At 41.0% G+C, this 72,089-nt stretch overlaps 1 long non-coding RNA gene and 1 pseudogene across 1 annotated transcript; one reads left to right on the top strand and one right to left on the bottom strand.

Annotated features, from left to right (window-relative positions):
* Positions 1–28,991: 28,991 nt before the first annotated feature.
* On the top strand, positions 28,992–30,248 carry LOC103352225 (junctophilin-3 pseudogene; annotated as a pseudogene).
* A 10,813-nt stretch (positions 30,249–41,061) lies between these two features.
* Positions 41,062–48,073, bottom strand: LOC138845794 (uncharacterized). Its single transcript, XR_011382944.1, has 3 exons — positions 47,645–48,073; positions 43,180–43,313; positions 41,062–41,562 (listed from the first exon to the last, which is right to left on the bottom strand). It is a non-coding gene; the product is annotated as an uncharacterized lncRNA (long non-coding RNA).
* Positions 48,074–72,089: the final 24,016 nt, after the last annotated feature.

Raw genomic sequence — 72,089 nt, 5'->3', positions numbered from 1 at the left:
CAAGTTTCAAGGACCTATCGTTGCTGATTTTCCTGCATAAGGGGTAGGACAGGAAATCTAGGAGATGAAACTTCAAGAGAATGCTGTGGTCAAGGTGAAGTCTCTTGTGTGCCAAGCTAAGGAGTTTGGATTTTTATCTTTGTAAACTATGAGAAGCCACTGGACATTTTTGAGGATGGTCAAAATATTTCTACCCTCTGTCTGTTGGCAGTCAGGAGAATGGAATTAAGTGGAGATTGGCTGTTAGCCATGGAGACAGAGAGAAAGGTTTACCATGAGTTTGAAGGTGGATGGAATCATACTTTCAGACAACAGCTCACGGAAAGATGGGAGCATCCAGAACCCAGTTCTAGAAGGGGTGGTGTCTCCTCCCAGTAATTCGGAGGTTGAAGTTCTGAACCCCAGTGCCTCAGGTAGTGGCCTCATCTGGAAATCTGGGTAGCTGCAGGTGCCATTAGTTAAGATGATGTCACACTGGAGTAGGGAAGTCCCCCATCCAAGAGGACTGGCATTCTTATGAGAAGGAGAACTTTGGACAGATGCACACATCCTGTGAATGTGAAGGGGAGAGATTGGACTACTGTGTCTACAAGTGACAGAGTGCCATGGATGGGCAGCAAGCCACTTGAAGCTGGAAGAGGGGCACACAACAGATCCTCATACCCTCAGTGGGAACATCAGCTTCCAGAACTCTGAGACAATTTCTGGGTGGCATAAAAAAAATCCATCTGTGGCATTAGTATCCCTGAGAGCTAACACAGATGCTGCTCTGGCTCTCAAGCTGGGTGGTTTTATTTTGTAGTAAGAAATGAGATAGGAACATCATCTCTTTCCATTATGTGTCATTGCAAAGCAGAGCTACTTTTCTAATTTTCTCCATCCTCCCTCATAAGCTCTGAGACTGCTACTCTTGCCAGTGAAATGTCGCTATTTTGGTCAATTGTATTGGAAACTGAGAAAGGACAGAATTATGATTTCTGGTGGCAACCCTGATTCTTGTTCCAAATATTATTGGTTTACAATTATCTAGCACTTAATCATTCAGAAAAAAAAATGTAGGAAAATCTCTTCCAATTGTTCTTTTGGCTAGATCACGCAGTTCTGGAACTAATGAAAATCAAATGTATTTCCTGCTAATGTAGTTTCATAAGCAACCTACATGTATAAACTGTCAAGAAATTTGATGGTTTATTGCTTCATAATGCTTTAAACTCTGTCTTTAAGAAAAAACAGAGTCCGTTAACACTTTCTCTTGATCTTTGCGGAATACTATGAAAATAATAACAAACCTCTGGGTAGAATAAACAATCTGCCTGTGACAATTGCCCAAGTGCCTTCTGGCAAGTCTAGTCCTTTCTGCTCTCTTTAAAGTTGCAAAGTGCAAATTGCTTTGCAGCAGTAATATATTCCGGTCAAAGTGAGGAGAAAAGCCTGCATTTCGTTTGAAAGTTGAGATTGGTGACTGGGTCATCTGAACAGCATCAGCAGCTTTGTGAAAGGGGTTCTGTCTTAGGGAAGATGTTTTCCTTTCTGGGTCAGATTTTAGACTAGGGTTGTCTTCCATTCTTGAATCACCAAGATTAGGGGCAACATGGGGACTCATCAGCCGTGTTTACATTTTCCAGAACACACCGGCTCAGAGTATGATGGGGCTGGATAAGCTTATCTGGCTCCAAGGTGGGCGCTGGGGTGTCCTTCGTCTGCTGTATGAACATGAGGCAGTTTCCACTGAAGGGCGGGCCGGAGACACCTAGGCCTCGGCAAGAATGCCCTTATGGAGCACTGGTAGCAAAAGACCTAAGAATTATAGAGGCTTAATCATTACATAACCCACCTTCCACACCCCAGCTCATGCTGGTTTCCCCCTCTCCTTCCCATTATTCTTGGTACTCTTTCTTAATACTTAGGTGTTAAGTTGTAGTATTGGTATTTTTCCATCTTTTAAAGAAAATATTTATTTTATTTATTCGAAACGTAGATTTACAGAGCAGAGAGGGAGAGAGAGAGAGAGAGAGAGAGAGAGAGATCTTTCATCTGCTGGTTCACTCCCCAAATGACTGCAGTGTCCGGAGCTGAGCTAAACTGAAGCCAGAAGCCAAGAGCCAGGAGCTTCATTTGGGTCTCCCATGTGGGTACATGGTTCCAAGGACTTGGGCCATTTCCTCTGCTTTCTCAGGTGCATTACCAGGGAGGGGGATTGGAATTGGAACAATTGGGTCTTGAACTGGTGCCCATATGGGATGCTGGCACTGTAGACGGTGGCTTATCCCACTGTGCCTCAGCACTGGCCTCTGAGTTTTCTCTTTCTTACTGATCCTTCTTTGTCTCTTTCTCCTTCTTCTCTTCACCCACTCCAATTTCTCAAGCTCACTGAAGGTTTCATCTACCCAACATAAAAGCAGGCTCCCAAACTCTCTCCACACATGCATATCCCACAGCCTAATAGCTACTACCAAAAGATTGTACTAATACCATGTTAAAAAGTGAACGTGTCTTCTACCAAATGTCTCCCCTTAACCGAAATTTTTTAGCTCAGTTGGTGGAATCATGGCCAGGAAATTTAGATGGATGTTGGTAATAAATTACTTCTCTCTATTACCCACCAGCCACCTGTGATTAATCACAGAGTACTGCTGATTTCTAAATCCCAATCCATGGTCTTTAATCCATCCCCACAGTCATCGTCTTAGTTTCCATCCTCATTATCCATCATCTGGCTGCTTTCTCTTTATTAGTTTTTTAATTGGTGTCCTTTCTCCATTCTTTTACCAATCAAATCTGCATTCAACCCCGCTGCTAGAATGTTCTTTTAGAAACGCGGATTGAAATGCATAAAACTCTGTGCTGGAAGTGTGTCTGTGTCTCTTTATGATTTAAAAGATGCAGCCCAAGCTTCTCAGACTGCAGTCTCCTTCCTGAGCCTTGGCTCTGTCTCAGTGCTAGCTACCCCGCCCTGACACTCTGTGCCTGGGCAGTACTCAGCCGCTTGCAGTGTTGTCAGACAGTATTTAGTTTCGCTGCTTTGTATCACTGTTTGCTCTCCCTGTTGGGGACACTCTCTCCTTTTCTACCCTTGACCTAGCTAATTCCCAAGAACTCACTTAGGCATTGCTTTGTACCAGAGGCCTTCTCGTAGCAGACTGTCCCTGTTACCCACAGGGACAGCAAGTATTCAGTAAATATTGGCTGAATGAATTACTCCATTTTGTTGATTGAAGTGGTGGACAATCTAAAGACATGTCAACATAATATTAGGACAACTAACGCTAATTTTCACATCAATGTAGAGTTAACAACTTCTACGTTGCTTTATTCCATGTGGGGCTATGAAAATGAGACTCCACTCTTTTCTCCTCTTGGGAAAATTGCTCTCTTAACCTTTTCACAATTAGTTTCTCTTTATAACATCACAGGTTAGCGTTGTGTACTATTATTTGGGTAAACAGAAAATGCTTGTATAAAATATACATAAAATACAAGCTAGATACATTTGTGTAAACTTGGGGTATCAAAGATGAAATTCTCGATGGAAGCTATAATCTAAATTGCTTACTTTTTCATTGTGCTTGCCAAGTTTCTCAGTCTTGAGATGGAGCCGCAGTGTGTCAGAGAGATAGTGATATAAGGTCACAGGGAGACTGATAGATGGCTCTTTCCAACTACTCCCGCTGACATAGGTAGATACAACAGTGTATTTGCTACAACACAGGACAGTGTGTGTGTGTGCCTTTGGCTGTACCTTAGTCAGAAGTATGTCCAGGGATCCTGGATCGTGGAAGCTCACCTGAACAGTTTGCAAATCGATCTTCTTCTAAGCAAAAGGACGTACCCTGTGTCGTGGTGTGCCTCTGGCTTACACTGATTTAAAACACGAAATAGGTGAAGCCCTGACCTGTTTCAGCACGATGCCTGAAGTGGCAGATGGTGGGATTGTGTTTGAACCAGATTGCTCATGCCCAATCTCATGCCTCTATGCATTTCAGCTGCTATTTTTCATTTGTTATAGAAATGCCATTATCTTGACCAGTAATGCAGTTTCTCAGATATTTTGAAATCCTTAAAGGCTTATTTTTCGGAGAGTCTGCGCTGGAACACCAGCGACCGTGCCTCGTGTGCATGATATTAGGCTAATGTAGGGTGGAAACAGCAAATTGACTTTGATAACGGATTTTCAAGTGTGCTCTTTGTGGATGAAACGCTGTTTCACTTATTATGATTTTTTCAGGCAGTAATTTATTTGTAAATGTCTTGACTGCACTTTAATGCCATTCTGTCTCTGGGGGTGAGTCTGTGTTACAACCAGTCCCAGAGATAACCAGGTTAGGAAGACATCCTCACGTGGCATTTGTCTAGGGCCTGAAACTTCTTTTGTTGTGACAGCTTGACAGGAACAAATGATTCAACAGGATTCAGCAGCATAGGGAAAGACAACTACAAATTAGCATATAGTTGCCCGGAGGCATTAAGTTCAAATGGGCAGCTTCTTTTTGCAAGGAAGCCAACAGCTGACATCTGAACACTAAGAGTCCATCTTGATATCTTTCCTACTAATCCTGTTTTGAATTCCTGGTGGTGGTGGGTGCTGGGTTGGGAAGTCTCAAATATAAAGTCCCCAGGTAGCAAGGGCAAATGCCCAGTGAAATTGGGTTCTTTCCAAAAGACCAAGAATGTGAGACAAACATGTAGGTTATTATAGGGGTTCCCACTGAATTCTCAAGGTGGGTGGAAGTTCAAGTTCCCAAGTAAATTATGAGATCCAGACATATTCTCATCTAGAGCCCAGCAGATTTTGTCTGTACAAGGTAAATAACTGAGGTTTGACCATCCGTGTGATTTCTGTTGTAGCTCCTCATCTCTGTTAATGTAGTGCAAAATCATCCATAGACGATGCACAGAAGAATGAGCATGCCGTGTTCCAATAAATCTTTATATATACACACAGGCAGAGGGCCAAATTTGATCCATACACCATAGTTTGACCACCATTGTTTTAGGTTAAGTGAAGAAGGCTTTGCAAGTGCTTACATTCTTTTTTTTTTTTTTTAACTTTTATTTAATGGATATAAATTTCCAAAGTACGACTCATGGGTTACAATGGCTTCCCCCCCATAACGTCCCTCCCACCCGCAACCCTCCCCTTTCCCACTCCCTCTCCCCTTCCATTCACATCAAGATTCATTTTCGATTATCTTAATATACAGAAGATCAGCTTAGTATACATTAAGTAAGGATTTCAACAGTTTGCTCCCACACAGAAACATAAAGTGAAAAATGATGCAAGTGCTTACATTCTGTACTTGCTATCCTTTTAAAAATAGCTGTCAACTAGGCTGGCGCGATGGTGTAGCAGGTAAAACTACCACCACCTGCAGTGCTGGCATCCCATATGGGTGCTGGTTATAGTCCTGGCTGCTGCACTTCCAATCCAGCTCTCTGCCATGGCCTGGGAAAGCAGTAGAAGATGGCCCAAGTCCTTAGGCCCCTGTACCCATATGGGAGACCTGGAAGAAGCTACAGGTTCCTGGCTTCAGATGAGTCCAGCTCCAGTCATTGCAGGCCATTTGAGGAGTGAACCAGTGGATGGAAGATCTATTCTCTCTCTAAGCTCTTTCTCCATAGCTTTGTGAAATTAAAAAAAAAAAAAGTATTCAGAGCTTAAATAGTTTCTTGAAGGATATCAGGGCAACAATTGTAAGATAATGAAAGACTTCTGGAGAGAAAATTAACATTGTCTTGGGGGCCGGCGCCGTGGTGCAGCAGGTTAAAGCCCTGGCCTGAAGCACCAGTATCCCATATGGGTGCCAGTTCTAGTCCCGGCTGCACCACTTCCTATCTAGCTCTCTGCTACGGCCTGGGAAAGCAGTGAGGATGGCCCAAGTCCTTGGGCCCTTGCACCCTCGTGGGAGACCCAGAAGAAGCTCCTGGCTCCTGGCTTCGGATCGGTGCAGCTCCAGCCATTGCGGCCAACTGGGGAGTGAACCAGCGGATGGAAGACCTCTCTCTCTGTCTCTACCTCTCTCTGTAACTCTGTCTTTCAAATAAATAAAATAAAGCTTAAAAAAAATTGTCTTGGACCAGAGTTTGAGCTAGAGATTGGTTATGTTTCCAAATAGTAGCCTTCTGGGCCTGAGAAATCTTGTTTACTAAGATGGTTGACTTACTTTGCTCTCTCTTCATCTTTTCGTTTATCTCACAATCACTTTCTTTCCCAGCCTCTCCTTCTGCCACCTGGCTCTGTCATACTGTGCCCCTCATCCCCGAGTTGTCACTTGATTCCATCTTACTGCGCTCCTGGTCGCTGAGGTGCTGCATTGTTGCATGATCTCAGGTTTCCTGTGAAGCACAATGAATCTTACATTAGACTGTTCGGAGTCAGGTGGTACACCATCTGTTCACAGGCCGGGAAAACATGAGAAACAGAGAGCAGCATCCACCCCCGTTTTCAGCAGACTGTTCATCTTCACACTGTGAGCAAGAGGCAGACAACTTCAACTTGTGACAGGAGAAAGGCTTATTTTTCTCATAACCACTTAATACAGTTGACATAAAACCTTTGTTAGCATCCTCATAGACATTCATACATGCACAGACCAGGACAGGGTTGAGAACCTATCTGCCTTTGCTCTTGGGAGTAATGTGAAATTTAAGTGGTAGGGATGGGTGTATAATTGTGCATAATAGCTGCATTGCATGAGGCTACCCAAAGAACACAAGAGCAGCTGGCTAACCTAGATCTTGAAGCTGATAGCAAGTAGCATACAACACATTGAAACAAGAGTGGCCAACCACGTCTGGCTGCCAACTCATGACAGCATCTAAAAGCTTGAACTGACCTCTGTGAAGAAAATGAGAAACCTATTGACCACACAGCTTTAAGTTCCTGAGTTAAACAGTTAACTGCAGATCAAACTCTTTTAACCATACATTGCTCTGGTAGTAATGTATTCAAATGAAAAGCAAATTTCTTTTATAATACAGCCATCAGTGAAAGGCATGATACACACTCAAGTTGCTAAGACATCTGCTTGTAGTAGATGAAAGACCCCTCCCTATTAAGGTCACACACACTCTCAAAATGCCACAGTGACTACCCTAAATATCATGTTGACTAAAGAAAAAAAATAGGACATTTTTAGATGGTATTTAAAATAGTTCAATGATCTCTCTTACTGTTTCACTTTTTGCTAGATATTTGTGAAAACTGGCATTCACTATGGATCTAAAACATTACCAAAAGAACCTGTTAAAAATGAGGCATCTATAAAAAAAATGAGCCAGGAAACTACTTGGGTAAGTCTATAAAGTGCTAGCTGTGACCCTGTAGGGCCTGAGGAGTGACTGAGGAGTGCAAAGTGGGGTTGTATGCAGTTGTTGGAGGTTCCTCCTTTTGCTGCTGGGGCTGCACCTCCAGAGTCACACTTTGGTGCAAAACTCAACCCTTCCATTCCCCATTGGAAAGGGTATTGGGCAGTTGTGGTTTATCCACAGACACGGTGATGGGGTGGATCCATTTTGGACATACATACATGTCTACTTATCAGAAACAGTTCTATAGATTTCCCTCAGCTTCAGCAAAAGATATTGTGAGGCCCAAATCAGATTGTTTGGGACAGCGGGTGACAGCATAGTGTGCCCTGTTTGTAACTAGAATGAACACAGATGCAGTTGCAGCCCTGGAGGTGGGAGTCCTTTTTTATGATAACAAGATCAGCTCTGCTTCTGGGACCCCAAATGTTATCTCAACACATTTAGCATCACCTTCAATAAATACAGAAAACCTCACTGTTGCTATAAACAGAGTATCATTTATTTTCAGAGGTGAACGTTTAATGTGGAATGTGTTAGAATCCCTTCTGCCTGTTGAGGGTATTTTTAGACTTCCAAAATTCATGTGGCAATTTTACATGATTTTTGTTTTATCCAAGCACTTTCATTTCTACGCATTCACTAATATGTGATCTTTCCCAAGGACTTGAGAACTGAAAGCCTTTGACTTCTCTGTGTGCAGGCTTTATGTCAAAATCGATGTAGTTCTTGGACCAGAGAGCTTTGCACAGCATTAAAACAAAAATAGGTTTTTCAGCCTTTGATCTACACACCCCGGTCTACGCAGCTGTGTGGCTGATGGATCCAAGATCCACATTGGCAGTTGGGTCAGTGACAGGCAGTTGTGAACAACTCTGGGAGAACACACTGCAGATTGTGCTTCTGAATTCCACTCATGCTTCCATGTACTGGATATTGGTGGAATTCAAGGACTCCAAAGTACACACCAAACTCACACAGGTTGTGTGTACAGATTCAAATAAGAAGAACTGAAGCAATTATCTAAGCAGGTCAAATGGCAAGATCACTGTGACCTGAGTGCTATTCCCTGGCCCATTGCAAAATTGATTGACATTCTTTATTGCAAGTCTTGACAGCTTTTATTATTATTATTATTATTTAAAAGTATTTATTAGAGTCAAAGGCCTCCTGCCATTTGGGGTAGAGGGGGGCTTCCAAGAGAGGAAAACCCAAAGGGACTGGTGGCAGTAGGCTTTTTAAGTACAATTTAGAAGGAAAAATACTTGACAAACAGATTGGCATTCAGTTACCAAGTGGGGACAAAAACCATCAAAAGACCTCATTGACAATTCTCCATCCTGCCTGGCCTGCTAAAGGTGGGGTAGATAACTTGTTTTCACAATAAGCTGTGAGCTCAGGAAGAGCTCCCTTGCTATTCTCATTGTTTGTTCTTGCTAAAGATAAGGTTTTGGGAAGGAAGCAAATATTTTACACCCCAAATTCCATTGGCATCCTCTCCCTGCCCTGCCCCTGACTATCTATTAACCCATCTAACTTTTCACATTCCCACCTTCTAAAGAAGATGGAAACCCTAACATCTGTTAGGGGGAACTGGGCAATGATCCCTCTGGCTGCTTCATGCTGTAAAGGGGCATCTTTCTTTGGGAAGGGGGTCAAGACTGGATTCCAGCAGGAGGTGGCTTCTCCAGGCGGATGCAAGTTTTAATCTCTTTTAGAGCTGGGATGAAGAATGCACTATTCGGTCCTAATAAGTACTGCCTATCTGGTACCTAACTAGTGCAAACTGCTTCCCATGCTGTCTTCCTGGTGATTCATTTGCTTTGAGTACAATTACATTACACCATTGAATAAGGTCTACATCTGGTAGAGGATAACCAAATTTTTGTCTCCTATGTAATATCAACTATAGGTTTCTTTTTGTATATTTCCAGAGATTTATTGTTATTAAATTGAATTTGTTTAATTTGAATGTTTTTATAATAAAGTGATTGAAATAACTGTAAATTGAAGTCAGGATGAATCTCTATGCTATCCAGCCAGTAGCTCCATCTGGTTGATGCCTCTGGCTCTCCCTGCTAATGACATCATCAACTCCTTATTTTCTTTTGGTCTAGTTAGGACTCTATGGCTCACTATTTGAGGAACTCTGTTAGCAGTGACCTGAACTCTCTTATACTGTTGCAAATAATCAACTCTGATTGAGCTTACCTGATCTTTCATCTTGTGCCATTTTCTGGGTAGTACATCATAGCTGAAGAAAACAAGCCAAGATGGCAGACTGGTATGGTACCCTTATACCTTATTAAATCTCTCATGGCTTCCATGTATCATCCATGGCAATTGGACATGGTAATCTGGTTAATCCATTAATATTTATTCCTGTGCATCAGCACAATTTTAGTTCACATCATCATTATTTCTTTCGGGACTCCTACAAATGTCACCTGATTGATACTCCAAGATCTACTGTTGACGCACTCTGATTCTTTTTCTCTAATGATCTTTTAAAATGCCTGTGTGATTGAGTGCTTCCTCTGTTTTTAACCACTGGAAGCTGCTCATTGCTCCTAGGATAAAGTCTGTGACCTGGCCTGCATTACTGAACCATTTATCACTTTTCTAACTCTGCACCACTCAGGCACCCCCTTCTCAGGGTACCTGGTGGCTACTGACCTCTTTCGCTACCTCGAATGTCTTGTTTCTCATCCTGTCCCAGGTAACCAGTGCCAACTTTCAGAGCTTTAGTTGCATATGTTTCTGAAGCAACTGTTTGCTCCTGTCACCTCCACTCTACCTGGCAGACCTCACCAATGTCTGTATTCCAGGTTTACCAGAAGCACACCTCCTAGCCCCAGTGTGGGACCACCCAGTTGTAATTCTTTCTCGACAGCTCCCTGAGGGGTCAGGATCAAAGTAGTCTACCCATGAGACCACGTTGCTTAGTTTTCATCTCTGCTTACTCTGCTTTCCTGAGAGCTCTTCTTCAGTCACTCACTTAAGCAAGAATCCCACTTTCAGGCTCTGTTTCTAGGAAACTCATCAAAAGGCAGCACTATACTTGCCCTTTATGGCACTTTCCAGGCCTTTATTTGTGCGCTTGTATCTCTGATTACTGTTTGTCTTTGTCTCTAGGTCATAAGCTCTTCAGGGAAAGGATCCTGTGTATTTTGTCCTCCATTGTGTACTCTGTACCCCACTGAGTACCATGCACGTAGCCAACGTCCAATAAATAATGGTTTAGTGTGTACCCAGTAAACCTGAGTATCACACCCTGCCTCAGTGAGGTGCAGGGTTGAACGCAGGCAGCACTTAGGGAAGTACTGAATCGTGTGATATTCTCTTAGAATAACTTCTCAGATTTGAGATTTAGAGGAGACTTGTGGGTTTTACTTAAATCATTTTCCTTGGATGTGATTATTTTAATTTGCCATGTGTTTCTCTGCATATAAAGTGAGAACAGTAAATCTACTCTTTTGTTAATATAAGCAAATTCCTTTCAGTAAGGATCCTCTCTAAAGTAATAAGTGAAGAACAGTGAGAGAGGTGTTATATATTTTTTATTTTGGAAACGTTACTATTCCTGTGCCACCACTTAAGGGTTCTCCTGGTAAAGTTTCTTTGAACGGTATAATTGCTCACCAGAGTGAATGACCTTGCTTCGATTGAGGGGATACTTATCAGAGGTCACAATCTGTGCATGCAATGAGAAAAATTTATATTAGAAAATGTAAAACTTATATTAGAAAATGTTTGTAAAAATTATAGGAGAAATAGCCTCCCTTAACAGTGTTTCCGAGATTGGTTGTGGGTTTTATTAACCCATTGAAAAGAAAGCTAAAATGTCCAGAGGCCCAAGGAACTTGGCAATAAAATGAAGCAAGGCTTAGATTCTAAAGAACAGGCATTAAACCCCAACCATGGCCTCTCCTCAGGTCAGTCTTCCAGACAAGTTGTAGGTGGTTTTAGGAAGATTTCGTGGTCAGTCATGAAAATAGAAGAACAAATGCTCACCGGATCTGTTTTTCAGGGGCTCCTAATTGCAGTTGCCCCTCTGTCACGGACACCACTGTGTGATAATTGATCTTTCCTTCTGCCCTCATTCACATTGTGATCAATTAGCAGACAACGGTGGCTGCTTAATTTCAGGAAAAACCTTGCACAAATTCTTCAATTCTAATTATTAAAAGGTGGTTAGAACTGGCATAAACTTTCCACCACCCCCCCTGCTATTAGTTGGAACCAATTTTGTAATAGTAAATCTATACTATTGAAAGGGAAAAGTTAGGCTAGATGTATTAAGGGAAAATAGTGGCATTTATTGTATTAAAGGAAACAACCTGAAAAGCTGCACTTGGTTCAGCTTCAACTTTGAACAATTCTTGAGTGAAGTATAATGGAGTGGTCATTAAGTGAATTAAAATCTTAAAAATATCTTCAGTAATTGGTTAATGGAGGTAATGGGTGTTTGTCTCCTGTAAAATGAGGAATAATCAATAAACCAGATTTTAGTTTTTTGGGAAGGAAAATCTGGTGAGCACATAGTCATAACATAACTAAAAATGGTCCACGGAAAGTTTTAAACTTTCATTGTTTGAATTAAGAAACTTCACTGACGTTTCATTAACAGGATGCTAGGGAGGGAAGGGCGTCTTGCACTGTGCAAAGGAATAGAGCTTGTGTGATCCACTTCTTGGCTGCTTGCATTTTCACAGGTAGTATTTTATGAGGAAAACCTTTTCTTTAATAAAATGCTGATTTGTGTTGGTAAGTACACAAAGTCTTTTCTTCACTAGGAACTGGTAAGACAATGGACCCACCCTACCCATGATTTGTGATGCTGTGTGAATTTTTTTTTCCAATTAGTGGTAAAATTTCTTCATTGCTGCTTAACTTCCATTTTCAGGTTTTTTTTTTTTTAAGATTTGTTTTATTTATTTGAAAGACAGAGTTACAGAGAGAGGAAGAGACAGAGAGAGAGAGGTCTTCCATCTGCTGGTTCACTCCCCAATTGGCCACAACAGCTGGAGCTGCGTTGATCCGAAGCCAGGAGCTGGAGCCAGGAGCTTCTTCTGGGTCTTCCATGCGGGTGCGGGGGACCAAGGACTTGGGCCATATTCATTGCTTTCCTAGGCCATAGCAGAGAGCTGGATAGGAAGAGGAGTAGCCGGGACTAGAACCGGCACCCATATGGGATGCTGGGGCTTCAGGCCAGGGCTTTTAACCTGCTGCGCCACAGTGCTGGCCCCCCATTTTCAGTTTTTTAAACCAGTGTCTGACACAAATTATTTTGGTTCTGTGAGTTTCCTCAGTTAGCAGATATAGCATTCATATTTTTAAAAAGATGCATTATTTATCTATATGAAAGGCAGAGTGACAGACGGAGAGATGGAGAAAGAAAGAGAGGTCTTCCACCTGCTGGTTCACTCCCCAGATGGCTGCAACAGCAAGGACAGGACAGGCTTAAGCCAGGAGCCCAGGCCCCAGTCTGGGTCTCCTTTGTGGGAAGAAGAGACTCAAGTACAGGTCATCATCTGCTGCATTGTCAGACACATGAACAGGAAGCTGGACTGGAAGCAATGCATTCTGATGTGGGATTCCAGTGTCCCAAGAGGCCCCATGACACCTGCCCTAAATTCATGAAGTTTGAACTATGAAGTCTGGTTTCAAGTCACACTCAGAGAAACATGATTAGAAAAGTAATTTGTCATTAATTAGAAAAGTCAAGGAAATTGATGAAAAATCAAAAATTCTTTTTTGAATCAAAGGCAGAATGAATTTTAGAGAAAAGTTGTTTTTACAAATAATTTCCATTGCATGGCTCTCTTCTTCATCCTTTGACAATTTAAAGGAAAAAAAAGATTGTTCCTCATGCAAAAAGTTAGTTTACTATTCTTTTTATCATATTGCATTCCCAATCATACATTCCAAGAGGAACTTTTTCTTTTCTTTTCTTCTTCTTCTTTTTTTTTTTTTTTTTTTTGGACAGGCAGAGTGGACAGTGAGAGAGAGAGACAGCAAGAAAGGTCATCCTTTTCTGTTGGTTCCCCCCACAATGGCCACTCCAGTGGCATGCTGCAGCCAGTGCACCATGCTGACCCGAAGGCAGGAGTCAGGTGCTTCTCCTGGTCTCCCATGGGGTGCAGGGCCCAAGGACCTGGGCCATCCTCCACTGCACTCCCTGGCCACAGCAGAGAGCTGGTCTGGAAGAGGAGCAACCGGGACAGAATCTGGTGCCCCGACCGGGACTAGAACCTGGTGTGCGGGTGCTGCAGGCAGAGGATTAGCCTAGTGAGCCGCGGCGCTGGCCAAGAGGAACTTTTTCATAAAAATACAAAGGTGTTTACTTCAAATAGAACATTCTAGAAAGTGAATTAATGTTTAAAATGTTTAAATTGATCTAAAATGTTAAAAGTGAGTTTTAAAATGATAAAATAAATGAAAATTCCAGAGAGGGAGGTATCTGTGACCTCACATGCATGTCCATGTATTCTGAAAGGAATTTCCCGGTCCCCGTGTTCATGGAGTATCACTGTCGCTAATTCTGTCTTCTAGCACTCTTGGAATATCAAACAGAGGAAGCACTTACCAGTGAGAATCCCAAAAGAAAAGTTCCCTTGTTTCCTCTCTTCCCGGGCATTCCTTGCTTTCTTGCATTTCCCCATGGTGTATTATTTTGTCATATCTGAAAACAGAATGACTGGTTGTTGGGTGTCTGGGTTTTAGGCTTCTTAAAAACACTTGTATTTTTAGAAATTTTAAATTTGAACCTTTGAGGCAGAAAGTAGAATTCCAATTAGAGTATTCCATTCCCCTGGATACTGTCAAATATGTTAACAAATATGGAAGACTTTATTGATTCTTGATTTATACATTCTTTAGTGAAGACTTCTTGTGTATTGCAAGAGAATATCACAAATAAGAGAAAATGATTGCTTGGCAATTAAACTTTGGGTTACAAATTCGTTTTTACATCTGTCAAATAAATTGTTATGGCTAACACCATCCAATTGACAAATAGGTACTTAATGACCACAGTGTAGGTGCGATCTGACTAACGGGATGGCAGGGGATAGGAAACACAGAGTGCCTAACCACTGGTGACTTGCCATCCCCTCCAGGAAACAAAACTATAATAGATCAGAACAAAAATTTTCCATGGTGAGAAAATGCATTCTCATTTATTTGGGAGAGGCTGAAAGCAAGGGTGAAAGTTGAGGCAAGTCCCTTGGGTAACTTTTATTTCTACAGGTCATCCAGAACAAAGAGGCCTTCCCTGTGGGGGATAAGGAGTGTGCAATAAAAGGGAATTGTGCCTAAGGCGAGATGAACAGTGGGGTTGTACAGTCACTCTGGGTACTCAGCTGTGTGTGGAACTGGGCCCATGCTGGGGAAGAAAAACACCCTGAATTCTAACATGATGACAGGATAAACACTTTGTGTTCTTAGAAGAGTACTTTGATAATATCTGGATTCACTCTGGATGGTTATTAAATTTAGTTCCTTTTGTGTGTGTGTGTGAATATTTATTTACTTATTAGAGAGAGAGAGAGAGAGAGAGAGAGAGAGATCAATCTTACATCTGCTGGTTCACTTCCCAAATGGATGCAACAGCCAGGTCTGTGTCAAGCCAAAGCCAGAGCCAAGAACTCTGTCTGGCTCTTTCACATGGATGGATGGGGCCCACGTAGTTGAATCATCTTCTGATGCTTTCTCAAGTGCATTGGTAGGGAAAGGGATTGTAAGTAGAACAGTAGGGTCTCTAGCAAGCTGTCTGATTAGGCCTGCTGGTGTTGCAGGTGGTGGCTTAACCTGTGTCAAGGGTGAATTCGGTAGTCATCAGGGCATGTTTGTGGGGAACCAGAGAGGAGAGATTTTTCTTCCTCTTTTCTTACCAACTGTGCCCAACTTCTGCTCTAAATGGAAGTCACAGTGTATTATTTTATCAGTTTTCTAGACCACTGGCATGCCTGAGGTTGTCATGGTGTCATCGCCCAAGGTTAATGTTGATGTTATTCTAGATGGGAGTGCAGAGTCACTATTGTAAAAACCGAGAGTTTCCAGTGAGGATGTGTGTACACCACAGAAGAACTTACAAGCCAGGTAAAATGAGCAGTTGGGATTTGTATTAAGCAATGTATTAAGCAATTAAGCACCTTGGAAGGAAGGAAGGGCTATGGTTTGAAAAATAACTTGGGGAGAGGAGGTTCCAAGATGGAGAAGAGCTATCAGGAGATTTGGGTGTAAACTGTGTGAATTATCTGAATGTAACCAGAAACATGCTTTGATAATAATAATGACTGAGAATGAGATGGAAGAGGTAAATGCAACATATTTTTCAAATGGAATGTAGTATGGTTCAGAAAGAAATTGCATATAGAGTGAAGAATGAAGGTGAATTTCCAGATTTTGACTAAGAAGATTCATGTAGATGGAATGGTTGGAAAAAGAGACACTTTGGTGAAAAAATAATGTACATTTTGAATGTCTTGAATTTAAATTTTAAAAGGGCTATCCATTCTTTGTTTAATATTGGTGAATGTCGGCCGGCGCCGCGGCTCACTAGGCTAATCCTCCGCCTAGCGGCGCCGGCACACCGGGTTCTAGTCCCGGTCGGGGCGCCGGATTCTGTCCCGGTTGCCCCTCTTCCAGGCCAGCCCTCTGCTGTGGCCCGGGAGTGCAGTGGAGGATGGCCCAGGTGCTTGGGCCCTGCACCCCATGGGAGACCAGGAAAAGCACCTGACTCCCGGCTCCTGCCATCGGATCAGCGCGGTGCGCCGGCCGCAGCGCGCCGGCCGCGGCGGCCATTGGAGGGTGAACCAACGGCAAAGGAAGACCTTTCTCTCTGTCTCTCTCTCTCACTGTCCACTCTGCCTGTCAAAAAAATAAAAAAAAAAAATATTGGTGAATGTGTTGTAATACTTCTGTAGTTTAGAAATTGTGTAATTTAGGGGAAGAATGACATCATGCAAGGTGAAAAAATTATTTTAATTCTCCAGATTAAAAAAAAGCAAAGCAATACAAATGGCCAACAAATATTGTGAAAATGCTCAACACCTCTAGCCACCAGGGAAATGCAAATAAAAACCGCAATGAGATATTGCCTCACCCCTGCCAGAATTACTAAAATCCAAAACACACAGAATAACAGTTGTTGGCGAGAATGTGGGGAAGGGGGAACACTCATACACTGTTTATGGGAATGTAAAGTAGTGTAACCGCTGTGGAAAACAGTGTGGAGATTTCTTAAAAAAAAAAAAAGTACGGGCCGGCGCCGCGGCTCACTAGGCTAATCCTCCGCCTAGCGGCGCCGGCACACCGGGTTCTAGTCCTGGTCAGGGCACCGGATTCTGTCCCGGTTGCCCCTCTTCCAGGCCAGCCCTCTGCTGTGGCCAGGGAGTGCAGTGGAGGATGGCCCAAGTGCTTGGGCCCTGCACCCCATGGGAGACCAGGAAAAGCACCTGGCTCCTGGCTCCTGCCATCGGATCAGCACGGTGCACCGGCCGCAGCGCGCTGGCCGCGGCGGCCATTGGAGGGTGAACCAATGGCAAAGGAAGACCTTTCTCTCTGTCTCTCTCTCTCACTGTCCACTCTGCCTGTCAAAAAAAAAAAAAAAAAAAAAGTAGAAATAGCCTTGCCATCTGATCCAGCAATCCCACTACTGGGTGTATACCCAAAAGACTTGAACACAATGTATCAGAGAGATACCTGCACCACCATGTTTATACCAGCACTGTTCACAAAGCCAGAATTTGGAGCTAAGAAGGTGTCCTTCATCAGATGAATGGATAACAAGTGTGGGATGTATGCACAATGCAATGACATTCATATATATATATACATGTATATATGAAATTATACATATAGTATATATATAATATATATAAGAAATGCTACCATTTGCAGTAAAATGGACACAACTGGAGGATACCACGTGGAGTGAAATAAGGCAGACTCAGAAACAAATACCACATGTTCTCCCTTATGTGTGGGAGCTAAAATTTAAAAGAACAAACAAAAAAAGAAGAAAGAAAACAGAAATGTCTGTATCAGTATTGCTGTAAGTTTTGTAAGATTTTTATACATTTATAAAACCAATGGTTAGGAATGTTATACTACTATGGTTTTAATGATCTGTGATTATTTTAAAATTTACTGTATATGAGTCAAATGGTCATTTTTCCATTCAATTATTGTTTATAGCCATTGCCTTTATGCCCACTAAACTAGGGTCCTTTTGCTTTTTACTTGTTAAGCTTCTTATCTGGCCAAGTATTAAGTCTTTTTACTGTAATGTAAACCTAATATATGTTATCTTAAAAACTAAAAAAAAAAAAAAAAAAAAGGAAGGTGGGAGGGAGAGAGGAAAGGAATATCATTGTGTTCAATTATAGAATTATAGAATTATATCTACGGGGGGGAGGGGGGCTGTGGTGTAGGAGGCAAAGCCACTGCCTGCAATGTAGGCATCCCATATGGACAGAAGTTCCAGTCCCGGCTTCTCCATTTCCTGTCCAGCTCTCTGCTGTGGCCTGACTGGGAAAGCAGTGGAAGATGACCCAATTTCTTGGGCCCCTACACTAGTGTGGGAGGCCCGGAAGAAACTCCTGGCTCCTGACTTCGGATCAGCTCAGCTCTGGCTGTTGTGGCCACTTGGGGAGTGAACCAGCAAATGGAAGACCTCTCTCTCTGTGCCTGTGTCTCTCTCTAACTCTGCCTTTTAAATAAATAAATAAATCTTAAAAAAAAAAATATTGTAAGCCAGAATGTGTTCATGTATAGCAAGAGTCCACTGGCACTTGTATGGTAAAAGTACTCTATGTTGGAAAGAAAAAAGAGTAATATCTACAAAACACATTGAATCTGTTAAAAACTAATTAAAAGTTAAGACAAAAATAAAACAAACAAAAGCAAAGTAATAGATTTGTGTATATAACTGTTTTTATTTTAATTATTTATCTTAATGAAAAATTATAAACTTTTATGGAAAAATGTAAAACAATTGTAACTATTGAGTATTTGATGATTCTCCAGCTTGTTTCCCTATTTTTTAAAATGCAGCATAGACAGCTCTCTGCTGTGGCCAGGGAAGTGCAGTGGAGGATGGCCCAAGTCCTTGGGCCCTGCACCCCATGGGAGACCAGGATAGGTACCTGGCTCCTGCCATCGGATCAGCGTGGTGTGCTGGCCGCAGCACGCTGGCCGCGGCGGCCGTTGGAGGGTGAACCAACGGCAAAGGAAGACCTTTCTCTCTGTCTCTCTCTCTCACTGTCCACTCTGCCTGTCAAAAAAAAAAAAAAAAAAAAAAAGAAATAAAAAAAAATATAGCATAGAAACTATGCTGTAACTATGTAAACTATGTGATGTAAATTAAACTACAATGATCTCTATAAATATAGCTAGAATCCCTTATAGATTAGTGTATTTATACCTGTGTGAAAAACCCTAAAGAAGGTATTTCTGGTTCCATGTATGGATCTTTTTTGTTTTAATAAACTTTAATCGTACCTACAGAATGTGAGTGCTTATTTCCACTCATAGCCTTTTGGGTGTTTTCTTCTTTAAGAAAATTGGGGGCTGGTACTGTGGCACAGTAGGTTAATCCTCTGTTTGAGGTACCTGCATCCCTAATGGGCACCAGTTCTAGTCCTGGCTGCTCTACTTCTGCTCCAATGCTCTGCTAAAGCCCAGGAAAGCAGTGGGAGATGGCCTAATTCTTGGTCCCTTAAATCCATGTGGGAGACCTGGAAGAAGATCCTGGCTCCTGGCTCCTGATTGGCCCAGCTCCGGCTATTGCGGCCATTTGGGGAGTGAACCAGAGGATGGAAGACCTTTCTCTCTGTTTCTCCCTCTCCCTGCCTATAACTCTGCCTCTCAAATAAATAAATAAAATCTTTTTTTAAAGAAAATTGGATGCATGCAAAATTATGTTATTGCATTTTCTTGACAATTAGCAACAGCAGGCATCCTTGATGTTATTGTCCATTAAGTGGATTTTATTCTGTTACATGAAATACTTGCCCATACAGTTTTTAATTTCTTCTGTTGGGTGGCTTATCTTGTCTGTCCTTATCTTCTAACAAATATAGTTTTTTTTTGGCTTTCATACTGTTACAACAATTTTCTCCCAGTCTATCTCTTCTCTTGACTTTGATAACTGTGCATTTTTTGCATATAAGTTCTAAAGTAGACAAATATATAATTTTTATGGCTTTCAGCTTTGGTTGTTTGCTCAGTAGAAGTTATCCTCATCTGAAGGTTACACTAATATTTTCCTAAATTTTCTCCATTTTTCAAGGAAGCACTGAGTTTTTTCAGTGCTTAAAGCTTTACTTCATTTGGACTTTACCTTAGTATATATTGTGAAGAAGTGACCTTTACAAGGTTTATTTTGGGTTGACAACTACGGGAAGGAACATATAGCAAATGAAAGATCTTTTTCATATCCAATTAAAATGCCACTTCTAGAATGTATTAACTTCCCAAATACTCTTAATTCTATTTCTGGGCTCTGGTTTGTTTACCAATTTAGCTATTCATTCTTAGGCTGTTCCTTATAGCCTGGATTAAAGATTTTTGATGAATTTTATCATATTGTATAGTTGTCCCTAATTAACAAAAATCTTTCAAACTTTCCCATAAAGTTGTAAAATCTGATTTTAGGATCCTAGACCCAAAGAATTCTCTAAAATTTTTATTAGAATTGCATTAAATTTATGTAATTACTAGAAAATAGCAAATAACTATCTCCCCAGGTTTTCCCATCTCAGACTCTTGTATACCACATTTTGTAGGCTTCCATATAGGTAAAAAGTTACCCTAACCTGAAGGTTACACTAATATTTTCCTAAATTTTCTTTATTTTTAAATTGGGTTTTTTCAGTGCTTAAAACTTCACTTCACCTGGAATATATGGCCCTGCTAGGTAAAAGCTTTGAGGGCCACAGATTGACAGGATTAAGAAAAATACTCTATATTAAGATGATCTGCCATTTGATCAGCTGCATCAACAGAACATTATTTTTCCAGGATGTTCTGGAGTAGGGATAACAACAATGAAAATATTGTTCCTTGTGGGAATTTCCAATTTAATTTATTCAAACAAATTCTACTCAACTTGGTCTTCATCTAGATAGACAGAAAAATTAAGTTTTTCATTTGGCTTTACTTTTTGATAGTTGCTTCAAGGTACTCACTTTATAGCAGCCGTGAATTCCATGTAAGGAATTAATTCCCAGTCAGGAACCCAGCGGGGTGGGAAGACCATGTGACCTTAAACCAGATCCCCCAAGTGTTACAAATTCCCTCCTCCCAAGATTCCACTACCAGTCTATTCATCTGCTGATTTCCCTTGCTGTAGTAAACAAATATCTTGGCCTTGCTTAATGAAAAGATTGTTTTTTTTAAAAAATAATTTATTTATTTGTTTTCATCTTATTTAAAGGACAAGAGAAAGAGAGAGAGAGACACTGACAGAGAGCTGCCATCTGCTGGCTCACTCCCCAGATGCTCATAACAGCTGGTTCTGAGTCAGTTGGAAGCTGAGAACTGAAAACTCAATCCGGGTCTCCCATTTGGATGGCCGAGGTCCAAGTGTATAAGCTATCATTGTTGCCTCCCAGGTGCACATTAGCAGGAAGCTAGAAGCAGAAGCGGAGTCAACTCCAACCCAGGCATAACAACATGGGATGCGGGTACCTCAAGCAGCGGAAGAATTATTTTGATGAACTTTCTGACTAGTTGATAGTTAACCGATAGGGTGGTTTCTCTCTCTTTTTATTTTTAACTTCCCAATGAAGTGACAAAGAAAAGTTGTTGAGTTCCTCCCTGCGGAGACAATTTATCTTATTAAGTCTAAAGATTTTCAGCAGAATTTTCCAGATTTTTCTTTGCCAAAGCCAATCATGTATTTAGAAAGTAAAATATTGTTTTTCCTCATTTCATGTAAATATGTCTCTTTAAAAATAATCTTCCTTATTTTATTAAAGTAGAACAAATTATCATATTATTACTGACTTCCCTGACCTTCTTATCATTTCGTATTTTAGTAAACATTTGATATTCAAAAGATTTTTGTAATTTTTTTCCTGTCTTTCATAGGTTTGTTGGAAATAGTTGATGAATTTCAGCAAATGTATTTTGACATCTGTTAACATTATCTTAAGGGTTTTTAAAAGATTTTCTTTTTTCCAATAATGTTAAAAATTCCCAAAATTGCATGATATTTGCTTTTCTAGAATAATCAAGCAGTTATGTGTTTGACTTACCACGGAAAGACTGTTAATAGTTCTCTGTTAACATTGTTGAAATTGCCAACATTTGATTACTCCTGACTAAGAGTGATAACTTTATGTAGTCAACCTAAATAGAAAGTGTTGAGTTCCTGTCAGATATGATCAGTTTCCCCTGCCTCCCACCTTCAGTGGCCCTCTGTCTGATGTGCACATTGTTACTCTACTAATTTCTGTTTGATTGCTCATTCCTTTGCCATGTGTCACTTGAACGAAGCATGCTGTTCAAGTTCCTTATTTTACCCTAATAGTTTTTGTCTTTCAATAAGTAAATGAAATCCTTCATGTTCATTGTGATTAACTATATTTAAAATATTCTTACCTTATTTTTATTAAATTATTGGGTGAATTTTTCTTTCTTTTTCCAACTTTTTTCTATGTCTCAACTGTGCTGACTTGGTTGAGTTTCTTTCTCTTCCTCTTTTCCTCCCTGTTAAAGTTAGAAATGCTATTATATCCCTCATTTTGTGACTTCCGTTGTACATGAATATATAAATATGTATCTACCATCAGAGTGACTGTAGATATCTGGGTTAAGCCTGCAAAGCCATTTTATTGTGTTTTCACAATCTTTACTGAGGAAGACCTTTAGAATGCATTTACTACCTCAGTCCCTGGCTTCAATTAGTTTGGCATTTTTATTTTTGAACTACAATGTTTTGAGAATAGTTATTTAATACTTACATTATAATTCCTAACAACATAGGTTCAAATAGATGTAAAATATATTTGAATTATATATGTGTAGAGGTTCAAATTTATGTATGCATTCCTCTCCTTTTTTGTATTTGGTTTTGCTTTACTTCATTAACTCTGTTCTTATTAAATCATCATTTGGGGCCGGCGCCATGGCTCACTAGGCTAATCCTCCACCTGTGGCGCCGGCACCTTGGATTCTGTCCCGGTTGCTCCTCTTCCAGGCCAGCTCTCTGCTGTGGCCCAGGAAGGCAGTGGAAGATGGCCCAAGCGCTAGGGCCCTGCACCCACATGGGAGACCAGGAGGAAGAACTTGGCTCCTGGCTTCAGATCCACGTAGCTCCAGCCGTGGCAGCCATTTGGGGGGTGAACCAATGAAAGGAAGACCTTTCTCTCTGTCTGTCTCTCTCACTGTCTAATTCTGCCTGTCAAAAATATATATATATATATAAATAAATTTAAAAAATAAATCATCATTTGGTAGAAACTTGTCTAGTATTTGCAGCAAAGGGTAAATGGACAATCATAAAAGATACTTATATTATTTCTTGCATGTCATAGAATATCTTGTTTGGTGTAAGAATCATATCTCTGCTGATAGTAAAATTTGAAATCAGTATTCTGTCTCTTTAACAGATTATACAAGTATATATTTTGCTGTCCAGAATTGAGGGGGAGAAATCTGCTTCCAGTCTGCTGATCTTTGTTTCGTTGATTCTTTATGCCTGAAAATCTATATAATTTTGTCTTAATCTTTACAGCTATTTCATAAACTATATCTAGATGTGTTCTTTTAAACTGCCATTTGGTGATTTTTCTCAAAACTGAAAACTTGAGTTGTCGCTCACCTAAGCTCAAATGTTTCATATCTTTCTTACATTGAATAATAGTACAAATTATAGAAAAATGATAAAATGAACATGTGAACACATAATTTTGTCCTATTTTCTTCCTTGTTTTTAAGATGGTTTTAGGAATAAAATATTAGAGATTCAGCTGTGACCGTAAGTGGTCACATTTTCCTTCCCCCTTGTAGAAATAAATATTATCCTCAATTTGTTGTTTTTCCTCTTAAAATATTTTAATGGTTTATTTATTTGAAAGGAAGTTACAGAGAGAGAGAGAGAGAGAGAGAGGGAGAGAAAGACAGAGAGGGGGGGAGAGAGATCTCCCATCCACTGGTTCATTCCCCAAATGGCCACAACATCTGGGGCTGGACCAGGCCAAGGCCAGGAGCCTGGAACTCCATCCCTGTCATCTACGTGGGTGGCAGGAGCTCAAGGACTCAGGCTGTTTTTCTTTGCTTTCCCAGGCACATTAGCAGGGAACGGATTGGAAATGGAACAAATGGGACTGGGATCTGTGCTTATGTGGGGTGTGGGTGTGGCAGGCAGTTGCTTAATCCACTGCACCCCAAATTCTGGCCCTTGCTTGTTTGTTATTCTTATGCAAGTTTAGAATGTCCCTATATTAATATATAAATAAAATGTATCTTACATATGATTTATAGGATTTATGTACATAGTACCACCCTGTACTTATAATCCATGCACTGGTTCACTCCAAATGGCCACAATGGCTAGGAATGGGCCAGGCCTAAGCCATGAGCCAGGAGCTTCTTCCAGGCCCCCCATATTGGTGACAAAGACCCAAGTACTTGGGCCATTTCCACTGTTTTACCAGGTGCATTGGCAGAGAACTGGATTGGAAGCGGAGCACATGATTCACAAGTACCTATTTCATTCTTTTAAATTCACTATTCAACAACATGAATAAATGATTAGTTTTAAAAATTGATCATTTCCACTTTTTCTGTAATTCTGAAATACTTGTATGTGTCACTTTATAGACATTTGCATAAGTTCTGTCAAATGAGTATTTCTGTATTACTTTTTCATAATCTTTGACTACATTTTCTACTTATCAATTTAACTTTTTGTTATTAATTTTAAATGCTCTTTATATATTCTACATACTAGTCTTCCAAGTTTGACCTATAAGCCAATGGACCACAAATGGTTCAACTCACAAGTGTACCTTCTAGATTTCATTTAGCAACTAACCAAGCTGCTCCCAGAGGAAAGCAAGGTGTACAGGTTCCTTCTCCATCTCATTACAGAGACTCTACCAGTGTATGCCACCAAACCTTTCTGTAGCCTCAACTCTGACCCCTATTGGTTCACTATCAACAGTGAGATGCCTAACTGTTCTTTTCTCTGGATTATTTACCCTGAGATTCATTTCTTTTTTAAGTCTCTTTAACAAAGAGATGAGGGGAGGGGAAGGTGGCCAGGATATAAGCTCAGGCCACCATATTCCTAGGACCTTCCACTCCGTATCCTGAGTTCAGCATCTTAAGAAACAAATATGTATGAAAGATGCCTAGAAATACATTATCTCATTATCTTCAGGCTCATTATCTGCCTTCCTCTGACTTCTTAGCTTTTTCAATTTGCAATAATGAGATGGAAATTAATCCCAAACTAGCCATCTTTGCTTCTTCTTCTTTTTCTGCATTAAAAGGTTTGAATTTTAATGAGGGTGCCACCGTAGACATAATGGTGCTTCTGCTTCACCTGTGGATTCCTGTTCCTCACAGTGGCACTCTGCCTCATTGCCTTAGAGATCCAAAATGATGCATTGGAAGATTTTTCCTAAAGTTAGGGAAGACGAGTAGGAGAGACTGGACTCTAAATCAGTGTCTCGTTGGTATTGTACACTACAGAAGAACTTTTGTAAAACTGAATATTTGTGTATGCCATTTTGTAAGGCTTGTAAATCAAAATTTTTAGTGGGCATCCTTAGAAGTTTTGTTGTGTTGTGAAAAGCAGAGACAGAGACTGAGATAGAGTGAGCTCTTACGTGCACTGGGTTACTCCCCAAATATCTGTAACAGCTGGACTGGGCCAGGCTGAAGCCAGGAGCCTGGAACTCAATCCAAGTCCCTCATATGGGTGGCAAGGACCCAAGCATTTGAACCATCATCTGCTACCTCCCAGAGTGCACAACAGCAGGAAGCTAGAATGGGGAGTTGAATCTGCATTCACACCCATACACTCCACTATGTGATGTGGATCTCCCCAGGGGTATCTGCTCAGCCCCCGCCCCAGAATTTTGACATAAATATTCTGTAAGCAAAACATCTGAGAATACTTATTTTAGGAAGTGTCATGGAGCTTTGCACAGTTCAAAGGGATTTTCTAAAAGAAAAATAAATATCTGATTAATGAAAAATTTGGTCTTGGGATGACATTGTGGCACAGTGGGTTAAGCTGCTGTCTGCAATGCTGGATCCCAGATAGGAATACCAGTTCGAGTCCTGGCTGCTCCACTCCTGATTCAGCCTCCTGTTAATGAACTTGGGGAAAGCAGCAGAAGATAGTCCAAGTGCTTTGATCCTGCACCCATGTGGGAGACCTGGATAAAGTTCCTAACTCCTGCCATTGGCCTGATCCAGTCCTGACTGTCATGGCTATTTAGGGAGTCAACCAACTATGGAAGTTCTCTTTCTCTCTGTCTCTGCCTTTCTCTGTCACTCTGCCTTTCAAGTAAAAATAAAATAAATTTTTATAAAGAATTAGGTCTAGCAGATGCAAAAGTTTGTTCCTCTAGTTTGTTGCAAGGCACTCTTGGATGTTAGTGTCATTGTACATACATACAGGGTATGTTCTGAAGTCACTCACATTAGTGTAAGAAATAGATTTCTATTTCTTGTATTTAGAAAGACCATGGAATCCATAGGTGATGGAAGGAGAGCAGCAGCAATTAACCATATGACATGGAATCAGCTACTGTTTGCTGCCACTTCTGTGATGTGAGTTCTGTTTTTATTGCTAGTGTTTCTTTCACTAAGGAGAAAAATCTTCATATCCAAACACAGTCAAAACTTTATGTAAATATAACTTCTATGATCATTTGCTGTTGGGGCACCATTGAAAATATGATGTCAAAAATGAACATCCTACAAATATCAAAGAGCAAAAAAATTTTGAATGATAGGATTGATGTGTGAGTATGATGTCAACCCCTGGTCGACTTCTTAAATAGATTAATAAACAGTTGCTTCATGAATCTAAGAAAGGAATGCAGTGATTATAGGATAAAATTACTAGCATCTAATGCTAGACCCAACTCATTTCCTTTTTAGGCAATGTTTGTAGAAGAAGAAATCTGGGAATGCTCTTTTGTAGAAATAGTATAGCTTGAATTTGGAAAGACATTTGACAGTTTCTCTTCCTTATGTTTGAAGACCAGATGAAAGTCAAGTCACAGGGAAAGCAGGCTGTGTCAGATGGCAGGACTAAACAAATCAGAGAGCAGTGGGTTACCGAGTGTTGCCAATCTTTTCCATTTTTAATGACCTCATGGTTATTGACTCTTCTACAGTTAAGTCTCAAACATCCCCCCGACCCTTCCTCTCTCTTCCCCTGCCTCCTTCCTTTCTCCCTCGTGCAGCTCCTTCTGACACTTCTGGGTACATTCCCCTGCCGTCCTGTCCGGTATCCTGCTCAGATCATCTCAGGTAGCTTGCATGAGTAAAACAGGGAGTGGAAAGATGATCCACTCTTTGATACATAGGAAATTAGAGCCTTTCAAGGCATTATAAAACAAGTTCTGTAATTTTTGGAAAAAGACATCTAATAGTTCATTCAAATGCTGTTAAACTACCAAAAACACTGAGATGTTTTTTGGGGGAGTTATTCATGATTGTGAAATTAACTATTCAATTATTTTAGCCAGAGTAAATATATGAAATATGTCAGCATACCAATTTTCACAACTATGTTTGCACACAGAATTCTATCCCCTTGCCCTTCTTGAGCAGAGTTAATTACACGTATGTGAGTTCTGGCTGAAGAAAGCTTGATTTACCAGAGAGTTGGAGATTGCTGGTATAGGAGCTCTATTCTTATACTACAAATGCCTCAGCTGAATATCTATTTTTAATCTTTCATGCTTTTGACAAGTAAACTTTTATAAAGTAATTTCATGACATTCTTTAAAAAACATATACATGATATTATTTTCAAAATGTAGCCAGAATCAGTGTAAGTAAAATCAAATTTACACTCCATTTGTTCTTATTATGGCATATCTGGGGAGAGTCCGACATCTTCAATTGAAGTAGGCAATTGCACTTACAGCTGTACCAACATGCTTGTTCTCATCACACTCCAGCTAACATCTTCTTTGGTCCTCAGGAAGTCTTTTCATACCTTGAGTAAGCAAAGTATGCTGGCTAGGATATGCACTGGAGCTCAAAGGATTTAGAATAATGTCTCACCTATATCACATGCTGTGATGGTTAATTTTATCTGGGAACTTGATTGGACCAGGCAGTGCCCAGACATATGGTCAAACATTATTCTCTGTGTGGCTTCGAGAGTATTTCTGGATGAGATTAACAGTTGAATCAGTAGGCTGAGTCAATCAGACTGTCCTTCCCAGTGTGGGAAGACCTCATTCAATCTGTTGAAGACCTGAAAAGAACCCAAGAGCTGACTGAGAGAGAATTCTTGCTCTCCACCTGTTTTGGAACTTGAACATTGGTCTTTGCCTGCCTTCCCTCCAGGACTCAGACTGGCACTGATGTGGTTGGTCCTGTGGCATTTTAGGCAGTCACACTCAGAATGAATCTCTCACTGGCTCCTCTCCTCTCTTTACTTCTCATCTTCCATGGTTGCACGAGCCAGTTCTTTATAACAAGTATCTATCTATCTATCTATCTTTCTATATTTCTATTTATCACTACTATCTTCCGTTTTAAAACACATTTATTTATTTATACAAAAAGAACAGATCCCATGTATTTTTTTAAGATTTATTTATTTATTCTAAAGTCAGAGTTACAGAGAGAGGAGAGGCAGAGAGAGAGAGAGAGAAAGAGAAAGAGAAAGAGAGAGAGAGAGAGAGAGAGAGAGAGAGAGGTCTTCCATCCGCTGGTTCTCTCCCCAGATGGCCAGAGCCAGGAGCTTCTTCCGGGTCTCCCACGCGGGTGCAGAGGCCCAAGGACTTGGGCCATCTTCACTGCTTTCCCAGGCCATAGCAGAAAGCAGGATCGGAAGAGGAACAGCCAGGACTAGAACCGGAGCCTATATGGGATGCAGGCGCTTCAGGCCAGGGCGTTAACCCGATGCGCCACAGCGCCGGCATCCCATGTACTTCACATACACAATTTAAAAAACATAACAATATTTCCCACCCTCTTTCCCTGCCTCCACTCTCCTCCTCCTCCTCCTCCTCTTCACTCTCTAATAGTTTTTTAAATTTTTGTGATGGACAGGGGCAGGCGGTGTGGGTCCGGGAAAGGCGGGACTGGGGCTGCCTGGTCCTGACCTCCCCCTGCCTCGCCCGCAGTGAGAACCAGAGGGAGGTGGTGGTGGGAGGAATCGGGGAGCCAAGGAGGAGTCCAGGACTTGTGCTCAGCAAGGCTTGGCCGGACGCGCACAAGAGGCCAGGACGGAGAAGCCTGCAGGCCGCCCAGGTCCTGCACACCTGAGCCGCACAGCTGGGGAGAGGCAGCAGGCCGCTCCCTTGCCCCAGGACACAGGCGAGGGAGCCCAAGCTGCCCACTGGGTGCCTTTGTTCAGCGTGAGCCCTCCTGCCACTGTCCCTCTGCATCCTGGGTGCGTGAGTGAGGGCCTCACAGGGGGATGTCGAGACCAGAGCCAGAGTCTGCTTCCCCTTCTCGGAGTTTCCATGGGCAGCGGGGAAGAATCCTGCAGGACGTGGACTCTGAAACCGCACGCACCTGCCATGGGTCCTAGCACAGATGGTTCCTCAACGCTAGGACGTCAGGCACCTGCCAGGGCCAGTGCGTCCGCGGCATGTGCCAAGGCCACGGCGTGCGTCCGCCGCTCGCTGCTGAGCGGGCTGCAGCTGTGCATGTCGGATTCCAAGAGCAGCCGGGCCAGCCAGCCAGCATCAGCGAGGCGGGCATGAGCACGGTGAGCTCCACGGCCGGCGACGTGCACTCCACCACCATCAGCCTGGGCGAGGCGGAGGCCGACATCGACCACCGGGACCTACGCGGGCGAGTGGAAGAGCGACCAGCGCTCCGGCTTCGGCGTGAGCCAGCACCCGGACGGGCTCCAGGTCGAGGGCGAGTGGGCCAGCCACCGGCGGCACCCCGGCTACGGCTGCCTGACCTCCCCTGACGGCACCAAGGAGGAGGGCAGGTACAAGCACAACCTCCTGGTGAGCTGCAAGCCCAAGAACCTCATCCCGCTGCAGGCCAGCAAGATCCGGGAGAAGGTGGACTGGGCCGTGGGAGGTGGCCGAGCGGGCCGGCCACCATCGCCAAGCAGGAAGGCCGAGATGGCGGCTTCCAGGACCTCCCACTCCCGAGGAACAAGGTGGCCCACTTCTCCCGGCAGGTGTCGGTGGACGAGGAGCCAGGAGGGGACATCCAGGTGCACCTGCAAGGCTGGGGCAAGGAGGAGGCCGGGGGAGCCTCCGGGGCGTGCGCCAGCCTGCCGAGGACCTTCGTGCCTGGGGCTCGGGCCACAGGCATCCCGGGAACCCCAAACCCCGGGAGCGGTGGGCCCCACGTTCTCGTGGACGCCCCACAGCGCGGGGGGTGGGGACGGCAAGCTGCTGGAGCGGATGAGGCACAGCTGAGGAACTACAAGCTGGAGATGAGGCCGCTGCTGAGGATGCACGCCCACCCCCAGAGAAGACGCTGCGGGCCTGGGGCTTTGCGGTGCAGAGGCTGCGGCCCAAGTCCCAGAACAAAGAGAGCTTGAGGCCGGCCTCTGCCATGGAGCCCACGGTGCAGAAACTGGGGAGCCTGCGGCTGCTCCCCTACCCCGCGCCCCGGGCTGAGCCCCCACCTGCTGCGCTGAGACCTGACCCTCTCCCCGCCCTAGAAGTCCTTGCCTGTGGCGCTGAGTCCGATGAGAACGGGGCGAGCTAAAGTCCAGCTCTGGCTCTGCGCCTGGCTTGGTGGCCATGTGATCTTGCTCAGCATCCTGTCGGTATCCTGTTCATCAACTTCATCTGATGCATCGGGCCGCCACGGCCACGAGCACCACAACCAGGAGCCGGCTCCCCGAGAGCCAGACCCCGGCCTGGACGGTCCAGCGGCCTCCGAGGGGCTGCGGAGCACTGAGCCCACTCCGCTTTGGCCGGTGTGGCTTCACGTGTGGGCCCTGGGCTCCATGTGCCGGACGTGTCTCCGATGCCTGGTTACTGACCTCCACGGGTTGTCACTTGTTTGTTCTGTGCCTACCTCGACCTCCCCGACAGATATGCATTGTGCCCTTGCTGCTCAGAGAGCGTCTGGCCCAGGACGGCCTTGAGCCACTGTTGCATATACACCTCCCCAGTGTACGACGCTAGCGCGTTCTGTCCCTCAGAAACAGGTCCACTGTGTCTCTGCCACCAGAGAACAGCTGTGGGACACGCCTGGGTGCCCACTGCCCTCGTCCTTGTGCAGGGCCGTGTCTGCTCCCACCTGTGGGGAGCCCTAGAGCCTTCCTGTGCAGGCCCCTCGGGCCCAGCCCTTCTCACGGAATCTGCCTTGCTTTGTTTCTCTGCTCCCTTTAGAGCAGATTTCTTTACCACACTGCACTAGATTGCTATATTTTTAACCAGAAAAAAAGAAAGATTAGAGCATGTTCCAGTTAAAATTTTTTTTGTGATGATATGCTTTTAATTCACTTTATTATCACAAGCTTAATACTCTACTAAATAAAGAATTCAGCAAGTATAAAGTTGAATGACCCCTATTTCTCAGGAGTACAGAAAAGGGCTATAAATAATAACCGAATCTCAACAATTTCACTCCTATACATTTACATGTTTTGTACTCTGTAATATTAGTTATCACAAATCTGGAAAAGCATAATGATAGTTGTCTTTTTGGGACTGGCATATTTCACTAAGCATGATGAGTCCATTTTGTTGCAAGACAGGATTTCATTATTTTTTATGGCTGAATCATATTCCATCATTTATATATACCACATTTTCTTTATCTAGTTATCACTTGATGGGCATCTGGTTGGCTCCAAATCTTAGCAACTGTGAATTGAGCTGCAATAAACTGGGGATATAGGTAATGCTTTCATATACTGATTTCATTACCTTTGGGTAAATTCTCAAGAAGATATGGTTGGGTCACATGGTAGAGCTATTTTCAGATTTCTGAAGAATCTCTAAACTGTCTTCCATATGGCTGAACTAGTTTACATTCCAACCAGCAGTGTACTAGGGTACCTTTTTTCCCACATCCTCACCAGCATTTGTTATTTTTTGACTTTTGGATGATAGCCATTCTAACTGGGATAAGGAGAAGCCTCATTATGGTTTTCATTTGCATTTTGCTAATGGATGGTGATCCTGAGCATTTTTTTCATGTGTCTGTTGGCCATTTGTATTTCATCTTTGAAAAGTGCCTGCCATCCCAACAAAGAAAAGCCCAGGACCAGATGGCTTCACTGTTAAATTCTGTCAGAATTTTAAAGAAGAATTGATTTAAATTATTCTCAAGCTATTCAAAACAATTGATAAGGCGAAGGGATTCTCCCAAACTCCTTCTATGAGGCCAGCATCACCTCAATTCATAAATCAGAAAAAGATACAACAGACTACAGAACTATAGACTGATATCTCTGATGAACATAGTTGCAAAAATCTTCAACAAAATACTAGCTATTTGAGTCCATCAACACATCAGAAAGATCATTCATCTAGACCAAATGAGATTTATCCCTGTATGCTGGGATGGCTTCCCATTTCCAAATCTACACGATACATCACATTAAAAATTGAAGAATAAAAACCATATAATTATCTCAATAGATGCAGAGAAAGCATTTGATAAAATACAGCATCCTTTCATGATGAAAACCTTAAGCAAATTTGGTATGGAAAGGACATTCCTCAACACAATCAAGGCAATTTATGACAAACCCACGGCCAGCATCTTAATGAATAGGGAAAAGTTGGAAGAATTTGCAGTAAGACCCCAGAACCAGAAAAGGATGCCCATTCTCACCATTGCTTTTCAATATAGTCCTGGGAGTTTTAGCCAGAGCCATTAGGCAAAACAAAGAAATCGAAGAAATACAAATTTGGAAGGTGGAAGTCAAACTATCCCTATTTGCAGATAACATGATTTTATATATAGGGAAACAAAAAGACTCTACTAAGAGACTATCGAACTCAGAGAACAGTTTGGTAAAGTAGCAGGATATAAAATTAACAAAAATAATCCATAGCTTTTGTATACAGACATTGCCATGGCTGCAAAAGAACTTCTAAGATCAATCCCATTCATAATAGCTACAGAAAAAATTAAATACTTTGGAATACATGTAACCAAGGAGGTGAAAGATCTCTACAATAAAAATTAGAAAATGTTAAAGAAAGAAATAGAAGAAGGCACAAGAAAATGGAAACGTCTTTCATGTTCATGGATTGGGAAAATTATCATCAAAATGCCCATACTATTGCAAGCAGTTTACAGATTCAGTGTGATCCCAATCAAAATACCAACGATATTCTTCTCAGATCTAGTAAATATGATGCCAAAATTCATTTGGAAACAAAGAGACCATGAATAGCTAAAGCAATCTTATACCACAAAGACAAAGCTGGAGGCACCACAACACCAGATTTCAAGAAATACTACAGGGCAGTTATTATCAAAACAGCCTGATACTGATACAAAAAAGACATGTAGACCAGAAATCAATGCATGCATCCACAGTGAACTGATCTTTGACAAAGGAGCTAACATCAATTCCTGGAGAAAGGAGTGTCTATTCAACAAATGTTGCTAGGAAAATTGGATCTCTGAATACAGAAGTATGAAAAAAAGACCCCTACCTTACACTTTATGCAAAAACCACCTTAAAATTGATCAAGTATCTATCTAAATCTATGACCCAATACCATCAAATTACCAGAGGAGAACATTGGGGAAACTCTGCAAGACATTAGCATAGGCAAAGACTTCTTGGAAAAGACCTAGAAGCATAGGCAGAAGAAGCCAAAATTGACAAATGGTATTACATCAAGCTGAGGAGCTTCTGCACTAAAAAGAAACACTCTGCAAAGTGAAGAGGCAACTGACAGAATGGGAGAAAGTATCTGCGAAATATGAAACTGATAAAGGATTAATATCCAGAATCTATAAATAACTCAAGGAACTCAACAAAAACAAAATAAATAATCCAGGTAAGAAATGGTCAAAGGACTTGAACAGGCATTTTTCAAAAGAGGAAATTCAAATGGCCAACAGACACATGAAAAAATGCTCAGGATCACTAGCTATCAGGGAAATGGAAATCATAACCACAACGAGGTTCCACCTCACCCCAGCAAATGAAAGATTCCATATCTTAGCTATTGTTAATTGAGCTGCAGTTAACATGGAGATACAAATACCACTTTCATATGCTGATTTCATTTCTCTTGGGGAAATTCCCAGGAGTGGGATTGCTAGGGTGTATGATATATGTATTTTCAGCTTTCTGAAGTATCTCCATATTGTCTTCTACAATGCCACAATGACTGCACCAGTTTACATTTCCACTAACAGTGGGTTAGGGTACCTCCCCCTGCCACCAGCATTTATTATTTGTTGATTTCTGTATGAGAGCCATTCTAGATCTGAGAGGAATGTCCTTTTGGTTTGAATCATATTGAATCTGTAAATTGCTTTTGATATTATGGACATTTTGATGATATTAATTCTTCTAATCTATGAACATGGAAGATTTTCCCCTTTTTTGTGTCTTCTATATCCTTTTTTAATGTCTTATAATTTTCATTGTACAAAACTTTCAAGTCCTTTGCTAAAGCTATTCTAAGGCATTTAAATTTTTTCATAGCTATTATTAATGGGTTGATTTTACAACTTCTCTTTCACTCACAGAATTTTTTGTGTAAACAAGTGCTATTGATTTTGCATCCTGCAACTTAGGCCAAACTTTCTTATGAGTTTTAATAATCACAAAGTGGAGTATCTTTGTTCCCCTATTTATAGCATCATGTCATCTGCAAACATAGGTAATTTGAAGGCCGGCACCACAGCTCAGTAGGCTAATCCTCCGCCTTGTGGCGCCAGCACACCGGGTTCTAGTCCTGGTCAGGGCACCGGATTCTGTCCCGGTTGCTCCTCTTCCAGGCCAGCTCTCTGCTGTGGCCCGGGAAGGCAGTGGAGGATGGCCCAAGTGCTTGGGCCTTGCACCCCATGGGACACCAGGAGAAGCACCTGGCTCCTGCCTTTGGATGGGCGTGGTGCGCCTGCCGCGCCGGCCATTGGAGGGTGAACCAACGGCAAAGGAAGACCTTTCTCTCTGTCTCTCTCACTTTCCACTCTGCCTGTCAAAAAAAAAAAAAAAAAAAAATAGGTAATTTGACTTCCTTCTTTCTCTTTTTTTTTTTTTTTAAAGATTTATTTTATTTATTTGGAAGACAGAGTTACAGAGAGAGAGAGGTACAGACAGAGAGAGAGAGGTCTTCCATCCCTTGGTTCACTCCCCAGATGGCCACAACAACTGGAGCTGTGTTGATCCAAAACCAGGAGCCAGGAGCTTCTCTGGGTCTCCCACGAGGGTGCAGGGACCCAAGGCCTTGGGCCATCCTCCACTGCTATCCCAGGCCATAGCAGAGAGCTGGATTGGAAGAGGAGCAGCCGGGACTAGAACCTGTGCCCATATGAGATGCTAGTGCTTTAGGCCAGGGCTTTAACCCACTGCGCCACAGCGTCGACCCTGTCCTTCTTTCTCTTTTGTATCCCTTTGATTTCTTTTTCTTGCCTAGTGGCTCTGATTAAAATGTCCAGAACTATACATTTTAGAAGTGGTGAGAGTGGGGATCCTCATCTGGTTCAGGAATTTAGAATTCAAATTACCTATGTTTGCAGATGACATGATGCTATAAATAGGGGAACAAAGAAACTCCACTTTGTGATTATTAAAACTCATAAGAAAGTTTGGCCTAAGTTGCAGGATATAAAATCAATACACAATTCTAGCTTTTCCCCATTCAGCATGATCTTGGCTATGACTTTTTCATATATTGTCTTGATTTTTGTTGAGGTATGCTCCTTCTATACCCATTTTGCTTAGGTTTTTTTTCCATCATTAAAGAATGAAGTATTTATAAAATGCTTTCTCTGCATGTATTGAGATAATCATATGGTTTTCATACTTCAGCTTGTTAATCTGATGTATCATGTTAACTGATTTGCATGTGTTAAATCATCCCTGAATTCCAGGTGCAAATCCTGCTTATTTTGAGTGGATGAACTTTTTGATGTGCTGTTCAATTCAATTAGCTTGTATTCTGTTGAAGATTTTGGCATCTATGTTCACCACGGATATTGGTCTATTGTTTTCTTTTATTGTTGTATCTTTTTTCTGCTTTTGGAATTAGGGTGATGCTGGCCTCATATAAGGAATTCAGAAAAACTTTCTCTCTTTTGATTATTTTGAATAATTTGAGACTTGAGAAAAGTTTTTTAAAATTTTGGTTGTGGTGTAGTGGGTTAAACCACTGCCTGCAATGTTGGCATCTCATATGGCAGCCAGATCTGGTCCTGGCTGCTCCACTTTGGATCCAGTTCCTGACTAATGGCCTGGGAAAAGCAGCAAAAGACGGCCAAATTTTTGGGGCCCTGCACTTATGTTGGAGATCTGGAAAAATCTCCTAGCTCCTGGCTTAGGCCTGGCCCAGCCCCAGCCAATGCAGCTGTCTGCTGGGTGAACCAGCAGTTGGAAGACCTGTCTCTCTGTTTCTCTCTCTTTCTCTCTATAACTCTGACTTTTAAACAAATGAAGCAAACCTTTAAAACATTGCTAGAATTCATCAGTGAAGCCATCTAGTCCTGGATTTTCTTTGCTTGTAGGGTCTTTATGACTGATTCCATCTCCATCATGGTTATGTGTTATATAGGTCTTCTGTGTCTTTGTGGCTTTTTGGTAAATTGTTTGTGTCCAGAAATTTATCTGATTCTTCTAGATTTTCCAATTTGTTTGCATATAGCTTTTTGTAATAATTTCTGATGATTCTTTTATTTCTGTGGTAACATTCTCTTTTTCATCTCTGATTTTATTAATCGGGTCATCTACCTTTCTTTTGGTTAGTTGGGCCAATGATTTATTAATTTTGTTTATTTCTCCAAAAAAAAAAAAAACCACCCAGCTCTTCATTTCACTGATATTTTGTATTTTATTATTTCAATCTGTTTATTTCTTCTCTACTGTTTTTCTTTCCTCCCACTAATTTTGATTTTGGTTTGTTTTTGTTTTTCTAGATCCTTGAGATATGCATTATTAGATGCTTCATTTCATACATTTCCAATTTCTTGATGTATTCACTGATTGCTACAAAATATCATCTTAATACAGCTTTTTGCTGTATCCTGTAAGTTTTAATATGTTGTGTTGTCATTTTCATTCATTTCTTACAATTTTTTAGTTCCCTCTTGATTTCTTCTATGACTCACTGTTCAAACAGGAGCATGTTGTACAGTCTCCATGTGCTTGCGGATTGTCTAGGTTTCTTAAGTTGTTAATTTCCAACTTCATTCCATTGTGGTCAAAAAAAGATACACTGTACTTTTTTATGGCCTAGCATACAATCTAGCATAGAGAAAGTTCCATGAACTGATGGAATGTGTATTCTGAAGCTGTGGGATAAAATGTTCTGTAGATAATCAATTAGATTCATTTGGTCAATAGTATATATTAGTTCTTTGCTGATTATTTTGTCTAGTTGATCTGTCATTTGATGAAAATGTGGTGTTGAAGTCCCCCATTATTATTGTACTGCAGTGTATCTACTAACATTTGTTTTAAATGGTCATGTGCCCTCACATTAGATGAATATACATTTACTATAGTTACATCTTACTTTTGCAGTGACCCCTTAATAACTACATAATGCCAGTCTTTGTCTCTTTTAACAGTTTTTATGTTAATGTCTATTTTGTCTGACATTAGGATGGCTACTACTGTTTTTTTTATAAGCATGGAATATCTTTTTCCACAATTTCTCTTTTGTCTGTGTATATTTTTATTGGCAAGGTGTGTTTCTTCTAATCCATTCTCTTTTCACCTTCAGGGATTCCTAACAGACGTATGTTTGGTCATTTGATAGTATCTCATAAACCTCAAACTATGTTTTTGGTTTTTTTCCTTTCTTCTTTTTTGTCTGAATGAGATATTTCCAAATTTGTCTTTAGCTAGGATTTTCTTTCTTTTGCCTTACTGAGTTTGTTTTAAAGCTTTCCACTGTACTTTTTATTTGACATATTGAATTCTTCATTTTCAATATTTCAGTGTGATATCTTGTAAATATTTATTATTATTATTATTTATTTATTTGAAAGGCAGAGTTAACAGAGAGGCAAAGGTAGAAAGAAAGTTTTCCATCCACTGGTTTACTCCCCAAATGGCTGCAATGGTCAGAGCTGGGCCAATCCGAAGCCAGGAGCCAGGAGCCAGGAGCTTCCTCTGGGTAACCCTCAAGGGTGCAGGGTCCCAAGGACTTGGGCCATCTCCCACTGCTTTCTCAGGCCATAGCAGAGAGCTGGATCTGAAGTGGAGCAGCTGGGACTCGAACCGTTTCCCAAGTGGGATGTCAGCACTGCAGGCAGCAGCTTTACCTGCTATGCCACAGCGCTGGCCCTGTCAATATCTCTATTTCCCTGAAGACTTTCTCATCCATGTCTTGTGTGAATTTCTTTAGCTGGTGTATTTGCTTCTCTGTGTCTTTGAGTAATCTTACAATCATTCTCTTGAATTCCTTTTCAGGCATATCAATCTCTTCATCTTCACCTTCTAGTATCGAAGTGTTGTTGCTTTACTTTTTAAGAGTCATGTTACCTTCCTGTTGGTATTTCTACATTTATTTTTGGGTTCTGTTGTGACACTTGCTTTTTTTCCTCTGAAGACGTTGTTCTTTGAGATGCACCTCTATGGCTTAGTGGAATGCCTGCGCCTTCAGCAGATGTCCAGAGGGGTGTGCTGGGCTGGGCCAGGGAGTCCTGGACATTTCTCAAGTGTAGGGTAAGAGTAATGAGTGACACCAGATTGGAGTTTGGTAGACCTTCTCTATTGTCAGCAGGGGCAGGGTATGATTGCACTGATTGGCATGTTCACAGCCCGACCCCCTCTCTGCCAAGGAGAACCAACTGCCCAGGGTTAGTTGGTTGCCCATGGAACCTGCACACGCACCCACTCAGGCAGATGAGCTGCACAAAGGATCTATGCACTCCTCATTGTGAGCACGGATCCCTTAGTAATGACCCACCCTAGCACTCTGGGGACTGTAAGCCTCGGAAGCTGGAATCAGTGATTGGCCAAGGCCCATCCACACCCCAGGCCCTATCTCGTAGTCACAATATTCCCGCGATCACAGGGTGCAGGGATACCAGAATCACAGGGAGCAGGAGATCTACCCTCTGCCCCGTGAGCCTCCCAATCAATGGAGAAAGTCGCCTTTCTCCCAGAGCCAGCTGCCTGCCTGGCAGGTGTCAGTCAATGCTCTGCCTTGGAAAGCTGAGTCTGGTATTCAGACAGGGTGAGGGGAGGGGAGAAATGTGCCCCCCTTCATGGAATTAAGTGGATGCCCTGCCCCCTTCCAACTCTCCTGGAGGAACTCAAAGTCAGTGGGGACCACAGACTTAGCTCTTTGACAAAATCCACCAGGGACACGCAGGCCACAGCTGCCTCCCTCCTCTTGCCCTATCAACATGGCGCTTCCTCCCTGCTGGTAGCTTCATGCTTTGGTGGGGTAGGGGAGGAAAGCAGTGTGCTCTCCCTTCATGGGGTTCCATGAGCCCCCTGCCTCCCCACCCGCAGCACTTCAGACTCAAAGTCAGTGGAGACCGTGAGGTTCTTCCTCAGACCACATCACCAGTGGAGCATGGGCTGTAGCAAGTTCCTCTCACCTCAATCTGAGAAGATGGCTTCTCCACCAGCCACCAGCTATGGCAGTTGCTGGCAGCTCCCACTGCCCCCTGGAGTCTCTCTTCTTTTGTTAACTTCCCACTAAAAATTTCTCTCCATCTTTCCCTTGGTCTTCTGGTAATTTCTTGAGGTCAGAATGAGCACATCTTTTCCTTATTCAGCCATCTTGGAAATCCCTCTTTCTATCTGTCCATCTGTTATCTATCAACTATGCACCCATCTACACATCCTAACTTGTTCTTTTTCTTTGTACAATCCTGATTAATCCATTGACTATTGATTTTATTGGCAGCATGTAGTTTATTCTTTATTCCTCATATTTTTCATTCCTAAATGCTGGGCGCACTGTCTAGTATCTGTGTACACTCCAGGACTGAAGGACTTATTCCCCCAGCTGCTGGGGATGTTGGTCACTGACTCACATCAGGGTCTCCTGCTGAAGATTGCCCTCTGTCCATGCGGGAGGCCTCAGCCCCTCCAAGGGGCAGCTCACATCTAATGACTATCAGTTGTCCAACTCTGTGGGGCTGTTCAGTTCCAGAATGCACTGGGAATGGCCAAGATTTTTGTTGCATTTTTTTCTACTATGCTACAACCCAGCTTTTCCCTCTCCTTCTAACTTCCCTCCCCTCCAGATGCCTATCCTGGAAACTTCTTGATGAACCGCCTTCCTGTTCACCTCTGTCTCAGCATCTACTTCCCAAGGAACCTGATCTGCACCGGCACCTGCCTTACAGAGATGGCTGTGAGATTCATGTGTGGCAAACTCATGTTGTTAGCTATCAACATCAATGATCTTTATAAGGAGCAGCCGAGTCACCCATTCAGCCCAGTGCTTTCGTACTTGCAGTCAGATTTGCAGTGCTGGATCACTACAAGGTTTCAAGTCTGGTCCTGCCATATATTCATCTTGTAGAAATTTGCTTAGCTTCCTTGTGCCTCTTTCTTCATTTGGAAAATGTAAAGCTAGTCCCATATCATAAGGTTATCTGGTGGACTTAGTGAAGCCAGGAGCTCTGAACTCAATCCAGGTCTCCCATGTAGGTGGCAGGGACTCAAGTATTTGAGCCACCCCCTGATGCCTCCCAGAGTGTATTTTATCAGGACTGGAACTGGAAGCAGAGTCAGAACTTGAGCCCAGGGACTCTGGTATGGGATGTAGTCATACAAAGTGGCATCTTTTCATAAAGGCTGTTCAATAAAGACATACCCTAGGTAAATCCAGATGTGGAATCTACCATGAAACAGGTGTGCTTATTTAAGAGGCTTTCATTTTTACCTATGATTTTACTGTACACTACATAGTTATTTCCCTGAAAAAAGTCTGTCTGAGAGTTCACTATTTGCTATAGAGAGTAGAAAACAGAGAAAAACATAATTCATTCATTAGTCCTGATTTTAGAAACAACTACTATTGTATTGTTCCTGGTTTGCAAAACTATTAGAGCTCATTTACAATGCTCAGATGGTTCTTTAGTGTGTAGGGAATCCGATTTAAAATGGGTTGGTACTGGGACTGCTGTTCCTGTTCTATCTATTCCTTTCTGCAAAATCACTCAGTAGTAAAGGCTATGTAAATCGAACATCAGACCCGAAGGACTGAATATTTTTTTAAAAAAAGGAGGAAGCAGTGAATTTTTGTCTACCTAAGTAAACACTGAGGGGCCAATGGATTTAGAGCTTTCTAAATGTCTACCTCAGTGCTGCTGTTCTCTGACTTTATAGCTTCAGGACTTCTTCAGGGTGAAGAGACTGTAAGTACGAAAGCACTGGGCTGAATGGGTGACTCAGCTGCTCCCTATAAAGATCATTGATGTTGATAGCTAACAACAAGAGTAGAGCCTGCTGGTGGACACCGGTGACTGCTGTTTAGTAAATATTTGTTGACTAGATGCACAAAATTTGAAAAGTCTGCAAAATTTTCCTGCAAAGGTGTATACTGAGCGCTCAAGGTCAAGTTGCAGCACGGCTTGCCTTTCTTCCCAGACAGCCGTTGAAGCCCGTCCACAGAACATGTTGAACCATTGAAATGAAAACCTTCTCCCAGCACTTTAACTTTAGAGTGTGATCACCTGCTCCCTCAACAGCAGTTCTCAGCCACAGAGCTGTGAGACTTTGCTGGCTTAGTTGTGGTGCTAGCCATGTTGGTCAGCAAAAGAAAAATCTAGATGCTGACTCAGCATCATAATCTCAGTGGAGCCATGCAACAGGTCATCTCTCAGGCTGCTTGCACAGCCACTCACACACCCAGCAGCTTACTTACAATGGATGAGTGCTCTGTCTCAGGATTCTGTAGGTCAGCTGGTCTGGACAGGAGGGGTTCAGACGATTTCTGCAATGAGCTGGGTGGCAAGGTCAAAGACACAGTCATTTATAAGGAGGTTCAGGCAAGAGATCCACAGCTACCAGCAGCATCCTTGGCTGTAATGTGGGTGTTCATGGCTTCCCACATGGGCTGTCTCCTTCCTGGTCCTTTTCCAACTTCCACTTATCTTTATCCCTTCCCTCTTACCCCACTTTGTTCCCTTCATCATATTTTAAGGAGGTTGTGCTGAGAAAAGACCAAAGGCTCTACTAAGGAGGTATCAGTGGTAAATTGCAAAGTCATGGGGACCTGTATTAAACGGTGTGAAATTAATTTAGGAAAAATCGAAATGCAATTGTAAAATGAAAGAAATGAAGTTCAAACTTTATCTGGTCTCCTTGGCCTTGAGATCTAATCCTAAAGATAAATATGATTATCAATTCCACATAGAATTTGGAAAAATATTTATAATAATATAAATGCATGCCAGATAAATCGGTGCAGTGTCTAAGTACATGTGTGTCTGTGGCCATTAAGTATAAGAAATGCTAACTTTTATTCTCCAAGATAATATTCAACAAATTTGTAATGGTCTTTGGTGAAAACTTTAGACACACAAACACATATATAAAATAATGTGTGTATCAGGGCCTGTGCTGTGGTGTAGCAGGTAAAGCCATCATCTGTAGTGCTGGCATCCCATATGGGCGCTGGTTCGAGTCCCGGCTGCTCTGCTTCCGATCCAAATCTCTGTTATGGCCTGAGAAAGCAGTGGAAGATGGCCCAAGTCCTTGGAACCCTGCACCTGCGTGGGAGACCTGGAGAACACTCCTGGTTCCTGGCTTCGGATCAGCACAGCTCCGGCTGTTGTGGCCAATTTGGGAGTGAAACAGCGGATGGAAGTCCTATCTCCTTCTCTTTTCTGCGTAACTCTGACTTTTTTTTTTTTTTTTTTTGACAGGCAGAGTTAGACAGTGAGAGAGAGAGAGAGAGAGAAAGGTCTTCCTTCCGTTGGTTCACCCCCCAAATGGCTGCCACTGCCGGCGCGCTGCGCCGATCTGCAGCCAGAAGCCAGGTGCTTTTTCTTGGTCTCCCATGCGGGTGCAGGGCCCAAGCACTTGGGCCATCCTCCACTGCCTTCCCTGGCCACAGTAGAGAGCTGGACTGGAAGAGGAGCAACGGGACAGAATCCGGTGCCCCATCTGGAACTAGAACCCGGGGTGCCGGTGCCGCAGGCGGAGGATTAGCCAAGTGAGCCGTGGCACCGGCCAATAACTCTTTCAAATAAATAAATAAAACATCCTTTAAAGAACAATATGTGTATCTGTATATATATATGTAATAAAAATAAATATATGTGTGTGTGTATATGATATGGTATGTAAGAAACACATTTCTAAGAGTTTTATCCAAAAGACTTAAGACATTAATTGAAGATTATCATGCAGAATAAAAGCTAACTTCATTTTGCATACATAAAAAGATATTTTCAAAGTCTATTTATTTTCATCTATTTGAAAGAGTGACAGAAAGAGCATGCAAAAGAAAGATGACTTTACATCTACTGATTGACCCCCCGACATGGGCTGGGCCAAGTGGAAGCCAGGAAGCCAGAAGCCCCATCTAGGTCCTTAAAGCACTTCAGTCAAATCACCTGCTGCCTCCCAGGATGCGTTGCAGGAACTTGGATGGAAGCGGCGGTGCCAGGACTTGAAGCAGCACTCCTACATGGGGTGTGGGAGTCTCAAGTGGTGGCTTCACCGGCTGTGCATCAATACCCACTCCTGCCTATGACATAAACGTGAGTCATCATGTTCATCTTATTTCTGAACAAGGCCACTATGAAAGTTTTATTTTTAACTAGCCAAATTCCTTTTCAATTAGATAAAATAGTGACTAGGTTATTTGTAAAGCTCTCTTCTCCATAAACTGTCCTTGCATAACCTTTGAAATCATTTTTTAAATTACACTTTCATAGCTGCAGTCTTAAAAGACGAAACATGTACCGGACTTTCCTAGGTCTTTTGAGTGCTGAGACAGGAAAAATGAAAACAAACCACGTTGGTTTTCTTTTGTTCATATGTTAGAATGAGGCACAGCAGAATTACCATAATTTCTGACTTGCTGAATGCTAAATCCTAGTTTTGTAAAGTCAAGGAAAACTACTCTGAAAAGGATTTCTCCCTATTTATTGAAAGAAAATTCAAAAGTGTAAGTTGCAAATCCTAGTGATGGCCTTGTTTGATAGCCTTAATTAGTTTCATGTAGCTGGCAACATTCCCTGAGAACACACCTAAATCTCCATTGTTTCACTCTCTCTCAAGCATTATCATTCATTCGGGTGACGATTCATGCATAATATGATATCCCTAGGGTATAATTAATTTTAGCAATTGCACAACTTAGTAAGAAGAAAAAGCATCATTGGTATTGCGTGTGCCCTGAAGGTCAAATGATGTCACAATTTGCACCTTTGTTGTGAGACGTGAAAATTAGCAATTAACATAAATGTATTGGCTAACATATGGATAGTTTAGTCCAAGGTACTAATGAAGATAACCATGTTTTACCAACATAGCATTCGGTATTCTATAGTGCAACATATAATTCTTTAAAAATGAGCATTGAGATGAACGTTGTATGAAGGAAGTACTAGAGAAAAATGAGATGGATCCTTTCTGTAGAAAGTTTTAAATGCAACTTGATGTGACTGGATTGCTTTGGCGCCACCCACATTGCATCAGTGATAGGTACAATGGCTGGGCCTTCGATGCATCACATGTTTCTGCCATTCTTCTGTAGCTGTGGCCACTGCCTGCATTTAGAACCCTCCCATCTCTCCTTTGGGCCTTGTCATCACCTCATATCTGGGCTTATTTCAGCATGTTCTTCAGATACTGCCAGAGGGATCTTTCTGATCTACACATTTGACTCAAGACCTTAGGCTACAGATCTCAGATCTGTGTTTTGGTTAAGATGATCCCAATAAGTAAGCTGTTGATAGGCACTGGGAGGTCTGTATGTTGCCCTTCTCTTACCTCCACAGTCCAGGGACATCTCTGTGGTGTGAGCAGTGCACACGGTTGCTGAGGGTGTTAATTGCTAAGATCTATGGAGCACTTACTGTATCTCAGTGTCTGTGTGAAGAATTTCACATGTATTATCTCATTTAATTCTCTCCACAAAGAGATTTCTCACTCTCAGTTCTGAACAGCAAAATATACACCTGTATAATATGTTAAAGGGACAGAATACTGATTTCAAATTCTACTCTCAGCAGAGCTATAATTCTTATACCAAACAAGATATTCTCTGACATGCATGAAATAATATAAATATCTTTTATGATTGCTATAATTACTATTTTCTTTTTTTTTAAAGAGATGTCACTATTAACAAAGGTGTTCAGAGGAAGAGAAGTCTTTTTTTTTTTTTTTTTTGACAGGCAGAGTGGACAGTGAGAGAGAGAGAGACAGAGAGAAAGGTCTTCCTTTTGCCATTGGTTCACCCTCCAATGGCCGCCACGGCTGGCGCGCTGTGGCTGGCGCACCGCGCTGATCCGAAGGCAGGAGCCAGGTGCTTCTCCTGGTCTCCCATGGGATGGAGGGCCCAAGCACTTGGGCCATCCTCCACTGCCTTCCCAGGCCACAGCAGAGAGCTGGCCTGGAAGAGGGGCAACCAGGAAAGAATCCGGCACCCTGACTGGGATTAGAACCCGGTGTGCCGGTGCTGCAAGGTAGAGGATTAGCCTATTGAGCCGCGGCGCCGGCCACCATTTTCTTTCTATAGATGAGGAATCTCACACATAGAGCACTTATCTATTTTCCCAAAAATCACAAAATTAAGAAATGTGCATGAGGCTTGCATTTATACAAGCAGAATCAAAAACTTATACTTTTCCCTATTAAGTGTGAAGAAAGAAAGCAAATAATTGAAAAATCTGTAAGTCACCATACTTGCCTTGTTCTACATAAATACTGCTTATACATGACATTGTGGATTAACCCTTCCCTGGTAATTGGCTAATAGGGATTTTTTTTTGTTTCTTTAACCAGAGTGTCTTTATTTTTCTGTGTTAGTTTAAAACTGATGAGCATTATCTGTTACAAACCAATATAAGTTAAGTGTAGATCAGTTGGCAGTCTAAGCAAATGACAACTATAATGTGAGGGCTGCAGTCAGTAACTGTTAGGTACTGTGTAACAGACATGGTACAAGCACTGTTTAACTTCCCTAAGCAGACAGATGTTGCACCTTGTCTGTCTGTCTTTCTTTCTTTCTTTCTTTCTTTCTTTCGAGGTTCTCTGTAAGAATACTGGCTTTGAATATGAAATCAGAAGCTGAAGTGGATATATTTGGAAAGATTTCTTTTTAAGATTTATTTATTTTTGAAGTGGATAGATTTGGAAACATTTGTGTTTTGAAATTTATTTATTGGAAAGGCAGCACCAGAGAGCGAGAGAGCGTGTGCAAGAGAGATATCTTCCATCTGCTGGTTCACTCCCTAAATGTCTACAAGAGCCAAGGCTGGGCCAGGCCACCTTCAAGATCAAAGATCTCTATCCCTGTCTCTCACATGGTTGGCAGGGGCCTGAGCTCTTGGGTTATCATCTGCTGCCTTCCCAGGGCCGTTAGCAGGAAGCTGGGTTGGAAGAGAGTAGCTGAGACTGGAACTGGTACTCCAACATGAGCTGCGGTCACCAGAGTCCACTTAACCAGTGGGTCACAGCACTAGCTGGGGAGAGGTTTGTGGTGGAGAATGGATTGTGAGTGGCGGTCAGTAGATCAGTAGCTATGCATTTCTTTACAAGCTTGCCATTGGTTCTCCAATTGTTAACCTTGTTAACTGAAAGCCCCATGATGTTCCCACAGCTATGCCTGGATTTAATTTATTGTTTTCAGTTGATCTATCCTATTGTGTTGCCAAATAAAACATCTGGCTCTTTAGGAAAGAACTAATTGGAAGAGATTAAAATTGCACAACTTCTGTTGATGAGACACAACTGCTTGGGTGGGGTATTTCAGAGGGGATAAGGCTATTTCCTAGGTATCAGCCTGTATATTTTTGTTACTTTGTTGAAAAAGGAGAGAAAAGAAAAAGTGGGGGAGAAGGTAAGGAGAAAAGGAAGGTAGCAGGTGGGACAGACTTGTTGAAGCTGAGCAATCCAGAGAAGTCCTGGAGCTGTCGAGCGCTGATCTTTATTGAGCATTCTTCAGAGCGCCGTGCAGTCCTTTGGTCCCACAGCCAGTTAGGGCTGGAGAAAGAATCTGGGCTCAGGCAGTGGTAGCGGAGGCTCAAGGTCTTCATTCCAGTGCCCCTCCTGCTAATCTGGAGCATAGGGAACACTTGGAAATTCTCAGGCTGTGGAGTATTTGCTAATTTCCAGGAAACAACATTTGGCTAAATATTTAACATGATTTCATTAAATTCTCACATCACCTTTCTATTTTATCATCATTGTATGGATGAGCAAACTGTGATTTAAAAACTCAAAGATTTAAAGTATTAAATAACTTGCCCAATTGCTAATAGTTCTTAATAACTGTCTTGTCAAAGCCAAATATTTGATTTCAAGGGTTTATTAAAATCACCTCCTTGTACTAGCAAGAACATCCTAAAGACCTTTAAGTGAGCTACTTGGTGGAAGTTTTGACCTAATAAAAGAGTCAACCGAGCACCATGTTCTACTATGTTCAACTCCAACAGCTATCTTTTATTATTAAATGTTTTGTAGTAGCCTGCTATCTCTATCTAGATTTCTTGGAGATTAAGAAACAAAACACAACTCCATCACAACGCCTGTTTTGTAAGGCTGAGCTATTATAAATTTTCGATTTGGTCATTGAGTAACCAACACAAAGCTGGAGATAGGATACATTTTCCTTGCATTTTATTTCAATAACAGAGGATGTTTTATCACTCAGTGTAAACATTAGAACCAGTGATAGTCTTTGCATGTCATTTGTAAATGGTTGGCTGATTCCATTAAGAGAAACACAAGGCATATACTCGTTAATTCATTTAACATTTAACCATGATGTAAGTAGTAAAAGATTGCATTTTATTTTAATCTCAGAGTCTATCAACAAAAATAGATTATGTACAGAATTGCAGTTACCTGAACAATATGGGCTGTCAAGAAACGTCAGGTGTGTTGCACATCAGCACATGGAGCATTCGATACTTCTGAAGCAACATGCACATGGAAAGACACTTTAACTGATGCGCAATAGATTCTCTTCTAACTACCTTCAGAAATACTCAAGCAATAAATGTGCCCTATAAAGAACACGAAAGGTGAAATATTAACAGAGGAGATTGTAATTATGGAATGAAATTTCTTTATCATTTGTAAGTAAACACTGACAGCATTATAGATCCACTCAGGCTTGTAAATAACATATTTCACAGTGGTACCTATGAAAGGGACTTCACAGGGAGGCTAGATTAGACAAACCAACAACTGGGCAATTGGAAAAATGTAACATCTGCTTACTATTTCTAAATCAAAGCTACTCTCAATCTGTCCTGTGAATTTAAAGCATCTTTGAACTCTAAATGTGCACAATATTTATTGTTTGTATATTATATTTTTGTAAATTGTTTCAATAATCAACATGGTAGCAAATAATTTCCTTCTTTTTTTACATTGAGCAAAACAATAATATGTTTAACTATATGAGTTTTGAAATCAAAATATCTGTGATGAGTTCTGACACCACAAGGTGATACAGATGTAATCTTTGGCAATTTATGAGTGTTTTATCCCCCTGCCTTAGTTTATAGGCCAAGGTGTAGATGGAATAAAAATTCTAGTTACCTAAAAGGGTTATTATGAGGATTGTATTAGCATCTGTAAAATGTATATTATTTGCTCAATAAATAGACACTTTGGTGATGTCTATATTGCATTATAAACCATGTGTTTTAATGCTTTGAATTTGTGGAGACAAAGGAATAAAAGTTGGGCCAAATATGAATATTAAGTATCATAAAAAGTCCTATATTCAGCTTCTTAATCATACATAGTAGAAAAAAACATTAAACAAATTAAAATCATTAGAAAGCAACATAATGAACAAATCTTTGACAAATATGTGATTACTATCATAAACCTAAACAGCCAGGCCAGAAATTTAAAAAAAATTAAATGAGAGAGAGAGAATTATTGAAAGAGACAGGGAGAGAGAATGAGAGCTTCCACTGGTTGGTTCATTTCAAAATGGCTTCCATGTTTGGGGCTGAACATTAGGAGTTGGGGACATCAATCCAGGTCTTCATGTGAGTGGCAGGACCCCACATACTTAAGCCATTGCCTCTGCCTCCCAGTGTCTGCATTAGCGAGAAGCTGGAATAAGCAGCCAGAGCTGAGACTCCAACCCAGGTACATTGGGATGGGATGAGGACATCCTGATTGACATTTTAACTGCTGGTCCCAACACCCACTTCCAGAAAATCGAAATATAAACCAAAAACAAAAAGGAAAAAAGAAAACAGAGTGTCTTGACAATAGAGGCTGGTACCAAAGTTAGCCTTGTTTTTTAGATCTTGAGAGAACATTGCTAAACAGTACAGTTCTCTGGGTGGAGAAAGGTTATGCTGAACCAAAGCAGGTGACAGAATCGTGCCTTTAACTACTTGTCTTTTGGATCCACAGCAGTGACTAGCAAACCCTGAGTTAGGTGCTGAAAGAGTCCAAGGTAAGAAATGCCCCTGGGGAGGGCCAAACAACTCATTAGATTACAAGCAAATAAATGGAATATGAGACACCGATACTTTGAGCTTTTCCAAAATGACTAAAAAACACAATAAAAATGTAAGGAAAGATTTCATGAACACTTGAGGCCAGACGTAAGGTTGGCTAAATCAATGTCTAACCATTGCTATTTATTATTTGAGCATGAGTGAAAATGGTGTGTGGTTTTTTTTTTTTTTTTTTTTTTTTTTTTGCTTGTTAATAAAAACAGCTTAAATCAAGAGCAGGTTTGCAGGAAATAGAATGAGACTCTAATTCTAAACCCAAGGCTGTGTTATCAGTGAAGCATTCTACTTCTCTTTATGATTATAAAAATTTGACATAAACAGACACTTTTGTCTGTCAAGTTTATTCTACATGGTTTTCAAAACTTATTATCTAGGCATTTTCTTCATTTCAGATAATTCACTGCTTTTTTAAAAAATTACTTATTTTATTTATTTGAGAGGCAGAGTTACAAAAAGAGGGAGAGGCAGTGAGAGAAACAGATTTTCCAACCTCTGCTTCACTCCCCAACTGCCAGGGCTGGACCAGACTGAAGCCAGGAGCTTGGAACTCCATTAGGGTCTCCCATGTGGGTGGTAGGGGACCGAGTACCTGGACTATCCGCCACTGCTTTCCTAGGCACATTAGCAAGAAGGTGGATCAGAAGCTGAATAGCTGGGACTTGAACTTACACTCCAATGTGGGATGCTGGCATTACTGGCAGAGGGACAACCCACTGTGCCACAATGTCAGCCTCTCAGCTAATTAACTTCCTTCACTGTTGTTTACCAGAATCACCAGAATCATTACACAGCAGATGGTTAACTTCTTTCTCTTCTGTCTCCCTAGGATTCCAACCACTGGAAACCTTCTCCTCCCAGTTTCTCCTCTCTAGTAGACAGAGGGTAGCCATGCGCCCAGGCCCTGGATGAGATGGCCTGGGTGTGAATGCTGACTCCTCTGACTACTGCTCCAACAACCCAAGACACATTCTGGAGTGTTCTGTGACTCGGTTTCTTCAACTGTTAGTGGAGTTAATAGTGGATCTCTTTTTGCAGTGTTGTTGTGAGGTTTAGATGAATAAATACAGGTAAAATGCTTAAAAGCATGCCTGGTTCAGATAAATGGTAGTCAATATTATTTTTTGTTTTTATCAAACACATTTGGTAGTTCTTGGCACTTAGCAAGCAGTTGATAGCACTGGTCATTATTAGTAATTGTTATTATAACTTCAAGGGAATGCCAGAAATTCTGGTAAAATCTTCCTTTATCTGTAAGATAGTTTGTCAACATCTTTTAAATCATTATTATTTCTTACTGCATTTCTTCTTTTTCTCTCCATTGTCACAATCTTGCATATTCCCTATGTGCACTTACAAATGTTTGATGAATAATTCCAGATTTTTAAGCTTCTGAGGGGGAAACCAACTGTTATAGGTAGCTCTTACTTTTCTTTTGTACCACCTGGGAGAGAGGTGAGCAAATAATTAGAATTTGATAAAGACTCACCACCTGCACAAGCATACACCAGAAAGTTTTATTTAGCATGTTATTAAAATATATTCTTCCCAGATAAAATTTTAGAAATTTGACTTGGACAAGAACACACATGTTTGCACTTTGAGTATTCATTAATACTACCTATTTTTAGTATTAGATTGTAGGTTGGAAATAAACAGATATCTTGTTAAAGTAAAACCAACAAAACAACCTTTAGATGCCATTTTTTGGTCTATTGATTTTATAGATGTATTCTAGCTACTTCCTCCTCCCATCATTATGTGCCAACACTAAAAATAAATTCTATGTAGAGAAATAGGTGAAATCTGAATCAATCAGGGTTTAGTTAATGGCAAGTTGGTTCCTTAGTTCTGATAAATGGGTCACGGAAATGGAACAGGGCACAACGCATACAGAACCGGAAGCTGGAGTTACCAGTAAACGGGACTATCTGTACTGTCTGTTTCATTTTTCTACAAATGTGAAGTTATTCCCAAGGGTTTTTTTTAAATGCGTAAGATGAACAATTATTCCCAAATGTGTTATGTTTAAAAGTGAGTGATTAGAAGCAAGCTAAATATAACAGATATGAAAAAGGGATCACAGACTTCCGGTGGCATATTAGCTTCATGAAGGAATTTTATGTAATCATTTAAAAGCATCATTTTGCAAAATGAATAATTTGTAAGATGCTTTTGGCATATTAAGAGGGAAAATATTTTTGCACAGAAGTGTCAGCTGGGTTACAATCATACAAAATATGTCAGTGTCAGCAAGCCCATCCACATGACCATGATGCAAAATGAGATTCTGGCTTTTTTTTTTTGGGGGGGGGGGCGTGGTCACAGTTTTTTAAATGTCTGTAGCTTTTACTCTGGATCATCCTCAAAGAGGAACAGATAGCTCTATGTGATTGAGATTATCTACTAGGAATGCAAATTAAGGTATGTTAAAGGAAAGAAGATATTTGACCTTGACTCAGCATAATTTAATAATGCTTTCAATCAACAATTTCTATAGGTATTCACAGAGGTGCTTTTTTTTAAAAAAAGATTTATTTATTTGAAAGTAAGAGAGAAGGAGAGGCAGAGAAAGAGAGAGAGAGAGAGAGAGAGAGAGAGAGAGAGAGAGAAAGGTCTCCCATCTACTGGTTCATTCCCCAATTGGCCACAACGGCTGGAGCTGTGCTGATCCGAAGCCAGGAGCCAGGAGCTTCTTTTGGGTCTTCCACGTGGGTGCAGGGGCCCAAGGACTTGGGCCATCTTCCACTGCTTTTCTAGGCCATAGCAGAGAGCTGGATCTGATGTGGAGCAGCCAGGACTCAAACTGGCGTCCATATGGGATGCCAGCACTGCAGACAGTGGCTTTACCTGCTATGCCACAGTGCCAGCCCCCACAGAGGTACTTTAAGATAACTTTATTCAGCCAATGGCTAGTCTTTCCTTCCTTCCTCCCTCCCTCCCTCCCTCCTTTCATCCTTCCTTCCTTCCTTTCTTTTTTGTCTAAGATACTGGATTTGCCTTTTTTTTTTTTTTTTTTTTTTGGTCAAATGAGTAGTCTCATCTTCCAAACATCACCTCATGGAAATTTCATTAATTTCATCTGTGCATACCTGGATGCTCTGAGAACCCAGGGTCAAAATGCATTACCTGGATGTGTTTGCCTATGAAGGGATGAAGCCAAAAGCAACTTGTTCAAGTTCAAAGACCACTGAGTACCCAAAGAATGAACTGCTGCCAGAAACAAAGCACAATGGAACCAAAAGGTACATGGTGGTTATGGAAGTGACCTTGACACAGCAGTGATAGATGTTCTTCTTACTTTAGCATCATGTTCTGGCATTGTGGACAACACATTCTTTGGTCCATCTGGAGCCTGGCTTCTATTTCTGTGGTCTCAGGACATTTGCAACATATTCTTCTTGTATCTAAAGACTCTATCTCAAGTTCAGTGCCCAACTATGGGCATAAAAATGGATAACTTTCTTTTTACATTCTCATTTTTATTATTTGAAAAATTTAATTTAAAATGGTAAGTAGAAAATGCTGTAAATATATTCAAAGGGCATGGTGCCTGGGGTCGAATCCACTTCTTCTTCCATTCCATTTATCTGCTAATATACCTATGAAGTTCTTTTGCACCTGCTACCCACATGAGAGACCCAGATGGAGTTCCTGGCTCCTAGTTTTGGCCTGGTTGTTGCAGGCATTTGAGGAGTGAACCAGCAGGTGGAAGATCTGTTTCCTTTCCCTACTCCTGTCACTCTGCTTTGCAATGAAATGTAAATATATGAAACTTTATAATGTTCTGCTACCTATGGATAAATACTGTATAATTTTCCTTATTGTGTACTTAAAATGTGTTAGAGTAATGGAAAAAGAAATAATGTTTTAAAATAAGAGCATAATACTATTTGCTTCTTATAGGCAAAGATTTTGCATAGCTCTAAGGATTCTACTTGGAAATATTTGTGAAAAGGAGCATAGGTCTGGGATGTGGATGTAAGCATGAGGGGACTCTTGATAGAAAGTCGTTGGAACACTTCCATTCCTCAGGGCTGATGGCAGATCCATATTTAGAAGCAAGGACACAGCCCACTGGACAGTTTATACCATTAAATAGTGGGTGGGATTTGTCCTTGAAAATTGTGGACATAGGTTGCTTCTTCTTTAGGTATTTCAACTGTCAAAAAATGACAGGAGTATATTGAATCTTTTGTCAGTGCTTGGATAGAGCTTGGACAAGATTTAAGAAATGGAAATCATTCCAGGAGGCCCTGTCTCCGTTTTCCACAGACAACATCTTTGACTGGAGCCCACTACTTAGAAAGGGTGTGTTTGAAGGCATCCTTGGAAGACTTTCAACATTGAATGAGATAGCTCCTTGGATGATATTCAAGACCCGGAGGGGTCCATAATGAAGAATCATGCTGCTTCCATTAGTGTATTTTTCCTCTTCATGTTTGCAGACAAAGCTGAGAATCTGTCCAATTTCTTGTTTGGCTAAGGTAGTCTTTATTTTAATAGAAAGGCTAGTCGACTTGGCACACTTGCCAACAAGAAGAGCAAACGAAAGCAAGTTAACATCCAGGGGGTTCTCCTGGCCAAGGGAGATGACTTTGTGTGGCAAGTTTCCCACAGTAGTTTACCAAATGCAGTAGTATTTTGTGAAAATCATGCAAAAAGTGACATCTAGGTACACAGCTGTTAATTACCAGGTAATTTTCTGGTCATGTTGCCTAAGAAATTATCTGAGATATGTACATTTAAAAGAAGATAATTATACCTTCATGTAATTTACTCAACTAATCTAACATGTCACTTTCCTTTTCAATGCTTGCAATACCTTTAATTACAAATAAGGTTGACTGGAGAAGAATTAGCTCACCAACAATCATTGCTTTGTTCTTAATTTAAAACATTCTTGAAATGATCAATGAGAGGTTACAATGTGCATCAAACATATTTAGGTATAACTGCTTCAATAATTAGAACATTACATTAGTCACTGCAAAATGACGAATTTGTTTTACATAAGCTTGTTGCTATATTTATGAGACATGGTTCCTCATTAGCAAGAGCATTCATAAGAACAACAAAAGCTAAAAAAATTAAAAAGTCACATTTAAGTTTATGTGAAGTATGATAATTACATAGAATTATAACACTCTTTGATATTTTTGTGTGACCCCCATGTATCTAAAAGACATTTGAGTACTTTTTAAAATAAGTGCTTAAATATAAAAGTATATGTTCATCTTATCAACATTCATTAGAAAATATATACTAGTTGAAGACCTAAAATAATTTAATGAAAATATTTACTCTTCATGCCCAGCAAGCTTTAATATACCGGTAACAGGCTGTAGCTTAACTAGCAGGAGGAACAGATACAAATAGGAACAGTGACTATTTTAAGATAAAATTATTTCCAGGTCTAACTTTTAAAAATATCTTTCTTTGAGATTGAGATTAGCTCCCAAACATCCATTATTACTCAAGACCCAGAAATATTGAATCCCATTAGTACAATCGGAATGAAAGCCCATTGCACAAGAGTGGCTTACTAACTCAAGGGACCATTGCTTTGCCAGGTATTGTGGAGAGAGAATAGTCAAAGGAGGCAAAGAACCTAAAACATATGGGCTCAGAATTTCCTTTATTTCAGGGACTATTTCTCTTAGGCTCCAGTCAAAGACAGAGAATCTCGAGAGAGCCCCTTTGGTACTAAGATTGGTGAACACCTTCACGCCAAGTTCAGCCACATGGCAGCAACACCAGGGTTGTGCTACAACTTTGCTCAGCAGGGTCACTCCTGGGAAATGGTTCTCATTTTCAACTGGGCTTCTACATGTTCCAAGGAGGGGAAAATACACTCCAAAGTAATCGTGAAGTCAGAAAGGACCTGGGGGTTCTATTGAACAGGAGTCATATGCTGGCTTCCACAAAATGATTTTTCTCTTTAGGTAAACCATTCAGTTGAAAAATGAATTAGCATTTTTTGCCACTTAAAATTTCGTTGCTATGGCTCTTATCTGACGGTTCCCAGTGGAATGTGAATCTTTGCTCTCAAAAACAAAAAAAACAAAAAACAAAAAAAACAAAAAAACAAAACAAAACAAAACAAAACAACAACAACAACAACAACAAAAAAAAACAAAAAACAAAACCCAAACCCAAAACCTATTTTGTGGCTTTAGGAGTTACTGTTTTAAAGTGATCTGTTTCTGAGATGGAGTTCCAATGGAATATTCCTCTAGCCAGTGGCACAGACGGACATTTCTGGATGCCGCTCTGCCCCCTTGTAGTGGAACGTGATGTACATTTTGATTTGCTGGCATGCCTGCACTAACACCCATCTGTTAAGATGGCATCGTTCCTAAATAAAAGGTGGTTTGCCAGGTCCCAGAAGTACTAGGTATCTGGCATATTGCATACATTTCTAAAGGTATTTTCCAGATTTAAAAAAAAAATCAAGAGAGTTTAGCTGGGGCGCTTTAGATAGAAGTAGCCTTCTATATGTTTGACATTGGGAAATTTGCATGTAGAAAAAAATCATTTGACTCTCAGAACAAATACTGAGTCACAGTAGCCATAAACAATGCTCATTGATTGCAAATGCTCTCTTTCGTGGATGCCTACATTTTTGATCAAGTCTAGCGAGTATTCTGTAGCTGGTTGTTAGAGAGTGGGACCTCCAGGAGAGTTGACTACAACTGATTTGGAGATGGAAATCTGTACCCCATAAACTTGAAAAGGTGGTGTTGTTGGCTTAAGGTTAGCAAGCTTGGGAAAGGCTTCAGTCAGAGGCAAGCGCTGGAAATCCTGTAGAGCTGTGGGTCCCCCAGGGGTGATTGGTAATTTGGTTACCGAAGAGGAGACACCGGTTGCTTAGCTACAGGACTCTGGGTGGCAGCTCTTTTCCCTCTCACATTTCCTGGCGTTTTGTTTTGGTAAATGTAGTTTCTTGCAAATGAGAGGGCCTGCATGCATATGTCCACATTGCAATTGTTTTTGATTTGTAAAATAAAACAGTATTAGAGGAAGGAAAATACTGGGAGATGTAAAATTTGGAGAAAAAACTTACCCCTGTGTTTTAAGTAGATTAAATCAGGAAACAACGTTGTAGAAATTTACAGTCTTGATATGTGTTTTGCAAGATGTAACATTTTGATTGAAGCCTTGCAATCAAAATATCTTTTATCTCCTTAATACTGGCTGTGTATTGGAAACACACAATCTTATTGCATAGACAGGTATTGGAAATGCTGATGTCCAATCTATTCAATGAAAGAGATACGGGACCCAATCAGGGAGATAGGATTAGACTGATTAGATGCATGAGCTGGAGACCATGCCCCCACCCCTACCTGATCTCACTTGTGTCCTACTCACCTGCCAATCAGACTATGTAACCACTCCCCTGTTTTTTTTTTTTTTTTTTTTTTTTTTTTTTGACAGGCAGAGTGGACAGTGAGAGAGAGAGACAGAGAGAGAAAGGTCTTCCTTTGCCGCTGGTTCACCCTCCAATGGCCGCTGCTGCAGCCGGCGCACCGCGCTGATCCTGGCAGGAGTCAGGAGCCAGGTGCTTTTCCTGGTCTCCCATGGGGTGCAGGGCCCAAGCACCTGGGCCATCCTCCACTGCACTCCCTGGCCATAGCAGAGAGCTGGCCTGGAAGAGGGGCAACCGGGACAGAATCCGGCGCCCCAACCGGGACTAGAACCCGGTGTGCCGGCGCCGCAAGGTGGAGGATTAGCCTATTGAGCCACGGCGCCGGCCCACCACTCCCCTTTTGGAAGTGATTAGGAGGCATGGAGTTGCTGAGCCTGGCCCTGCTCTCCAGAGGGCCTCTTACACCTGTTTGTTTTTTTTTTTTTTGTCCCACCACTCCTGGCCCTGGCCTTTCTCCTGCCCACATGGCTTCCCCCCGCTGGCCCCACATGTGGCCCCTGGACTGCCCCCTGAGATTTTGGTATGGAACTTTTCATTTACCTTTCTTGGGCCCCCCTCCCTTAATGAAGCCCTCATGTTCCTGTGTATTTCTCTTCTTCTCTAAATAAACCCTGAACTTTACCATGTTGTCTGTCTCATTTGTGTCTGAGCTAAGAATGCTCCTCAAAGCTTAAAGACCCTGAAATATTAAAACTTGGCTTAAGGTTACTCATAACATTAAAGGAAGAGTTTATAAAATACTATCAAATAGTTTATTATAAATATTTTTGTATAACATTTATACATTTTATCCTTGGGCATCTTTGAGTTAAATTATTTGTCATTTTTTACTCTCTATGCCAGGTCCTCTATCAAAATTCCTTAGAATTATGGTATGTGATATAGAGTATAATAATATTCTGTAATTAACATTCCATATTCTATATAAACTAGCATTTTCATCATCACATTAAATGATTTTTTGTAGTGTCAAAAGTTATTGAATTATTTGGATTAAAATAACAAGGGCAGTAGGCACTTAGCGTAACCTTAAGATGCTGGTTAAGATGCTTGCATGCACATCGAATTTCCTGCCAGGGTCAACCCTGGGAGGCAGCAGTGATGGATCAAGTAATTGGGTTCCTGCCACTCACATGGGAGACCCCAGACTAAGTTTCCAGCTCCCAGCTGCAGCCAGGCCAAAGCCCTTGTGTTGTGGGCATTTAGAGTAAATCAGCAGATGGAAGCTCTCTCTCTCTCTCTCTAATAATATTAATGAAGGATTTTTGGTATATTTTCATGGAAAAGACATTTATCTATGTTTATAAAATCATTGGTAAGACTGCTTTGAAGTAAATTCAAAAGTTTATGAAGCTGGTAATTCTGTAAGGCTTATAAGAAATATTAAAAGATCACTAGATTTCCTTTAAGATTTCCCTTCTTTTTGTATGAGCTAAAAATCTCATGTGTTTGGAACATTTATCTTACTACTGTTAGTTATTCATGGCACTGGATAAGAACATTATAACAGCGATGGAAGAAAACTATTATTAGGCTAAGAAAGCCGATGCTTTGCATGAGTGATTTAAACTATGAAGTGAAGACATGGTAACTATCCTGTCAAGTCATATGACATGAACTTTGCAGTTGAATCGGTTGTAAAGAAAGAAAAAAATAAAATCCATAGAATTATTAATTAGACTCCCTTGCTAAGAACGAACAGAGCTGACAAATGCGAAGACGAGAAAGGATGAAATGAATTGGAGACATCAGAAAGTGAAATTTGAAATTGTCAGCACAACATCATCAGTGTCCCTACTTTATGCAGAGGCCAAAATGTGTCCTGGGAAACTGAGTTAATAGACAGGTGTTTTAGCAGAAGTAAGACTTACACTGGGCTTTGACAGGTAGCTATGACGTGTGAGTAGAGACATCCTGTAAGAAAAATAGTGAAAATAACAAAGAAAAGCTATTGACTCAATGCTCTATGATTCTCGTGTCCCTTTGAGCCATTGAAATCAGCCATCAGTTTCATTAAGGGATAGTCAGTGAACACAGTGGGAAAATCTTCAACACCATTCTCTGTACAGATTCAGAGAATCCAGCAGATATATGGAGAGGAAATGTAATTGTGATTTATGTTCCATCACAAGCATATTTTGTAAAAATAGAATTTACAGGAGAAAAATGACTAAAATATGAATACATGCAGATATATAAACCTATATTTTATGTTCTATAGAATATCTAATATTATTTTGGTTGTCTGCATTTTCTAAATACCCATGTGTGTATATATGTGTGTATATATATATATATATATATATATAAAACTTTTGTAATGAGGAAAAAAAAACTACTTTCAATTTAGAAAAGTGGGAATCTTTACCATATATATACTTAAGATGTTGCCCCCAAACCTCAAAATGTTAACCTTAGGAATAATTTGGAATAATTAAAAAAAAATCTCTCAACTGAGAAAAAAAGATAATTAAAAAAAGGATCCTTCTCAGCATAATTGCATTCATGAAAGGAATTAAGAATAAAACCAAGCATAAGAAAGGTAGGCACTTCTTGAGGCTGTATGTCTAGCTGATCTTGGTAGAAACCAGAGTCAGCATTCCAAAAAAAGTTCAGAGAAAGTAAGAAAACTTCTTGGGAAATGAAGTTTATCTAAGTGTAAGTGATTGCGGAAGAAGAGAATGACATGGGAGACTAATTTGGACAACTGGTCAACAGCTTACATTTGGTGTGTTAATGTCTCTTTAAAAAATATAAGCAAATTTTTCAATACGAAAGTTATGTATATAGATGTGTATGTGCACATCATAGCATACATGTCTGCATAATAAAGTTTTTTATATGTGTAGAAGTTGAAAAACATTTAGGTAGCTAAAAAGAATAATACAAAGCTTTTCCTTCAACTTTTCATCCATATTGACACTGAAAGATTTTAGTTTCTGTTCTTCCAGTCTTTACTTCCTCTTTAGTGACTATTTTTCAAATTTTATTTTCTTTTTAATTAAATATGAAAATCTTTGATTTATTAAATCTGTTAATATTTTTAAAAAATTTCATTGAAGGTATACACATTTCATGTATTTCATATATATATAGATTTAGGACCACGGTGATACTTCCCACCCTACCTTCCCACCCACACTCCCTTTCCTCCTCCTCCCTCTTCTATTCCTACTTTTAATTTGTACAAAGACTTATTTTCAGTTTACTTTATGCTCATAAGGTTAACCCTATACTAAGTAAAGAATTCAACAAATAGTATAAAGAACAGTACACTTTTCCCCACAGTAGAGACAGAACAGGGGATATAAACCATCATTGAATCTCAAAGTGTCTATTTCACTCCAATATATAACATTTTCAGGTACTCCATTGCTTACCCCAGATCAGGGAAAACATCTGAAATCTAAAAAATCATATGTATAAATTATTTTGTGTCTTTTCATTTAGTGTATTTTAGGTATTTCCCTTGTCACTTACTGTTCTGGTTTATTTTTAAAAAGTCTATATCATACTCTTCTTAAGAATGTCAATTAATTCTACATTATTCAGTGAAATTGCAATGACAATCTAAATGCCTTCAGTGTCTTGTGGCTTTTTATTTTTGCCTTCTACAGTGTTACATACAGGGGTAGGGAACCTTTTTTTCTGCCAAGGTACATTTGGATATTTATAACATCATTTGCAAGTCAGACAAAATTGCCAACTTAAAAATTAGCCTGCTATGTATTGGTTGAATTTCAAGGCTCACCTTCAGTTGCCTTGTCAGACCAAATGATTTCAGGGATCTTATATGGCTTGTGGGGTGGACATTTCCCTGCCCTGAAGGTAGGGACGCCAGCATCAGTGTTTTGCTATAAGGGAGCTACTTTTCTACTAGTTACTTGTGATGAAAAAGAATTGAAAGCTAAAAGTGTACTACATGAAAGCTAGATCACATTTTCATATGTTATAAACAGTTGCACTTAATGCATGCATTTTTCATTTAATTTGCCTTGGTGGATTTGCATAACTAATGAAAGATATACAACCCACAACACAACTGCCCTGTACTCTAGGTATTCCTGCAAGTATCTGTTTATGTTGAGTTCTATTAATAAATAATGAATGCTTTCTCTCTTCCTTTCTTTGGCCCACCTGTGCACTCCAGGCAATGTTCAAATAGCCTGCACACCCAGGAAACAGCTTCTGTGCAACTTGCTGCCATGCAAACGAAACTGGTGGGAAGACGACAGATGTTTTTGTCAGTTGCTTCCTCCAAATAAGAATATTAGGTTTAGGGCTCCTTCCAGGCTGTCTCTGTGGAAAACCAAGGGTTTTACTCTGTCTTTTGAACACTTTGATGAGACCAAAAATAAAAAGCTGTCGAGAAAAAATTGACAATAATGACTGTGGTTTAACTTTTAATACCGTTGTCATCAATAGGCTAAAAAATTCTGCTTTTTAAGTTTCAAAATGATATAAAACAAGTATAGGCAAACCACAGGCAGTGTAAACACTAATTCTCTAAAAATTTAGTGGAGAGACGGATCACTGCTATCAGTTGACAATGGCAAAATATTTTAATTTGTTTAGGGATCATCTACAATATGTAACATTTTAAAAAAGAGTTAAACAAAGATCCAATTTACAGAACTAGATGTAGGAATGAGAATTTATTAAGATAATCCCTACAAGGAATACTTTAGGACTATATATTTAACACATTTCTTTAAAGACGATTTGTAAACTTCATGAATAAGAACCAACACATAATAAATCTATGTAAAACACAAGCCTTTGGATGAGAGTTAGACAGTGACGGCAACACAGATGTTGGATGAAGAAGATCATCCTGGTTTCTTCTCCTAGTCCCCAGCATAGCTTTTAAGAGAGTAAGGAAGGCCACATTGCACACATATCATCAGCTACTTATTTCTGTATGTGGTTTGCTCCCTACCTGCCTCCCTCTCTCCCTCCCTCCATTTCTGTTTTCCCACTGTAAGCTATGCATGTTGTAATGCTTGCAATTTTTCCCATCCTCTAAAAGCATAAAATGTATTTTTCCATGAAACAGTTCAGGTATTTTTAAGGTGAAAATGTGTAGCATTCTAGAAGCCTGGTTTCCCATATAATTCTGAAGATGGAGGCGACAGCACCTCCCAGCCTGGACCAGTTAACTTTAGCCAGAGAGCAGCACTCTAGTCCTGATTTATTTACACCCTACTCGTTCGCAACAACACAACACAAATTAAGAGGTTTTAATCACCATGGAAAAGTTCTTTCCAAATCCAAACAGCTGGCCTGAATAATTTATAAACTTTTTATTTTAAACAATCTGCTCTCGTTTTTTTCTCACGCATTGTTTTTATTCTAAAAACTGCACTGCTCCATCTCCAAGCTGAGAAACACGAGCCTGAATTCTGCAGCAGAGAGAAGTGTGACATGAAATAAATGTGCTTGTATGTGGCAAATGAGAAGCAATCAAATGTGATTACACTCCTGGGTCAAAGTGAGCCTCTCGGAACACACACGGGAAAAGAACCAACTGCTGGTTCTGCTCGTTCTGACCCAGGGCTGTGGATTTTTACCCTCCTACCTTGTTTTCAGTGGGTGGAAGCACCAGTGAGATGCAGGTACAGGCTTCACTCTGAAATAGTTCAGCACAGGGCTTACAGCTCTTCCCACAACAACGAGGGCGAACTTTGTAACATGGTGGATTTTCTACCTGCTGACCCCAAGCCAGCATCTGTTGGCTTGAAGGTTCCTGGTGCTTTTGAGTTAGGAGTGAATCATTCTGCCTGCCTAACTGTTATTTCAAGTGGATAATTTGTTCTTCACTCTGCCTCTGAAAACACGGGTGTGGATTGGACAGGGAGAACTTAGCACTTTTTACTCAACTGAGGGCTTATTTTATGTACACCATCCAATACAGTCTTTTCAAGAGCTAACAAAGTGGCTTGGAGTCACTTGCCTTTCTTAAATGTTAGCATCCTGGAAGCAACAGTCTTTGGACTTTCATGACGATGATTTTGAATGCTGTCATTCATGTGAGTGAAGACATCCTGATATGCTCTTAAAAAAAATGGTTTGTTTGTTTATTTGAAAGGAAGAATTACAAAGAGAAGGAGAAACACAGAGAGAGTTATCTTCCATCTACTGGTTCATTCACTCCAGATAACCACAATGGCGAGGGATGGGCCAGGACAAAGCCAACAGCCAAAGTTTCTTCTGGGTCTCCAACATAGGTTTCAGGGACCCAAGCATTTGGGTCAACTGCTGCTGCTTTCCCAGATGCATTAGTAGGAAAGTGGATCAGAAGTGGGGCAGCTGGGTCTCAAACCGGTCATTGTCTATGTGAGATGCTGGCGTCATTTCAGGCAGTAGCTCAACGTGCTACACCACAACGCTGGCCCCCTGGCATGCACTTTTTCCACCTTCCCCACCACTGCCCTTAGTTTTATGACTTCGCTTCTAGACTACATAGGGTATACAATCTCCCTAACTGGTGCTGTGCAGTGGAGGTGGATAGGAAAACAGACTTCAAAACTATTGTGATTTGAATCCAAGGTCAAGAGCTTACTAGCTATGGGATCCTGGGCAAGTGGGCGACCCTCCCTAAGCCTCAATTTCCTCTTGAAAGCAATAGGGTAGTAACTGTGCCAATACACAGGATGGAATGAAATAACAAGGAGGAGGGGCTTGACCTTGTACCTGGCATAGAAAAAGCACTTAATAAATCTTGTTTCAAGCGAGCTGTGTTCTGGAGAGTTGTAACTTCAGCTCCCACAAGGACTTTTATATAGAACTCCATAAATAGCTTTCCTCTAGCTCAAGATACAAACTGGGCTGCTCTAGACATATGTATATGTATTCATATATACATATATGTCATCTCTGTTTCTGTCTCCCTGTCACTCATTCTCCCTTTCCTTCTCCCTCTCTTTCTAACGCGCGCACACACACACACACACACACACACACTTTGACCAGCAGAAGAAATTCCATGGATTCACAAAACTGCTATTCATGAGATTATTAAAGAAACTACAAGACACTTTTGGATAATATTGGAATAAGTGGGGAAAAGAAAGACATTAGTGGAAAATCAAGCTACATCATTACAACAGTGGAGTACAGTAATGAAATTTGCATGTGAAACTTGTAACTGTGTCTTCTCCCAAGAAAGCATTGGCTTTCTTCTCAAAGAAGCACATATTTCCCAGGAAAACGTTCTTCCTTAGTCTGTCCTGTTCACTAATTCCCCGCTGCACACACAGAGGTCCAACAGTTTAATAAAACAAAGAGCGACTTGACATTGCCAGCACTCCTTGTTTGTGTTCACCTGTGACATTTATAAGTGAAGACACACAGACCTTTCTTTTGTTTCCTGGATAATCGCTCAGGTGTTAAAGAAGGAGTTGATTCAATTTTAAATGGCATGATTTTCTCAAGCCTTGGGAAAATAATTGATGGATTTTTTTCCTTCTTTTTCCATAGCTCAAATATACACACGGCAAAGTCATGTCTAACTGTTTAATTTTACAAGACTGAAAATATTGAATTTAAAGCTTAGGTTTTAGTTTAGGTTTATTCCTGGTGTTCCACACTGTCTAAACTTTCACAGGCAATTCGGAAATGAAACACAATTGAAACTAAACCGAGCCTTCTCTGTCTGCAAAGGGGCCTTAATATTTCATTCGACGTTTTCAGATGGGATCTAATGAAAACGTGATTTTATACGGATTTCTTGTGTCAATTATTCCTGGTATTCCTTCTAAACCAGTCTGTGCGTTCAACTTGAGGCTCCATGAAGGATCAAGCCAAGTAGTCTTTTAAAAGTACAGGTTTCAATGATAGACAGATGGTGGCTTGCGTGATGGCAGGAAGTGTCAGATATTATCGTTGGCTGCAGAGTGGTGGCTACTATCCAAACAGATTGGGAAACAGACAGAAAGAGCAAGAACACCATTTGTTTTATTTAGATACATTGTGAACAGAAGGAAGCAAGACAGAGCATACTTTTACACATCTTTTTTTCCACTCCTTGTGAAAACAGTTTAAGATTTGTTATGTTATATTAGCCCTTTCATTATGCAAAAACATGTGAAAGCCAGAGACGCTCGTAAGAGAGTTTGTCTCATTGTGATTTTTCTAGGAAGGTTGTTTATTTTTATTCTTACGGAATGTGATTAAAAAAAATAATTGCCTCTTGTTGGAAATCCTGAATGGTTGAAACAGAGCGAGTTGAGGGGAGTGAACCCTTGAGGCGGGCTCCACTGCTAGGAGAGCAGGAAGGGAGTATTGACTTCATGATCCAGAATGAGGGCCTGAGAAAGTATCAGAAATGTGGCTCCTGCTAGTCTGTCTCTGTAAGGATTTAATTCACACTGGCAGCCAGAGGGCAGTAGCGGCTCCAGACAAACATGTGGGGGCGGGAGGAGGGGTCCAGTTACAGGATCAGAGCTGTGTGCTCTTCCAGCTGTGAACAGGGCAAGGGGCACTGTGGTGCACTGGTGGGGGCCTTCTTGCTCTGAATTTATACGAAGGTGGAAATTTGCTGACATGCTCAATGAGCAAAGGCCCTGTCATCGTGGTGTTTCTAGGTCACGGGAGATATCCCAAATTGTGGAATTCTTGATGGGTTAGAGACTCATTGCCACAATTCTCTCCACAGTTCTGACATTCTGACAGTTCTCCTGGTGAGCGTCATGGTCCTCTGGTCCCGAATGCACCCTTCATGTCCTTGAAACTGAAGTAACCCGTGAAGGACATGTGTCGCCCAAAGAACCCGACAGTGTTGGGTTATCCAGAATCCAAAGACTGGGGCTCTGGACACTCCTTCTAGCCACTGGTTTTCACAATGCTGTGTGGATAATCGTGAAGGGCTGCCATGGAAGAAAGGGAGAGGCCAGGACTCCATCGGCCATCTCTGCTTCGTTCAGAGAGCTATGTAATAGAGTGGCTATCCAGCCCAAGGAAAAGTAGCGGCTGGAATTTGGCTGAAGATTCAGATGAGCATTCCTTTAATAGAAACTTGCAGAGCATTTGGCTGGGGCTGGGAGTTGGGAATGGCTGCGTTTTAATTGCTCTCTAGGTTCAAACAGGAGTCAGATTCCAGAGAGAGGCTTAGGATAACACAGTAAGGGAGAAGACGTCCTCTCCTGTCATCTCTCCGCATCCTACCCGACTGAGGTCTGGAAATGACCGGCATAAGAAATCCCAGCCGCCTTCCCAAGGATCCCCCCGGACCTCACAAGTCTGGTGTTCAGCTTGTGCTATTGAAAGTCATGCATTTGATTTGTTTGGAAATGAACTAAACCACAGTAGTATAAGGGATACTGTGAATTCGTTATTAGGGGGTTTTGACCTCAAAACATAAATGCCAAATAATAATTTCCTGTTGTTAGTCACCTGTTCATTAGAAACTAACACAAAACTGTCAATGCATCCTTTTGTATCTTGATAACCATTCTACCAGGGCACAAGGTTGAATTGGTCGCTGGGGTTGTAGGTAAGGACAGGACTCCCCTGAAAAAGAAGACAATGCACATCCTTCATGGTTAGACTATCTCTGATTCAAGACTTAGAGAGTCAATTTCAACTCCTACAAAGTTTTGGCTTATGCCATAAATTTTATTGCCTTAAATAAAATTAATCCTTGTTCCGTCTTGGAAAGGATCTGAATCACTTGGCAGGTTAAAATTATGTTTCTCCAGAATATGATTTTAATATCAGTCCTGCTTAGAAGTCATCAGCTCCTCAAAGAACTCTGGTGTGGGGAAATATAGTATTAGAATATTTGCTGAGGCCATTAATTTATATCAGGGAATTAAAATACCTGGGAGTCACCTTAAATCTGACTTGGAGTTTTAGGGGTGGTACATGTTGAATCTATATTAAGGTGGGTTACCATAAGAGAAAGATTTTGATGAATATTTATTGCTCAAATGCGATTTTATTATCAAGTTCCAAACAACTACCTACGTAAATATAGATGTCACTTCTTTAGCAGTACTACTTCTTATTTAGAAGGCAAGCTGGGGCCTTGCTTAGTGTATTTATTTATGAAGTTTATTTTTATTTTTACAGAGTGTGATTTGTAAAAAAGAATTGTTGTCATTGAAAATATTGACTGCTTGAAACAAAAGAGTTTATCTTAAGATGCACAAAAAATAGTATTTTATTTCCTCTGAATTTGAGTACAAGAAAGAAATTCCTTACTTTACAAAGTTAGATAACTTGCCCCAGCTGGTTGGTGTTAGATTCATGGCTCCCAGAGCTAAAGTCTTGTAATCCAGTGTTATTTTGTGAAGATCATGTGTGTAATCCTGTATGTCACCATCCAAACTTCAGCAAATGTTTACACACCCTTGGTTTAAAACAATACTTTAAAACAGTCTGTGTCATGCACATCACTCATCAGAGATTTTTCAAATCCAACCCTCCTATGCAATAATGGCATAAAAAACTGTCATGTCATATTCTGTGGCTTCATGTTGTGTGTTTATTTTATCTTGACAACGTCAGCTTCTCTTTGACGTTCTTATGACTTCAGCCATAAAATGCGTGCCCCTTTAGAGAGAAAGGGAGAATTTCAGATGCTGACTCACTGTTCATGGCTCTCCCCAATATCTGAGAAACAGAGCTGAGCCACAGAGCAGGAAAATGTCCTTTTTTCTTTTTTAAAGGATTTATTTATTTATTTGAAAGAGTTACACAGAGAGAAAAGAGGCAGGAAGAGAGAGAGAGAGAGGTCTTCCATCCACTGGTTCACTCCCCAGTTGGCCGCAATGGTCAGAGCTGCGCCGATCTGAATCCAGGAGCCAGGAGCTTCTTTTGGGTCTCCCACCTGGGTTCAGGGGCCCACGGACTTGGGTCATCTTCTACTGCTTTCCCAGGCCATAGCAGAGAGCTACATAGGAAGTGGAGCAACCAGGACTCGAACTGGCACTCATGTGGGATGCAGGCAGAGCCAACCCCAAAAATGTCCTTCAAACTTGCTCACATTTATGGAACTTGCAGAGGTGGCTTGTTAACTCTTCCAAGGAGAATAAAATTCATTGACAGTTTTGCCATTCAAGACAGCCTAAACTGACATTGGAGCACATTTCCTTGTGGTTGATTCTTGTTCTTAGCAGTAGCTTTTCCTTTGATTACTTGTATCAATTTAAAGTATTATTTTATAATGGAATTCCAATATTTAGTATGAGTAGTGGAATTAGGATTAGTTTTTACGCTTTTCAGACTGCAGTATTTTTTGCTTTTCAATTTCCTAATGATTTTAAGTTTCATCTGAATTCACAACAAATTGTTTAAAATGATGAAAATAAGGAAGTCAAAATACTACATTTTATATCACTTTAAAATACTATTTTATATTAGAATGTTAACATTTAGTGTCTGTAAGCAGTGGATTCATACTAATATTTATGCTTTTCATGTTGTAATTACTCCAGTATTCTATTTTCTCATGATTTTGTATTTCTCTTATAGTCAGAAGAAAGTACTTAAAAATAATAAAAAATAAGGAAGCCAACATGGCAGCTGTTTCCAAGGTATATCTGAGTGTAGAAAAGAAAGGTACCCTGTGGGCAGTGGGTAAGGAGGGGCATGACCTTAGCCTGTTTACTTCATGGCTGCTGTGGGGGCTCTGTCTGTGGTCGATGCCTCTGGGCTGACTCTTTTTAGAAGCCCTAGAAGAGAATTGCAGGCTTCAGGCTCCCAATCCCAACACCCACCGCAAGCATCCCTTGCCCAAATGGCTCAGAAGCCTGTCAATGAGCTGTATCAACTCTGATGGACTTGATTTGACTCTTGGGTCTCTCTGGAACCATGCCCTATAGACAGGAAAGGAAAGGGCTGACTGGTTTTGCCTATTTCATAGTTCAGCTCCTAGGCCCTGGGGGAGAATTCTAAAAAACATGGCTAAGGATGGAATAAAGAGTTTACGCATATCAAAGTCAAGAGAATATCATGGTATGAAGGCTGAATTCTGGATTAAACTAACAAATTGCACCAGACATTTTACAACACACTCTTCCTGATCCTTTCCGTCTGTGTTTGATACCTCTGTCCCGTTCTTCACATCCTCCCTCTCCATTCCAGTTACCTGCATGGTTTTACATCTTATCTATGTTTTCCGTTCATCTCCTCTCTTCCTATCTATTGTCTTCCTGTCTTATCCTAAAACTTCAGATCCCACAGTGAGCATCGTATCTACACTTATGAGTTTGTGGTTTTCCCATTCGCCTTCTCTTGGGCTCAAATGGCACAATTTGCAGTGGCTGGAACATGTGACTTTTTCTTTACTCATCTTCAAGCATTTGCACATTTCATCGCCACTGGCTGGGACACACACATTTTAGCCTGATAACTTTCTGTTGTGAGGCCACTTCCTATGGGAAAGCTTTTCTTGTTTTGTAAATTGTATTTAAGGAATGCAAACTTCATGTATTTCATTTTTACAAACTCAGGAACATAGTGATTCTTCCCATCCTCCCCTACCCCCCCATATTCTCACCCTTCTTCCTCCTCCCTCTTCTATTACCATTCTTGTTTTTCTTTTTTTTTTTTTTACAAAGATCTATTTTTCAGTTAGCTTTGTACTCATAATATTAACCTTACACTAAGAAAAGAGTTCAAAAAATAGTATGAAGAAAAATAAAAACACTGTTCCTCAACAATCCAGACCTGGGCTGTCCAGAATCATTGGATCTCAGAGGATCAATTTCACTCGTATAGAATACCCTTTAGGTACTCTATTAGTTACCACAGATCAGAGTCTGTATGGTATCTGTATTTTGGGAACTGGCTTATTTCACTAAGTGCAATAGCTTCCAGTTGCACCCATTTTGTTGCAAATGACAGGATTTCTTTTTTCTTTTTTTTAACTGCTGTGTTTTATATATATATATAAAACATATATAATGTAATATATATAAATATATGTTTACATAATATATAACTATATATAGTATATTATGCCATAATTTCTTTATCCAGTCTTCAGTTGATGGACATCTGGGTTGATTTCATATCTTGGCTACTGTGCATTGAGCGGCAATGAACATGGGGGTACAGGTCACTCTTTCATATGCTGATTTATTTTGGGAAAGCTTTTCTGTCACCTTGCTCTTTGATGCTAAGGACAGGATTGAGTGTCCCTCACCAGCCTGACCCACTGCATTTCTTTGTACTACTTTGCAATCCCTTTCCCACTGGGCTGTCTTCCTCACAAGACTAAAATTCCCTTAAAGATAGTGTCTGCACATTAGTCAAAGTAGAATTGGCACCTAAGACAATGCTTGTTGTTTAATTATCTTCTCAAATAATGTTTATTGAATGGGTGAGAGCAATTATTACCATATGTTACAAACAACAATCACAGGCAGTTAGAGAACTTGTGGCTGCTTAAAAGTTCATACAATCAGTGACATAATGCGAATGTGGCTACAGAAATGTTCTTTAGTTTTATTGTCAGTCTGTTCCATTTCTCTCTGCAAATTTTTTGGGCAAAGTCAGTCAGGGTGGCCCTGATGATATAAGATTGTGTTCCTGTTTCCTTAGGAGTTTATTGGCATCAAACGAGGTAGTTTTTCTTTTGAGTCCCCATAAAAATCAGCTCAGTAATGACAGATTGATTAGGTTTCATCTCTGAAGGGAGCTGATGGCCTAACATGTGGGCAGGAATCATTACCTTCAGGTGACCATCAATCCCCACGAAATGTCCTTCCTTACAGTAGTAATTGCTCTTTGTAAATTGAAAATGGAAATATATTTATGCAAGGCCGAAGATTTCTGTTTTCTGCTATCTCAGGTGTATGTGCAAGGTATTTCTACAGACTTAATGTCCTGCATGTGGGCTTATCAGACTGTTTAATACAGATTTCCACACTCTGCCTGGATGGCGGATGAGATTTCCCCTTCATCACTTCGGACCTGGTGATCAAGCAACAATTCAAACCCACTGCTTATGGATGTATTCTGAAGAACATTTGCACATTTCTTAACAGCCAATCTGCCTATTAGATCATAACGTGGCTTAAGGGTTGGGTTTTCTGTTTGTGTATCATGGAATCTTCTTATACCAGCATCCTTTATTCTTTTTTTTTTTTTTTTTTTTTGACAGGCAGAGTGGACAGTGAGAGAGAGAGACAGAGAGAAAGGTCTTCCTTTGCCGTTGGTTCACCCTCCAATGGCCGCCGTGGCCAGCGCGCTGCGGCCGGCGCACCGCGCTGATCCGATGGCAGGAGCCAGGAGCCAGGTGCTTTTCCTGGTCTCCCATGGGGTGCAGGGCCCAAGCACCTGGGCCATCCTCCACTGCACTCCCTGGCCACAGCAGAGGGCTGGCCTGGAAGAGGGGCAACCGGGACAGAATCCGGCGCCCCGACTGGGTCTAGAACCCGGTGTGCCGGCGCCGCTAGGTGGAGGATTAGCCTAGTGAGCCGCGGCGCCGGCCAGCATCCTTTATTCTTATGGAGGCGAAGTTGTGTAATAAGCGGAAAACACTCCTAATCTAAGCTAAGTATCTACTTGCTACTTTGAGGGGTGTTTGATTTGTTGGTTTTAAAACCATTGTTTTTGTTTTATATGAAGGTTAATGGTGATTCATTTGTAAGAACAAATGTAATGAGACAAGCAGGTATATGTTTGAGAGATTGCCCCATTGGCTTAAATCATCAGGGGTTCTGTAGATTTGTTATCGGATTTTCTTTCCCATATAAAGACAGCTGAGGGCATGCATTTTTTAAAAGATTTATTTATTTATTTGAAAGTGTTACACAAAAAGGAGAGAGGTAGAGAGAGAGAGAGATCTTCCATCTGATGGTTCACTCCCCAATTGGCCACAAAGGCCAGAGCTGCGCCAATCCAGTGCCAGGGCTTCTTCTGGGTCTCCCACATGGGTGCAGGGGCCAAAGGACTTGGGCCATCTTTGACTGCTTTCCCAGCCATAGTAGAGAGCTGGATCGGAAGTGGAGCAGCTGGGTCTTGAACTGGCGCCCTTATGGGATGCTGGTGCTTCAGGCCAAGGCGTTCACCCGCTGCACCACAGCACAAGCCCTGAGGGCATTCATACATTTTAACTAATATTTGTCACCCACCAGAGTCTCAATCTGAGCCTACTTGTGATAGACAAGGCACACTGGTGAAACTGTGTGATTGAGTGATTGGAAAATTAATGTTGTTACATTTGCAGGGAATTCTAACCAATTGACCAACATCCTTAAGTTGCAGGGATTGGGTTACGTGCTGCTCTGTGGACAAGACCTAGTCTTTCATGCTAAGTGGCCTCTATGTCGCAAGAAAGCACGTTTCCTGTAGGTGTCTTTCTCTTCCTTTAAACTCAGGTAGAAAAGTGAATAGAGCCAACGAAATTGGCACAAAGATA

Source organism: Oryctolagus cuniculus, chromosome 16 (genome assembly GCF_964237555.1).
Source record: "Oryctolagus cuniculus chromosome 16, mOryCun1.1, whole genome shotgun sequence".
Lineage (NCBI taxonomy): Eukaryota > Metazoa > Chordata > Mammalia > Lagomorpha > Leporidae > Oryctolagus > Oryctolagus cuniculus.
The sequence above is the reverse complement of the archived record's forward strand: the minus strand, read 5'-3'. Positions and strand labels throughout refer to the sequence as shown.